The 72,089-nt window shown below is 42.0% G+C and overlaps 1 protein-coding gene and 1 long non-coding RNA gene across 2 annotated transcripts; one reads left to right on the forward strand and one right to left on the reverse strand.

The window, feature by feature from the left end:
• Positions 1-26,534: 26,534 nt before the first annotated feature.
• On the reverse strand, positions 26,535-27,677 carry LOC138610957 (uncharacterized). Its single transcript, XR_011309588.1, has 3 exons — positions 27,615-27,677; positions 26,712-26,861; positions 26,535-26,614 (listed from the first exon to the last, which is right to left on the reverse strand). It is a non-coding gene; the product is annotated as an uncharacterized lncRNA (long non-coding RNA).
• A 3,098-nt stretch (positions 27,678-30,775) lies between these two features.
• LOC138612585 (uncharacterized) lies at positions 30,776-31,672 on the forward strand (the record flags this gene model as incomplete). The annotated part of the gene is made up of 1 exon (XM_069685930.1): positions 30,776-31,672. A coding segment is annotated over one exon (897 nt), but the record flags the coding sequence as incomplete, so codon positions are not given.
• Positions 31,673-72,089: the final 40,417 nt, after the last annotated feature.

Here is a 72,089-nt window from a genome sequence, read left to right on the forward strand (position 1 = left end):
TACAGTGAAACTGCCACTCAGCGGAGACAGATGGACAGATGCTCCACAGCTGAAACAGAACAGAGAAATCCTGGTACTGACCCGAGCTAACAGCTCACCACACTGGGCACTGGTCAGCCTCAAGGAGCTGGAAGCAGCAGTGTACCTTTGTGTAACCATCCTCATTGGTTTCACTTCTTAGTTATTCAGGTTTTTCTTGTTGTCACATGTCTGTACATAATAAACTTAGCTTAGCCAAATACAATAATCAATTGTAAGCTCAAATGATTGATAATCCTGTTTAGAAAAATACAGTTCGTACTTCCTGTTCATCCTGGCTGAACGAAGCATCTCCACCCAGATGGTGTCCAAATCTTGGCCATTTTAAAATCTCATCATAGTTTCAGAACAAGTGATTCAGAATATTATCCTCCACTTTGAAGAGAGCGGACTCCCAGATGGAAGTCTGTCATTTAATTCTGGACTTTATAGAGGAAAGTTTGTTTCTCTTACTTTGATTTCAGTTGAAACTTTGTGAGACGTGCCTGGGACAATTACACCAAGTGAGCTTTTCCATGCTTGATTAAAAAAAAAAGAGAAAGTGAGCGATGGACTGCATTAATGCTCATTATGTACATATAAAGTAACATGTTCAGCGGTTAAATTGCTCGTCCCATGTACAGAGGCTACGGTCTTTGATGCGGTGGCCCCTGGTTCTACTCCCCCCTCAGCCCTTTGCCGCGTGTCATCCCCACTCTCTCTTCCCGTTTCCAACACTCTCCACTGTCCTCTCACTTAAACTGACAATCTCAAAGATTTCAGTTTCGTTCTCTTGGGCGCCACCTATTGGCAATAAATGGTAATTGCAGGTGGACACGTTGGCTGGCTCCCTTTATCACGGTTGGCTCCGGTTGTAACTCTTGATTTTCCTGGCTGACGGTTGCTTTCCTTTTCAGACTGTTTGCTTCATCTGATTTTCACTTCTTGTTGAAGTTGTATCTGTAGTCATCCATCTTTTCTTTGTTTGTTCAGCCATAGTAGATTACTGTTTACTCGCAACACTTGCAAAGACCGGAAAAGCAGCCGCTTAGCTCCGCCTACCCTCTCTGGCAGACCAACCACTGCTGGCTGATGGAAAACGCGTCACAGACACCCAGTCCGTAATACTGCAAATTAGTGCTGTCAAAATTAATGCGTTCATTTTTATGATTAATATGAAATATTTAATCTGTTAAAAGAAATAACACATTTATCGCAGCCGTGTTTACTTTCTGTGGTAATTTCTGTGAGTGTTGCCAATTTAGCAATTCTCTCTCTCCCTGTTGTGATTCATCCCCATGTTTGCTGTTCAGAGTAATCGCAGTTCTCGTCACCTCTGCCAACAGCTCCGAGCTCTCTCTCCTCTCCCCTCTCTCCTCTTGTCCCGTGCGCAGCAGCACTGCGCAGGCTGTCAGGGGCGGGCGGGGCTGGCCAGGGGCAGCGGGCAGAAGAGGACAGCGGCCAGTCAGGCAGCTCGCTCAACGGCAACAGTGCTGTGACAACCGCCACACCAAACCATCCTGGCTAAAAACGTATAAGGACAATGATGGTTTTGAAACTGGCACTTATAGGCCTGGGTTTTGTTATTGTTTCTTTTAGTACAGGTAAGAGATCTGCCTTTCAAGCTGACAGTCAGTGTTGATGGCCTTGAGGGTTCTATTTGAAATCTGTGGTTCACAGGAGAGAATCTGTATTCCGTTAAAAAGATGCTATTAAACAATAGTATTTTAATTTAAATGTACTTCTTTTGTGTTGATTCTACATTCATTTCCTGATTTTGCATTTAAATATCCATCATTACAAGCTTCAGTCTTAAGAAGAAAAAAGCAATGAATCACGATTAATCACAGCAAATTGTACGATTAAGTAGTTAATGTTTTTTAATCGATCAACAGCCCTACTGCACATGCAAAGGCTTTCATCAGTGGGCCATAGGCTCAGTCACCATTGTGTTAACTCTGTGTGTGACAGTAAATCCATCCTGTTGCACAAACAGATAATCACAGTGAGGCAGCAGCTGACCTGCAGAGCGTGCACCGATCACCCTGCCAGCCTCACTCCGGCTCCGGCTTCATCCTGGATAATTTGACTCCTCAGCCTCTCTGTCTCCTTTGCGGCCTCGTGCTCCGGAGGAACCGGCGCCGTAAACAAGTGGAGTGACAGCAGAGGTGAGAGGAAACACGGTCCTTAGAGGAGCAGCTTTAGGGATTTTCTTTATTGCTTTCTGCGGCTGTTATTTAACACCGGAGATTTCAAATGAGCCCTGCAAGAACACTGTCAGGCCCCGCTCTGTGAGAGCCCACTGAGGCTTCCTCCTGCCTCCTTTTGTTCAACACACACTGAATCAGAGTGTAAGGGGTCGGATCACTTACAGGTCATCTTTAAAACGCTCACTTAAGTTGATCTATCAGACGCTGCAGTTCTGAGAAGTGGCAGATCAATTAAAAAAAAGGAAAGGGAGCTAATGAGGAACAAAGTGACACTGGATTTGCACTTAGTTCATTTGTCGCAGCTGTAATGAGGTCATTAGCTGACCGCAGCCGCCCGGCCGAGCTGCTGGAGACCTTGTGTGCTCAGCAGAAGCATTCAACTGGAAACAATGTTTAACTGCTGAGAAACAAGACAAAATGTTATGGATTTATGGATGTTTTCTGAAGCTGTAGACGTTTAAAGCTTAAGATTTTCATTGCTAATGCTATTTTTAATGTTATTGATGAATTGGCTTTCAAGTGTACTTAATCAATGCAGACCTGAATCTTTAAATCATCGTCGCCGGGCACACATGTTTGATGGGGCTCTTACCACCTTGCTGTGGAGGGTTGGCTTGTTTGCATTCTTAAATAAATCAGAGGAAGCACACAGACATCAGACAATAAATAACACCACTGAAAGGGGCCATCACAATCCAAACACACTGTCTCCTGCTCTGCTCCTCTGCTCTCAGGTCTGTCTCTGTATCAGTCGGCCTCCTCTCCTCCTCACACTTCTTCCTGTGCTTTCCTGTTCACAAACTCAGTCACTACTTCAACAAAGTTCCCTTACGAGCTTTGTTTGATGGCCTGCGGTGATAACACACAGATGAGTGTGTTTCTGATTTCATTTTGCATTGTGCAACAGATAAAATCTGCCCTACTTGTGGCTGTTGTCAGGATTGTCTCAGGGTGAGCACTTTTATTTGAAAGAAAATATTACATACAAAATAAATATGGCATTTTGAACATAACCTAAGTTTAAGTACTTTTCCTATATTGCCCAGTGAATGTGTACATTTTAAAAAGCACTGTATCATGTTATTCTATTTTTAGAGACTTGATGTTCTCTGCAATGAGGTGGAAAAAAACATGTGCCGAATATATCTGTATCAAAATCCGCAAAAAGGGCTGAAAAATATCAGCATATCGGATATCGGTAAAAAATCGTACATCCTGTCCAGGATGAAGATTTAAGGAGGGAATTGTTTGGTTTTACATTGTCAGCAATTATTGTTGCATTTAAATCTGTTATTCTTATTAAGCTAACCTTTGAAGATAATTAGTATTTCATGAATAACGTAGACGACCTTTGAAATCTACTTTCCTTTTAATAATGGAACTGTCTTGGTATTTAAGTGCAGGCGTCATTGTATGGCTCACTACGCTGGTTAGCAATAACTCTTAGTTATTATCAATATATGAATACAAATATAGTCTCTGCTTAAAGGCAGTGTGCATAATAATACACTTTACGCTGCGCAGCCTCTAAGGGATGATAAAACACTGAGGAACCATGAGGATTTTACTCTGCAAATCACGCTTTGCTTTGACACAACATGCCACCTGTCCCCACCAGGAGTCGTACTGCTCGGAGCACGGGGGTTTTAATAGGTCGAGGTTGTTGCTGACATGGGGCGTTCTGCAGCTGGGGATGACCCTGCTGTGTCACAGGAGGGCGGAGCCAAGGACCGAATCCCAAAGGAAAAAGAAAGGTCATTTAAAGTGAAGCTGAGTGATCAGTAATAAGTGAGCAGCACTTCAGTGAGGTTTAGTTAAAGTGCTGGATCATTTATAGAGGGATTAGTGTGATGTCTACACTTCTCGCCCCGCATTAAGCTGACAGGTTCATTAATTATGAGGCCTATCAGCGTGTGGACCATCACCAGCTCTCACCTCTGTGTTCAGGAGCAAGCTGACCCACTTTCTGACACTGCCTTTCATCACCTCGTTTTTCATCTGCTGCTCCGCCGCCCGGGCCAGCTGGACTCTCTCCACTGTTTGAGACGTGATGGATGGTTAGAGGCACTGATATTGTGCAGTTTGTGGCAGGAGGGGGTAGGGCAGGGTGCAAAGTCTGACAGTCAGACAGATAGACAGACTTATACTTTGGGGGGAGTCTATGTCTATTCAAGTTCTTGTTGTTTCCACTGACAGGCTCAGATTGTAAGTGTCTGACAACATTGCACAAAGGATCCCTACATAGACCTTTTTGTTTTGGGGCCCCCTGTGGACAAAGAACTCTGTCTTCTGTCTTCGCTGATCTCATCCTGTACATGTGTAAGAAGAGTTTTTTGGCAGACCAACCACTGCTGGCTGATGGAAAACGTGTCACTACCTGGGCGCTGCTTGTGATTTTTTCAGTCCATAATAATACTATATACTGCAAATGACTCTGACTTCCAGATCTTCCAGATTGTTTTTCCTCCTTTGTTTTTTTTTCATCCTTTGCCGTTCCTGCATCCTCTTCGACCGGGCAGCTGACAAGCGCCACACCCTGCCTCCAGACTTTCTACACGTTTCCTCTCCTTTCATGTGAGAAGGCCCAAAGCCTGTGTGCACCTTGCTGGGCTTTCGTGAGTAGACATTGCTCCAGTTAAACTTAAAGCTGTTCTAGCCCTGTGTTCTAAGAACAGGAGACAACAGCTTCTTTTTGCTCCAGTCCTTGTGCCCTGACAAGCCTCAAACTCAGAGCCCAGAAGACGAACGCAGTCTCCATCCAGCTCGGGTCACAACACGGAGTGACCTGCACATTGTCATTAAGAGGGACCGAACCGGCCGTGCAGCGCCGCTCCGAGGGATGTTCCCCGGGTCAAAGCCCAGGGCAACTGAAGCTCCAGGCCACGCCGGTCGGACGGCCTCCACACGCCTCACCTACAGTACGGTTGACCCTCTCCTTCATCAGAGTAGTTCTAACTTTGCTTTAATGTATATCGGTGTTGATATGGTCATGCTCTTCAACATATTCATTTATCTCATGTAGATTTAGTGGTTTAGTTAATAAATTCTTCATTTATAAAGATCTGCATTATGTGTTTTGTATGTGTGAAGTACTAAGCCTCTGTACACCGCGAAACAAACTCAATTCTAGATTGTAGCAACCTTCAGATTATGAGATTGAATTAAAAAATTAAAAAATTACTAACTAATTATAAGTTTCCCCTGTTTTATCAAAATAGGGTGGTGCCCTGATAAATACCTATGATAGGTAAAATCTTTTAATTAAAGTTAAACTTTAATTTTTGCCAGTCAATGTAGAGTGCAGACATTCTACGACTAATTAATTATTAAATAATGAATGGACCGATTTACGCTACAAGTGTAAAGCACTTTGAGCGGTCAGAAGAATAGAAAGGCCATATATCCATTTACCATTTATCACAGTAGTTTGTTTGAAGAAAGGTCAACCATGTGGTTACAGTGCACAGGAAAAGCACGTACGTCAGCGAGAGAAAGACTGAAGACTTTAAAATAAAAACATCCCCTTGGTTGAAGCACAAGGAACAGGCTGCCTGTGATCTTTGACACCGCCCTCATCCTCCTTGTGTTGGAAAATGTTTGAAACTTCATCATCAACTTGAGTGTGAAGGAAATCATATTCTGCGTGAAAAATGTGTATCCTGGTAAAAATGTGGATCAAGGATCAAATGCTTTACTTTTAAAATGGTAACAGAACACTATAAAATCTCATGTGTTTTCTGACACCAAGTGTTGCATCCCTTGTAGCACCTCACAAGGCCACAAGATAGAAGGCGGCCTTGAAAAACCACTAGCAACTGAGGTCATCCTTAGAGCTGCTGAGTCAGCGTTATGCAAATGAAGACGTACTTGAAATTTGAGACAAATAAAATTCCAGATTTGTGTGACGCCAATGATGCCAGGTTTGGGACTGGCAAGGGATGGAGGGCCGAGTCAAGATAGGGGGAGCTTCACAGGGTATAAAAACTTTCCGGAGTGATTCAGAGTTTGTTGCTTGTATAGAACGTTTGGACAGGAATAAACTCTCTTTGCATCAGATTCTGCCAGTCTCCATTGCCTGCTTGTCTGCTGAGCTTTTTTTGAAGACTTTGACTATATTTTTAAGAATGCTGTTAATTACTTTGTGGCAGGGGGTCCTGGCTTTAATCTGGCCCTTATGGCCGACCTTTTTGACACAACATTTGTTGTTACACTCCTCCTGCCATTACAAGTTCAAAGTTCAAAGTCAGCAGGAACATCATCACACATTCGTTTGAATTTTCAGTGTGTGAAAGATAACCTCAGTATGAAGGCCGCTTCGCTGTGACATTTAATAGCAGACAGAAGAAGTTCCGTCCTTCCTGTCCATCAGTGAGCGCTGATGCACTCTGCAGGCTTCACTGAGCTCAAGTCCTGCAAGAAACATGCTATCTACAGGGGGGGCTTGAAATAACCAATGCATGTGAAATCCATTCATATTGATGAGTGTTTCAACATGCACTCCAGAGACCTGCCAATACTGATTTGTGATTCACATATGCAGCACTCAAACAGCATTAAGCCACAGTATATCCATAAACATGTGACCTACAAACATCTGATTAACATCTTTCATAAATCAGGTCACACTACAATCACAGATGCCAGTACACAAATCAGCCATAACATTATGACCACCTGCTGCCAAAACAGCCCTGACCAGTCGAGGCATGGACTCCACCAGACATCTGAAGGTGTGCTGAGGTCTCTGGCACCAAGACATTAGCAGCAGATCCTTTAAGTCCTGTAAGTTGTGAGGTGGGGCCTCCATGGATCGGACTTGTTTGTCCAGCACATCCCACATACGCTCCATTGGATTGAGATCTGGGGAATTTGGAGGCCAAGTCAACACCTCGAACTCGTCGTTCCTCAAACCATTCCTGAATCATGTCTGCAGTGTGGCAGGGCGCATCATCCTGCTGAGAGAGGCCACTGCCATTAGGGAATACTGTTTCCATGAAGGGGTGCACTTGGTCTGCAACAATGTTCAGGTAGGTGGTACGTATCAAAGTAACATCCACATGAACAGCAGGACCCAAGGTTTCCCAGCAGAACATTGCCCAAAGCATCACACTGCCTCCGCCGGCTCGCCTTCTTCCCATAATGCATCCTGGTGCCATGTCTTACCCAGGTAAGAGACGCACATGCACCCGACCATCCACATGATGCTCTGTGGTCCAGTTCTGATGCTCAAGTGCCTATAGTAGGTGCTCTCTGTGGTGGACAGGGGTCAGCATGGGCACCCTGGCCAGTCTGCGGCTACACAGCAACCTACAAAACAAACTGTGATGCTCTGTCTGCTCTGACACCTTTCTGTCAGAACTTGGTCTTTTCTGCTTCCAACACGCCAACTTTCACTTTCTGCCTAACATGTCCCACCCACTGACAGGGGCCTTTGTAATGAGATAATCAATGTTATTCACCTCGCCTGTCAGTGGTCAGAATGTAACAGCTGATTGGTCAGCAGAAAGCTGGTAGTAAATTAAGCTGCTTTATTCTTTTATAGAAAAAAAAGGTTAAACAATGATTCTGTTCTTAAGTGATTTATCATCTAAAAACAACAACAGCAGCAACAACAACAACAACAACAACAACAACAACAAAAACAACAAAAAGCTAATATTTGGGTAACACTTTACATTAAAGGTACAATTTATGTACTGAAGTAATGCTTAAGTAATGCTGAACTAAAGCATGACTCATGATGATTTAATGCATGAATTAATGCAGGATGTATCATGAATTCCTGTTGCTCACCATTGATAAATGAAGTCACTGCGACTGTATGTGATTAGTTTACACTTAATAGATCATCAGTTAAGGAATGTTAATTCACAGTTACTTCATACACTGGTTGATTTGCGGCCCTTTACAAATGAGTATTACGACGTCACTTTACTTGGGGGGGACACAAGTCAAGGAAGTAATGGGGACCTTGTGTGAAGTGATGATTTAGTAATGATGAACTCAATTAGCAAACATTCCCTTTTAGTGATGTTCATTAAGTATTCATTTACAAATGAGTATTCGACGTGAGCAATGCAACAGCATCCACCACAGACAGAACTCGCTAAGTTTGTTTTCTAACTCACGTTTTCTAACATGCTATCCAATGTTAGCATGTAAAGCTAGCTATCATAACCCACTATTAGCTTTGATGGGTTAGCCTATGTATTGTGTCATTTGTGTCATATTTGCAGTAGAACAAGTTTGAGTTTATTTGTCATAAGCTTCACAACACAACAAGTGTCCACTGACAATACGACACAAATAACACAATGCATAGGCTAACCCAGCAAAGCTAACCTGTACTGGGTTAACCTTAGCTAGCTTTACATGCTAACATTGGATAGCATACTTACTTACCGAGTCCTGTGGTGGATGCTGTTGCATTGCTCAAAGCCTGAATTGAAGCCAAAACGGCCCTTCCAGTGTTTTGGACTAATTAGCTGCAACAGATTGAGGAACGCGAGTCACACAGGCTTCAGTCATTGTTGGTTAGAGGCGGCTTGCGCTCGAGCTTTTATTTTGGTGTACTTCCGCTAACCGGCAGTGTGAATTTGCTTTTTAGCTAAATATTTAGTTTTTTATTATACATTATTTATTTATTTTATTTATACATTTATACATTTATATATAACATTCTAAATTATATATCTAAATGTTAAATTTTACATTTACTATTTAACCCCCCAAGTAAAGGGATGTCGTAATACTCATATCAATCAATGTATGAAGTAACTGTGAATTAACATTCCTTAACTGATGATCTTAATGTAAAGTGTTACCAATATTTGCATACTTCACAAAATATTAGCAGTACCAAAACATTAAAATTGAAAAAATAGGAACCAAAAATTTAAAATATAATATGTCAACATTGTACTTGTCAGGCGTGGCCTTTAACAAGAAGGGGGAGGACCCAAGTAGTCAGGGATCCAACCCCCAACCTTCTGATTCAGAGGCGACCAACTCTACTACAGAGCCTATTTATATCATTTGTGTAATACTCTGGCCTCAGGGTTCATGGATGGTTTATTATGCCCACATGTGTGTCTATATTAGAGACAGCACATGACACCACATGCAGCACAGTGTGCTTCAATCACACTGTAAGAGTCCAGTCGAGCTCAGGGGGTCTTGTATCATTTATTGTTGATGTACCATCTGGTCATGCCGGCTGCTTTCACTACGTAAACTCCTTTAAGCTGTACGGAGGATACAACATGTCTGTAGCTGCCTGAGGGGGCGGGCTCAGACCTGCTGCTGCTGCTGCTGCTGGGGGGCTGGGGGGACTACATTTCAAAGCAGGACTGGAACTGTTGGTTCGTTTAGGCCTGCTACAAACACGGGATGCTAACTGTTGACCTTTGATTCCAGAAGTATCTTTATATTATTGTTCAATGAAACTATAAGCAGCAGATACGAAGGGACAGAGGGTGAACTCATCGTCATACATGTTCGTATGAGTCTTACAAATACAAACAAATGCTCAAGGTAGCTCCTGCTTAGCATCTGTTTGAAGATAACTTTTAGCATTTGTTTCAAAGCACCCTGGGTTTTGTGTCCCAGAGGGGCCATGCTGTGTGTACTTCATCCCTTGAAAATGTTGTTTGCCGAACGTTGAGTGTTAAACGCCACTATGAGACCAAGCACAAAAAAACTTTCAAGGATGAGGCACACAAGGCTGAATCCACCAAACGTGGCGTGTCGAGGTATGGGAAGCAAGCGAACACCCTCAAGGTCTTTGCCACCAGTAAACATTATGCAACTGAAGCAAGCTTTTGCATTGCTCCCTGCATTGCTAAACTTGGAAAGCCATTCACTGACGGCAAATATATTAAGGAGGTGTTCCTCTGTAGTTTGGAGGTTTTGTTTGAGACAATAAAATCAAGAATAAAAGACATTCCCATGTCAGCCAGAGGTGTTGAACAATGCATGGAAGAAATGGTAGCTTGTGTGCAAGTCAAAGTGACCAAGTACAGCACCCAGATAATGGAGCTTAGTAAAGGACAGCAGGGCCAGGGATCACATTGACTGGTTGGCATCCGTTATGCATAGTACACACGGCTTTGCAAAAGGGACTTTTTTTTCCTGTCTCTTTTTCATTGTGTCATTGCACACAGCTGGAAAATGATAACTGTAAGTTTTAACTTCAGGAGGTTAAAAAATCAGTAAAAATGTTACGTTTATTGCTGATGACAGCAGCTTTCTTATATGGTGCTGATGTTTCTGTTCGTTACATTTCTCCATTTTGACATTCAAATATTAGATTTATTGCTGATGAACAAGATAAATATGAATATTCAGATGAGCATGTTTTCAGTATGGCAGCATTTTTGTATACTGCTCCTTTTGCATTCTGCTACATTTCATTCTCCCTGTTTGATATTTTTGAGATACAATTAATAAGTTGATTGCTGATTAGCACGGTTGGTGGGGTTAATGAGCGCTCTTATAATTACAATGTTTTGTAATGGGGAAAAAGAAGTGTTTTAAAAATGTTGCTGTGCACGTCTCTCTGCATGGAATAAAATAACAGATTCATTGGAGATCTGAATTTTGTTTGTTTAATGTTGACATGGCACACTGACTAAGAAGAAAATTTAAGAATGGCACCTCATATCAAAAAGGCTGCCGACCCCTGCTTTAGAGTAACTTTCTAGTTACTCTTAAGCAAACTGTCCAATGTACCTTCAAGAATCTCTTTAAAGTGATAATCTTGAAGATCTCAGTTTCGTTCTCTTTGGCGGCACCTGTGGCGATAAGCGGTAATTGCGGGAGCACACTTCCCAGATATCCAGACAGTGCTGCATGTGTGACGTCCACGGTCGGCTCCGATTGTAACTCTTGATTTTCCTGGCTGACGGTCGTTTTCCTTTTCAGACTGTTTGCTTCATCTGAGCATCGAGTTTGTTTCTTTTTCTTTGGATTTTCACTTCTTGTTGAAGTTGTATCTGTAGTCATCCATCTTTTCTTTGTTTGTTCAGCCATAGTAGATTACTGTTTTCTTGCAACACTTGCAGAGACCGGAAAAGCAGCCGCTTAGCTCCGCCTACCCTCTCTGGCAGACCAACCACTGCTGGCTGATGGAAAACGCGTCACTAACTGGGCGCAGCTTGTGATTTTTTCGCCACCGACACCCAGTCTGTAATACTGCAAATGCAAAGGCTTTCATCAGTGGGCCATAGGCTCAATCACCATTGTGTCACCTTGTTCAGCGATCGCTAATGACTTAACAGACTGTTAGAATGACCCGTTCAGCGGCTGGATGATGCAGTGTACAGGGTGGAAAATGACAGCAAGTCGGTGGTAAGGTGTACCAAAAGACATGTTTATTCAGCCATCAACAAAAAAACAGCAGCGGTTAACCGGGTCCAACATAACTATGACCAGCAACCCAGACAGATGATGTATGGCGCCTTTTATACTGTGCCACTGGTAGACTCGTATTGGACCATTCTATTTGGAGGTGCTCTCCAAAATATTATGAAATAAAGAAAATGAGCTGATGAAATAGGTATACATTATACCCCTATCTATAATATTAACAATAAACATAGACTGCTATTTAACACCAAATAAACCCCATTACCTGTATCTACAATAAATATAAATATACACCACACTATTCCACCTCCCCTCTGCCTATCTTATCCCTTGGTCCCTCCCGGAACGTTTATCTGGGTGTCCGTTCCCCGGGGGAATCTTTTGGCCCGAACACCCTGGAGCGGACACAGGACAAGACAGGTGAGTGATCACACAACTTATAAATCAATCTACATTTAAGGCACTAGCACACACACTTATTACCACGATCAACACATACAACATACTGCAAACCCTAAACGGAACACATGTCACCGTTTGTTAATTATTAATGCCCGTAAACGAACAGCATCATCGGAGCTTTCTAACTCCCCTCTCTTTTAGGCGGAGCAGCGCTCTCACGCCAGCACCCGCCTGAAGACCACCTCAATCATGGGCTTAACACGTAGATAAATACTGTTTGTACACAATCAATAAATAATGTTTAATCCTGAAATGTGCAAATATGCAATGTAATAAATGTACTGTGCAAAGATCGCTAATAAAGTGCAAATACCGCTATCAAAGTGCCAAGTGCCATTAATAATTTAAGTTGTGCCTCTAACCAAACCCAGTGTGCAATATTTACATGGCAACCAAGCCGTCAGTCACCAGTAACGATGGGCTCTTCGTTACACAGACATTTATTTAAATGATAAGATTATCACTTTAAGATAAGTTACCCTCAAGCAATCTGTTCAAGCTACCCTTAAACATATGTTGCAAAGTAGCTTTAGCATCTATTTCATGTTAACCTTTAGCATCTGCTTTAAGGTCACCAGAGAATGTAACCTGTTAGTATCTGGGTTTAGGTACCATTTAGAATGTACACTTTACTTTAGCAGTTGTGTCAAGGTAACTTTTGGTTCTAAATATTTCTGTTTTAAATATTTCACTGTGATATGTATAAAAAACATAATTTCAAGCCTTTCAATATTGACTTTTCTTTGTTAATTTAGATCCTCAAAGCAATGGTCAAGCTTTCCAGCATATGAGAAATCACAGTGAACTGACACAAAGTACCTTAACTAACAACTGTGGCCCAGACTGAAATATAGTGTGAGATGGATTATTATACATTTTAAAAGACATTTATGCTTCCAGGTAATGCTTTGGACTACCTATCCTCCCTCTGTAGCTGCAGAAGCAGGTCAAAGGTCTCACCTCCCAGACGTGCTAAGATAAATGTTACTAATGAGCAATAAAGTTCTAGTTGATTTCACTACGAATAACTGACATCGACCTCATTTCATTATCTGAATATTGCAGGCTGTGACATTTCCATGGTGGCTGTAGATGCTGCACACAGTCCCCATACATGTTGAAAAATGAATTAGAGACACGCAACTGAATGAATTATAGATGAAGCACACGATGAGATCTGCTCCTGATCAGAGCTGCGCTGGTCATGTGACGTCTATGTTATGAAACATCGCTTCAGGCTTTTAATATCTGGACTTTGATGGTGAGCAGGAAACAATAAAAAGTGGGTTTGTTCAGTCATGTTTATACAATGTGCATCACTCATAGCTCCACACTGCACAGCCCACTCTCAGGGGTTCATATCATACAGGCTGGTTTATAAAGCAGTAGCCTACAGAGAATATCCGACTGTTTCACAGGGTCGTCCTGCTGCTTTTACTCCTCCTATCATGTTCTGTAGATTTCAGAAAGAAGACCACTTTGATCCTTTACAATATAAACTCTATTGCTGGTGTAACTGTGTGTTGATACTGATATAGTTTTCCTCACTGTGCTGTGTTTAACAATACCTGGATAAATGTCCTCCACATGACCTCAGTCAAAGTAATTCACTTTTATATTCATTTATATTTAATATTATATTCTGACCACTGTGAGAAAAAATGACTCCAGAGTGTCGATGTTTTTGGGAGTACTTGTGAGGTTGCACTCTTGACAAAGTGCAAAGTTTCACTTCCTGCTTGTTTGATTATGTGTCCTGCCCCGATTGTTTTCACCTGCCCTCACATAAGCCTCACCTCACAGTGTATTTGTGCTGCGTTCCACAAAACTCAGAAGTCGAGTTTTTCTGAACTCCGACTAGAAAAATTCCGGAACGCCTTTGAAAGTCGGAGTTCCTACTTGTGAACTTGGAGCAGATTCATCTACCCCGACTTCACACCGCACCCATGGAGAGGCACATCGTTAATGGTAAACAACTGAAAAGCAACATTATATATATTTGCCTGCATATAATTGAAATAACAACTACTATCGTAGTAACACATCTGCATGAAAATGTTTAGAAGTAATGTCGCTAATGTGATTGTAGTGGACTATACAATGAAGTCATAGGCACAATAAATGAGTAGGCTGTGTGTGCTGTGGCACACATAAAATGTGCAGCTCAATGTCGTCCAACAAAATGCATCTACAGGTCAGTCAGAGAAAGCTGAAATTACTGTAATAATAATAATGTAATAATAATAATATTCTAAGAAGAATATCATAGTCCTCAATCTATGTAGAGCGTCCAGTCTCAAACAGAGGGACTGTTCAGGACACTGAAGCTGCAGTAGGTAAGATGGAGAAGAGAACAGACTTTTCTTCAAAATTCCTCCCCCTCTCTCTGTGGCGCTCAGTCCTGCCTCCAAAGCCCTCCCCACAGATAAGGCTGTCATGTGCGCACAGGCTAGTAACCACAGCAGCTGAAGAAGCCAGATATACAAAATGGCGGACACACCGCTAAAAATGGGAAATGACAACCGCAGCAGTTGTATTACACCATCAACACTATCAAAGCATGTACACATCAAAGCAGTGGAAATCAGTGTTTTTACTGTGAACAGTAATCTACAGCTAATTCTATTTAGCAAAGTCCGTGTACTCGGCGGCCATTCGACTTCCGTTTTGAAGTCGAAAATCGGTAAACGGATAACGAGTCGTTTCCAGTTTTTCACTTCAAAATAAGAGAACGAAAAACGGAAAACGACCCGTATCCCGTTATTCGTTTTAAAATCGGAAACCGAAAAACGGGAAACGAAAATAACAGTGCCATTTTTAATTCCAGATTTTGCCGTAGGTCTTTTTTAATGACCCGGAAGTTAATGACCCGGCGTAGTTCGTTGTAGTTCGTTTCAGCGTTCTGACGTCGTCATGTCTTTGTCAATATTGTCAATATTCAGAATTTATTACAGCCAGGAGGTCAAGTGGGATGTCCTGTAGCGCTACGGCAAAATCTGGACGACAAATTTTAAATGACCCGGAAGTCATTGTGTCCAGATTTTGCCAGTCATTGTAGTCTTGAATTTTTCGCGGGTGATTAGAAGAGTAGAAGAACAATAGAAGGAATCTTAGAGTTGCTAGCCATGGACAGTTACATTTTATTCAGAGGTGCCAAGAGACTGGCCGTCAGGGAGGATGACATGACTGTCATGAAAATAGGAAGAATTTTCCAGGTGCCGTCAGTTCTCAATGTATCATAGTTTTGCACACGGGTAAATTCATGCTAGGTTCAAAAGGTTGATTTGCCAAACGACGCTGAAGTTAGCTTCCGATTCGGCACTTAAGGGGAAAGTAAAGGGGAAATTAACTTAATGTGCAATGCGACTGTTTGTCCACTGATTGTCTGTCTTTTTGTGACACTTCTTGATGTGAAAACATTTTAGACATTTTAGGTTAGACATTAACTTTGCCTGACACCCACTATTGTATTTGTGAAACTTTTCAATTATGATTATGGTGATGACTTTTTTTTAATGGCATAGGAGGTAACGATGCCGCTATGGAGTTCGTAGTCCAAAGTAAATAAACAGAACACTGTGAAGAATTTATCATCCTTTATTTCATGACCACTCAGTCTTTCTGTGACAACGATTGACCTACCTCTTCAATTGCTTTCGCAACTTCGCCTTCCAGTCGTCTGTCAGGGCAGAAATCCTTCATGGCCAGTCCCTGCTCAGAGCACCACCGGCCTACATTCCTCTTGGAAAAGCCTCGTAAGAGGCCAAAGTGGTCGGTCAGTGCTGCGGCTATATCGCCACAGGACATCCCACTTGACCTCCTGGCTGTTATAAAGTCTGAATATTCAGATAAAGACATGCCACGGAAATCGCCTCACGAACTACGCTGGTCTAAGGATCAGATCAAGTGTTTTGGCGGCATACGGTGGCTTCCGGGTCATTAAAAAAGACCTACGGCAAAATCTGGAATTAAAAATGGCACTGTTATTTTCGTTTCCCGTTTTTCGGTTTCCGATTTTAAAACGAATAACGGGATACGGGTCGTTTTCCGTTTTTCGTTCCCTTATTTTGAAGCGAAAAACGGGAAACGACTCGTTATCCGTTTACCGATTTTCGACTTCAAAACGGAAGTCGAATGGCCGCGAAGTACACGGACCGTACACGGACCTAGCAAAACCAGCAGTACTTAGTTTGCTAACAGAGACTGTGGAAGAAACCACAGCGCCAACTGAACAGTAACTTACCGATCATGTTGTTTGTTTAAAGTGACAGTTTGAGCAAATATGACAAAAAGTTAGTTTTAATAATGTTACCTTCTGAACCTTTGTGTATTGTGCACTTTTTTTCCACAATTCTTCCTGATGTCCTGGACATCGTCGTCTAAAGTAAAGTTACACAAAAAGTAGTGGTAAATGTAAAAACTTGTTCTTCTGAGGACATAGCTTCAGTCAAACGCACAGATGTTGTAAGGAGAAGCCACCGCAGTAATGGCAGCTTGCCAACTTTCAGTAGTTCGCCGGATTAGTCTATAGGGTATAATAATTCTCACTCAGAATTCGGACAGCACTACTAAATGGCAAATACCCTTTATAATGCTATGTAGTGAGTAGTGGGTGATTTTCGGCTTTTGTCTTCCCATGACCCAGGGCCAGATCTTTGTTTTTCATCATGAAACCTATCTGTGGTGAAATTCCCTGGGATTTCTTTAGGGGACTTTGTTAACATCCCTGGATTCTTCTTGTTTTTCAAACATTTGTTGGATTGTTGGTTGGACCTTTTTGTTGGATTTTGATGCCTGGACTCTTCAAGTAAGCCCTTTTTTTGTCTTGTCTTTTTGTTTTTTATTTTATTTAATAAATTCTCCATTGTCTGCACGTGGGTCCGCTCCCTTTGTGTTAAATCCAAAACCTGAGGTTTGTCACGTGAAAAAGTGCATGTTGGTGGGGAAAGTGCCCTTTCTTTTTGCTTGAGCCCCCCACCCCAAAAATGTGTGTGTAAGTTTTATCACTACATTTACAAATGGACTCAAAGCATACAGAGATCAAGAGTCTCCACAGCTAAGAGCTAACCTGCCTGCTCTGTCTCTTCTTTATAAACAGGTCTCCTGTCATCCACACAGAAAGTAAAGGACCTGAGCCAGAAATGCGCGTCTGGTGTGAACAGAAGTGCTCCGGCTCGCGCACGATTTTTGTTTCCTCGTCCGGTGTGTCCCCGGCGTAAGCAGACTTTTAATACTGTAAAATATATTTCATTATTTATATTGACATATTTGCTGATCTTTTTATTGCAACCTGTATTTTTTCTATCTTTATCACTTCTTAGCCGAAGTAACAGGTACATGTCCCCTGTGGAGGATCAATAAAGCTTATCGATGATGTCTCTTATTAGGCTTCTGACCAAGCAGCTGTGTAGTGTAGGGAGTAAGAACACGGTCTTCTCTGAACCTTTGAATGTACATGACAAACTGCAGTATGGTCTACAGCCCAGCATGACCCCGAAAAGCAGACACTCCTCTGACCTAAGCTTCTCAAAGCCAGGGTGGAGGTGTTGATGAGATTCATCCATCACCTGTGAGCCTGCTGCTGTTACCCACTGTGCTCCCTCACTGCTCGTCACAATGCAGCTTTGATTCATCCTGTCAGAGCCCAGAGACCAAACCTGGAGCCTGAAGTCCATGAGCGAGAACAGGAGGAGAATTCACTGAGAGTCTGACTGATTAATGGGAGCTCATTAAAAAAAAGTAATGGTTCATAAAACCTGCCCGTTCATCAGAAGCATTTATCTCTTTTTAACTCCACTCTACAATTCTTACTAAGATGTCAGACAATTTTCTCTGAAATAAAGAATCTATAATCAGAATCAACAGATGAGTCTCTGAAGGAAACTGTTCGATGCAGAAAATGTTTTTGCTCTCCATCAAACATCTGTTGCTCAAAAATCTGTTTGAAAATGTTAGTGTTTGGTTTCTGAACAAAGAAACAAGGATTTGAAATGTCCCAGTGCAGACAAAACCATAATACCTGATGAAATGATTAAATGTGTCATAAATAAAAAGCAAACTGAACTGAACCATAATGATGGTACAATAATGGAAGTGTTAGCTGTCGTCTGCAGAAAGAACAAACGCTCTGCTGCTGGCTTTTTATTTGAGATAGAATTAACAAGGATCATAAAAAGAGTGAAGAGCTTTCATTTGTGTTGCAAAACTAGGAAACATCTTTTCAGTGAACTGTGAAGGTTCTCAGTCATCCAGGTCATGGTAATTCTAGGCTTAATCCAAAAGGCAACTGGACTTGGTTGAAGTTCTTGAAGACGTTTCAAGTCTCATCCGAAAGGTGAAACATTTTAGAACTGAAGAAGCCTTTCAGGTGAGAGGTGAAACGTCTTCAAGAAGCCCAACCAAGTCCAGCTGCCTTTTGGATTAAGCTTAGAATCTTTTCAGAAAGACAGAAAGACAGAAAGAGGAGGGGGGTGCACTATGAAGCAGGATCTGTGGTTATCGAGGTAACTTCAGGGTTAACTCCCGAGTTTTTAGCACTACGAAGGTGGTTGACCATGGTCACCATGATCACCAGATCACCATGGTAACTTATGTTAAACACCACCCACTGACCAATCAGGTCTCTTGATTCAGGAGCTCTGTGAGCAGATTATGAGAGAGAGAGAGAGAGAGAGAGAGAGCGGTCAAACGCTTCCTGTTTACCGTCTGATTTTATGAAATATATTCATGAAAGATACTCATCGTGCTTGACTGAAACATCTACAAGAGAGACTGATAAAAACTCTGAAGCCTGAAGTACTTTACACTTATATGATATGAATGTAAGCATTGGTACTGCTTTCAATTGTGATTTTATATTTATTTTTATTTGCTCCATAGTTTGATACGGCTGAGAGAATAAAAAATAAAATAAATCTGTGCAACCTATTAATGTAATGTAACACACAAGTGTTACAATAAATATATGGTGCTCTAGTGATGGAGCACTGATATTATTATACTTGCACATGTACACAGTCTGCTTTTTTTTGCCAATTTTCCTTCCTGCATTCAGCCACTGCAGCTGAGTGTACTTAAGTCTGGATTAACTTCTTCATATCTTTCCAAAATCATAGTTTGCTCTGAGTTTGTAAAATTTGCTGATCAGCTGACGGCAGACTTGCCTGTTTTTAGATTTAGTTTGCTCCAAACAACGCTCCTTTCATGTGAACGTGCTCATAGAAACCCTGGACTCACACATAGCAGAGTATGGTAAAAAAGAGGCCAAGGTTAATGTCCAGTCCAGGTTCGGTACACAGGTAATCAGACTTAAATTCAAAGGGGAGGCAAAAAGGCAAAGTCAAAAATCAGGCAATGATCAAAATATGAAAACACTCACAAGCACAAAAGGCTGGAACGAGGCGACACAAAGGAACACACAACGAACTGGCAACAAGAGGGAAGACACACAGGGTATATACTGTACAGTATGCGAAGATCATCAGGGGAAGATGAGACACAGATGAGGCCAATAAGGGCGGAGCTGACACAGGTGGCAGGAAAACACAGGAAGCAGCAATCTTGGAAATCGAGGAAATGAAACAGGAAATGACTCAAATAAAAGTATAAGACACTAAAACATGACCTCAGGTAACTTGACGGAGTGTGTCACACAATACAGCAAATAAACAAATTAGGTTCAGTCCTTTACAAACACAGTTATTTTAGTTTGTGTGAAATTTATTCCACAAACCAATCATCAGAATCCTCCACAACAGCTAGATTTATTTATGTTTGATCCAGCGTCGTCTGCAAGTAACCATTTCAGACTGCAGGTGCGACGGTGTGACCGCGGTTATCAGTTTTTGCAGACGTTTCATTGTTGTTGAAATATTTTCAGCGGCAGAGGAAGTCAAGCTCCATAATAATACAGCACTAATGCTTAAGAGCCATCATTTAGCATAGCGTTCAAAGCTTTGCAAACAACTCAGCTAACGTAGCATGTGTACGCTACCTGCTAATTATGATGTGGACATATTGTAGCTGTCCTCTCAGAGACAAAGACAAAGAGACTGATGTTCCGATTCTTCTGTTTCCTCCTCTGATTATGACTCAGACAAACATGTAGGTGGAGCCAGTCTGATGTCAATCAAAATGTCATTGGTCACGCCCACACAGTCCTGATATATGGTATATGATATAAGGTTTTCTACAAGTTATGATGTATTTTGATATTTTGAACCATATTTATCATTTGTCCTTCGGCAGAGTCAGCTTTTCCTCAGCTCATCTTTTCAGAATAAAAGCCTAGTCATTCTTTGGAACAGAACACCAAAGCAATTATTTCCAGGATGGTGCAGTGACCCGGCCGCCGTCTGCAGAGTTCCCCACAGTGTTCGTGTGGAGAGGTCCCTGTGACGGCCCGAGAGCCTGCAGGCCCTCGCCTCAGCCCAACACTCTATTCATTAGTCCTGATCAAACTGTCAGCTGTGCAGCGGGCTGAAGCCGAGCTCCCACAATGCACTGCAGCGAAGGTCAGGGATGATGAGAATATTGATTTGGAGACAGAAACGGGGGCATTTGGCAAACTCATCTCAACGCTCGATTCCCTGCTCATCATCTGTCACTGCAGGGAGTCACTGTTCACTCATTCATTTAATGGTGCTACAAGGGCAGTGCTGCTCCCATGCCCCCCCCACCCCTGCCTCCACCCACAGCACCACCCTTACAGACGCTCGTAAACTCAGACACTGTTTACAACATCGATCTAAAGAGTGTTGATTTTGAGAGCAACAAAAACACTGTAAGAACATTTATTACAAAATTTTTTCAGCGCAAAAACTTCTAAATCAAAGCAGCATTACAGAGTTTGTGTTTTCATTTCATACAGTCTTCTTCCATTATCCTGCAAACAAAATGTGGATCTGAACCTGTCTTTGGTTTGGAGGCGTTCAGGTCACTCGCTCTTTTGCAACACTCTGTCATCCTCTCTGTGCTGACTGTCTTTAAGCTGCAATGTATTTAGAGTTTCAAAAAGTTTTCATAAAAGTGGCTGAAATAAGGTCTTTATATTGAGCTCACCTCAAAGTGACTAAGAATATCATGGAATAAGACGGTCAGAGATTTGGGGACATTTGTGACTGGATCAGCAGACTTGTCGACATATCACCTGCCTGGTTACTTAGCAACTTAGGTTAAGACAAATAATCATCAGGGTGTTATCAACAGTGTTGGTGGTAACGTGTTACAAAGTAATCTGTTTGAGTATTCAGATTACTTTTTTGTTGTAACGAGAAGTGTAATGCGTTAGTTCTGCGATTCAGGTAATCTGTTATTTAGTGACTTTATCATACACAGTAATCTGTTACTGGAAAATAAATCACTGTATTTCTCTTTTCCTTTTGTCTCCACATAAAACAGAAACTCCCTGAAGCTCTGTTTCTGTTTCTCTCCTTCTTCTTGGCAGGTAGCTGCGTACCAGCAGAAGGTAAACTCAGCTGTGTCAGTGCGCATGTGTAGCTAGCTAACTCAGCTAGCGAGATGTCAGAGAGGGCAGCGTTTACTTTGTGTAAATATTCACATTATTCTGAATGTTTGGGTGAAAGGGACGACAACAACATGACGGTGAAATGTAAGCTGTGTGTGGAGGATAAGTGCTCGTCAGCTGTGAAGAGCTTGACTTCAAATGTGAAGAAGCATCTGCAGCTAAACACGGCTCCACAACACTGGTGGGACTAAGAGCCTGTGTTGTATTGTTGTCATGGAAACAGCTGTGCCTAATACTGTATGCCTCTGCCCAGTTCACTGTCAGACTGTTAGCATAATAAAGAGCTGTAAAGGTTATACTGCGTCTGTCATTCTTGTTATTAGGCTGCAGAGTTACAGATTTTAGGCCGTAAACGAGGCTCTGCAGAGACGGTAGAGTCGATACATTCAAAGGTAGACGTGCAGCAGGCTACACGCCGTCCTGACAATATAACACACGTGTTCCCGACACCTGGGTATAATAATTGACGACCAGCTAACCTTTAAGGTTCATGTGTCCTCGATGCTCAGTCTTGTTGATTTGCCCTGTACAACATCAGGAAGATCAGACCCTACCTGTCAGAGCATGCAACACACTTGCTGGTACAGGCTCTCGTAATATCACACATTGATTACTGCAACTCCCTCCTGGCAGGCCTTCCTGCATGCACATTCAGACCTCTGCAGATGATCCAGAATAAACCTTTAAGAAGAAGCTAAAGACCCAAAGACCTCTGACCTTAATGACATTGAGGCCATTGATGATGATGACTGTTACAAAGTGAGGTGCAGGGAAGCATAGGGAGACTTCAGAAAGACAAAAAAAATATCACTATGGCTGGGAGTTATGCTTTGAAAAATTAAGCAGACTTTATTTTCAGTCTCTACAAAAATAAAAGAAAAAAACATGAACCAAAAAAACTTCAATGCGTTACATTCATTACACAGCTCAAACAGTTCTGGTGCTGTTCTTCTTAAACCAGTCCACACTCTCTCATTGCACTCACATAAATAGTGTGTGAGCCCGCCTTGCCAGTTCAAGGTCAGGACTATTAGGACTATCAGGTCAGGACTGTAGAAAATCAAGTCGACATGGTTAAACACAAATATACATTGTTTTTCTAAGCTTGTTCATACCAACAAACCTCATTTACTTTTTCACCATATAGTCATATATATTACACATTCAAAGGAAGAAAGTAATTTCAAGACCATTCAGTATTTACCTTAACTGGATGTCAATTTCACCACTCATCCTTTGTCCAATCAAGTCAGAGAACCCACCTACTCACCCATCACATAAAAGGGCTGTAGTTGAGGCGTGCTTCCTCTTTAAGCACCAGCACAAGATGGCCTCCACAAAGGACTCAAACTTGAAAAGGTTATTGTTTTTACTACTGCATGTCTTCATTATACTTTTAACAAAAAATTGCTTTAAATTCTACTAATGCAGAGTACAGCTATTTGTAGCAACTAATATTGAAACCATTTCACATAAATTAAAGAAAATTGTTTGTGTGAATCTTGAAGCTGTTTGTTGGCTCTTCGTTCCCTCCTGTCTTGACTGTTGCTTGTGCTTTATTAACTCTCAGATGTATGCCGACAAAAAGCGTCTGCAAAATGGTCTGTACTTACATAGCGCTTTTCTAGTCTTTGCGACCACTCAAAGCTGCTTTTACACTACATGTCACATTCACCCATTCACACACACATTCATACACTGATGGCAGAGGCTGCTACGTAAAGTGGCCAACCGTCAATCAGATATCACATTCATACCCGTTGGCTATGCCACCGGGAGCACTTTGGGGTTCAGTGTCTTGCCCAAGGACATTTTGACATGTAGCCTGAGGGAGCTGGGGATCAACCTCCGACCTTCCGACTGAAAGACGACCGACTCTACCACTGAGCCACAGCCGCCCCAGGACTAAATGAAATTGTAACATTGTAACATTGTAACATGTGTAATGGGTTGCAATGGGAATTTAATTTTTTGTCATGCAAAAGTAATCTTAAATAAGTCAGTCATATAATTCCTGAGTTTAGAAGGTAAATGACGCTTTAATGTGTTAAGATGTAATTGTGACGCGTTACTTTTCTCAGGAGGTAACAAGTTACTTTTAAAAGTAACGTTACCCAACACTGTATATCGCCTCTCTGGCATCTCGATCACCATACTGACAGACATAGAAACTGTTGACCAGCAGTCTCTTTCTATCCCTTCTCTCAAGGTTTCGCTTTTCAGTTACATTTTGAATTTTGAGAGTGAGGAAGAAATTAGTTTGTCACAAATCATCGTATTGCCCTGAAGCCTAGTTATAATGGAGGCACATTGAGCTCAGCAGAGGAGAAGATGGAGTCCTTATCTCATAATTATGACTTAATATCTCTACAAGTCTGCTGGTAATAATGAGAAAAGGTCCAAGTGGTTATTCATCATCTGTGTTTGAGGAGACACAGGAGTGACACCTGATTAAACTCAGTTTCAACTTTGTCTGAGACAGTCGGAGATGAAAATGTCACTGAATAATGTGGATGTGTTTTTATTAGTGTCTTAGTCTATTGCATGAGTGAACTGCCTATCAAATGTCTTTAAGAAACTGGTATGTGAAAATAACTTACTTGTTATTGTCAACTATTATGTAACATTCGTACATTAGTTACAAAAAAGGTGCTTTATGTAACTTTAAGAAAGTCATTTCTTGCGACACGGTGGGCCTTTGAGGGAACTGCAGTCAACCTTCTTGTACGCGCTCGCATGGACACTCACGCATGAACGAGCATCCGCGGTTTTTGATGAAGACACACGAAAATGAGCATGCTCAGTCTCAGAACTCACCGGCTCTGTTTACTTTACACTGACAAGACGTGTTCATTGACCGGCATCATGTTGTCCAAAATCAACACTGTTTGTCATAATACAGTTAATATCATGTTAGGTGGTGAAGTTATTTGTCAAGCTAGACTGACAACACTGACATACACACACTACATGCTAAGGTTCGCCAACTAGCTCTAACATAACTACACTGCGTGGATCTGGCATTGTGCTTCATAACCAAACGGCAAATTACTCAATTACCAGACAGATCAGCCGCGGGAGTCTGCACGAGTTAGCTGATGTTATCTACTTGACGGTGTTTTGCTACGTTGCTTAACTGTCAAATCGGCTGTGATAGCAGACAAGCTAACGGTAGCTCACTGCTAACTGCTTGTTGCCAACTTACAGCTGGCTGGCTAACCTTAGCCTAGGCAGGTAATGCAATGATATTGGCTAATAGAACCAGGACAGGGGGCCTCCGGTTCCTCTGCTAATCCACAACAAGCTCTTTGATCTTGCTAATATTGAACTGAAGGTGATGATATTCAACTTCAACTTCAACTTTAACTTTATTGTCCCCTATAAGGGAAATAAAACATAGAAAACATCCATCCATTATCTATACCGCTTATCCTGTTCAGGGTCGTGGGGGGGCTGGAGCCTATCCCAGCTGTCATTGGGCGAAGGGCGGGGTACACCCTGGACTGGTCGCCAGTCAATCACAGGGCTGACACATAGAGACAACCTTTCGCACTCACACCCACATCTATGGGCAATTTAGACTCACCAATTAACCTTGCAAGCATGTCTTTGGACTGTGGAGGAAGCAGGAGACCCCGGAGGGAACCCACACATGCACGAGGAGAAAATGCAAACTCCACACAGAAAGGCCCACCTTGCCCAAACCGGGGTTTGAACATGGGACCTTCTAGTTGTGAGGCAACAGGGCTAACCACTGCACCACTGTGCAGAAACTGGGGAACAATAGTCTGTATGGGGGGGGGAAGAAAGAGGAAAGAAGGGGAAGAAGGGGGAAGGAAGAAAAAGAGGAAAAAGAGAGGAAAAAGAGAAAAAAAGAGAGAAAAGGAGAGAAAATGAGGACTCTTAATGGCTCTTCTGCATGTGAAAAGCCCCTCCAGCTCATAATTTTTTATAATAATTCCAGAAATCACCCAAATGTTGAATATTTGTAGTTTCTATGAATAGGAATTATGGATCCAAAGGTCGCTGGTTCAATCCCTGCCTGGATCAACACAAATTTCACCCAAAGTGCTTTGGATTGTTTAGATTAAATAAGTGAAATAAGTTAAATGAGTTATATGAGTTATATGACATAAGAAAACACTTATTAGTATTCAGATTTAGTGAAATCAATACTATTTGTCATTCTGTATTTTATTATGCATTCATGATGTGCAGGAAAGTGATAGTGTGATTTTCATTTCACCTCAGTTTTTTGTTTTATTGTTTTATTGACATTAATTCAAAGAACTGTATAAGTTATAAGACATTATTCCGAACTAATGAATTGAAAATATTAGCTTTTATTGTCTCCTTTCCATCTAAGAAAGGGTAATTTTATAGTCACAATATTATGGTACTGTATTGTGTTATCATGCATGGTGGGGCAGAAAGCAAAACCTTGTTTGACTCCTGGTTTTACACTGAGATTTAAATAAGTCAAATGAAAGAATTGTTGTAGAAACAAACCACATATTTATTATAAATAGAAAACACAGTGAAAACAAAGACGTCCCACCCCCCAAACCCTCTCTTTCACGCACCCCATCTCCACACACACGCACACAACATTATAGAACGACAATTAATTGAACACAACAAAATAAATAAGAAAAATTATGCCAAAAATTATTAATCAAATGACTCCAGTAGTGCAAAGAACACAATAGTGAATAAATACAATACCAAAAAAAAAGAATAAAATACAAATGTCTGCCCTTTTCCACTAAATGTCTTCCAGCCACTGCTCCAGTGGCATCCCTGCATGGGTCTGACAGTAGATGGTCTGTGGCCGCTTTCTTCGGTGGCTACACTTTCTTGGGAGGATAAAGAAGCAGAAACATTAGTATAAAGAATACAACATCAACAATCTGCACATGACAATTTGATATTAGTTTACAAATACCTTCTTAGTATTGAAACCACAGTCACATGTCTGTGGGCCCTTGAACAGAGTTGCCTGCCCCCTCAGCTGCATTGGGCATTCCTCAATCTGTAATATTTCATAACAACAAATAAGCAAGTGTCTTTTTAAAAACATTTAGCTTCATCATTTATAACTGTATGCTAATTGCTTTATACAACTCTACCTTCTGATAGAGGTCATGCCACTTCTTCTGGCGGGGAGCAGGCCTGTTTCTTGCATCGGACGGCCAAACACCTGCGGCAGCAAACCTCCGCAGGCGTCACATCCATTCATCATCACCCATAGTCCTGTGTTTTTGTTGTGTTGAAGCCATCTGTGGCCAAAGAGGAGAAAAAATGTACACTATCAAATCCCACCATCTTAACACATAATGCTACCATCATAAGATAAGATAAGACAGAACAAAGTCAATGTTAATATAGTATAGATATGTGGAATTAACTTATTCACAACTACTAATAAAACATAGAGATTAAGCATGGAATATAGGGCAAAAATACATAAACGAAGGGTACAAGAGGTAAAAGTAAGGGTCAGTAAGGGTCATGTTGTGTGTAATAATTCAAGTTTCATTATAAGTATATATAAGTTATAAGGTCATACTGTAAACAAAACACTGTTACTGTGAAATTGTTATTTAGCCTACCACACAGCAAAACTCCCCATTCTTTTTTAGTAACTGACCCCTCCCTCCACAAGATGTTAATAAATAATCAATAAGCTCATGAAATAGGGCAATGTTATATTCTATATATAAATAACTTAGCCGAAACGGCCTCAACAACGTTAGTATCGAGATGATACGACAACAACGTGCGGAGATACAGGATGCATGACGATGTAACACGACAAAATACAATACAAACATAACTTACACGTCTCTAACGCTGACAACAATAATCATTGTAGTGAATGAAGACATTGACCGTGTTAACCAAGACGACTGTCGGTCTTTTTTTTTTTTTTATACCGACAACTGGATTTGACACAAAGACGCTAACCACAATGGCGCGAACGATCAATATAATAATATATGGATGACAATAGTTGTATTGATGCCATTTACCTTGAGATTGAGAGCTGAAATTCCGCTTCGAGTTTGAGTTTGCCGCCGCATCCGGTTCCCCGCAGAAAGTTGGACTTGTGTGGCTAAGATTGGCTGAGAGCAGGGAGGGGGGCGGGAGCTAGAAAGCTGAAATCCCCCGAGCGCCATTGGTTGGGAAAGATGAAAATTCTGAAATCCCCGCGACGCGATTGGCTTTGAAAGCTGAAATCAGGAGGACGCGATTGGAGGCTGGGAAACAGTCGGACGGGGGTGCGGTGCCGCAGCCCATAGAAATCCATAGAAATACCATCATTACATTGTTCAGAAATAAGTGCATAATAACTGTTCCTTTTTTAAAATTTAAATGTAGTTGTGTAATGGCTTGTGTTATGAATGAATTTTTCATCCTGTTGGATTTAGCCTTTGGCAATCTAAATCTCTTGCCAGAGGGTAGGGGCTCAAACTCAGCATGGAGAGGATGATCAGGACACTGTATGATGTCCTGAGCCTTAGAGTTTACCCTCCTGCAAAAGGTTGTAGGCAGATCAGGTAGTGTAACACCAATGATTTTTACTGGCAACTTTAACAATGTGTCCTAACCTCTTTTTATCTCCTAATGAGAGGCTGCCAAACCAGGATGGCAAAGGTCAGGACAGATTCAACCATGGATAAAACATTGACATTAATAAGCTGCACATCCCCAACGGAATTGCGTCATGTGTTCTTTATCAGTACTCTCTGAGGGCAGCATATTTCTCACTGGAAACTGTTCACTGGAATCATACATGTCACTATAGTATTAACTTCTATTTTGCCAAAACATACACTTAATACCTTTTGTTTAGTAACTCCAACATCTAGAGCCTACACAGTCAGAAATGTAACTTCAACTTGACTAGTTGGTGGAGGCATACAACCACAAGGCAGTAATTCTAGTTCTCAATGGAATCTGGTGGCTTTGGAGAGAGCGATGTAACAGCTGTTAATTTGAAATAGATAAAGGATGTTGTTTTTAGTTGACCGTATTGTGACACTTGTGTGAAACGATCACTTCTTCACTGTGCCTGCAGAGCTCCTAAAAGGGCAGGTGGTCTTCACACTCTGACCTCTGGAGCAGAAATAAACACCCTGTGAGGAGCCATGCACGGTCTCAGAGATGAGGAGGGTCTTGTTAAAGTCCAGCCAGGCAGAAAAGCACCTCGATGGTCAAAAAGAGAGGAACGCGTATGACTTCTTGCAGGAAGATAATATCTCCCCCACTTTTCCAGCATTAACAGCTGTAATATGTTTGCACTGTGTCATTGTAATGAGAGCAAAGCCACTGGCATTAGTAGTTAGTTAGTGTCAGGTCCCAACAGGTACACATCACACTGCAGAGAGACAGAGAGTAATTAATGAGCGATACATTAAAAGGTGAAGTCACTGCTGCTAACACCTCAGTGTTGGAGTTTGACTGCACTCAAGAGATCGATTCCACTTAGATTAAAAGTGGGACTAATAGGATCTCTGGCCGCTCTGATGAACCGACGGCACAGGAGGAGGTGAGAGAGGAATGCGTCTCCTCTGGCTCTTTATTGGACCTGCAGAAATCATTTCACGGTGGCTGAAATCATCGTTCGTGTTCCCCCTCTGTAATGAAATGAGGAGTGTGGAGCAGATCGCCTGCAGTAAGTGTTGGACGTCACACACGGCAGGAGAGGATTTGATTTAACACGGTAATGTAGGAACTCTGAGAGGACACCAAGATCAGCTACTCTCCAATGTGAAACAGTTTTACATCCTCCTTCACCGAAAACTTAATTGTCTTCCCACAAAATCCTCTTTTATCAGATCACTATTTAGTAACATTCGATGTCCTATTAACCGACTACTCTCCAGTTAACAAAAATGTACTCACAAGATGTTTGTCTGATAGGACTGTAGCTAAATGTAAGGAAACAATTCCAGCTGCTTTTAATTCTTTACCACATCTGTTTACTACAGAAAGCTCTTATGCTAATGTTAGTCCCTCTCAGCTTGATCAGTTTGTTGATAGTACTGCAGGTTTGCTGAGAAGTACTCTAGACTCGATTGCCCCCTTAAAAAAGAAGATTATTAAACGACAGAGGCTAGCTCCATGGTATGACTCAGAAACTCGTAACTTGAAGCAAATGTCGCGTAAATTTGAAAGAATGTGGCGATCCACCAAAACAGAAGAGTCTTGTTTACTCTGGCAAAATAGTCTTAATAAATACAGGAAGGCCCTACGGCATGCTCGAGGTGTCTACTACTCCTCCCTCATAGAAGAAAATAAAAACAATCCCAGGTACCTTTTCAGCACTGTAGCCAGGCTGACAGAGAGCCACAGCTCCACCGAGCCAAGTATTCCTATAGGCCTCAGCAGTGATGATTTCATGAGCTTCTTTAATGACAAAATCCTAAAGATAAGAGACAAAATTTGTAACCTCCTGCCGTTAACTGGTGCAGATGTATCTTTGGAAACTGCTCAAAAACCTGATGTTTACCTTGACTGTTTTTCTCCAATTGACCTTCCTGAGCTAAATTCTCTGATATCTTCGTCTAAACCATCAACCTGTCTTTTAGACCCGATTCCAACCAAGCTGCTTAAGGAAGTCTTTCCCTCAATTAGCACTTCTTTACTAGATATGATCAATATGTCTTTATCGACGGGCTATGTACCCCAGTCTTTTAAACTAGCTGTAATTAAGTCACTTCTTAAAAAGCCTACCCTAGATTCAGGCACCTTAGCTAACTATAGACCTATATCTAACCTTCCTTTTATCGCAAAGATCCTTGAGAAAGCAGTCGCTAATCAATTATGTGACTTTCTTCATAACAACAGTTTATTTGAGGACTTTCAGTCAGGATTTAGAGTCCACCACAGCACTGAGACAGCCCTTGTGCGAGTTTCAAATGATCTACTTACTGCTTCAGACAGAGGACTTCTCTCTGTACTCGTCCTGTTAGATCTTAGTGCCGCTTTCGACACGATAGACCATCACATCCTGTTACAGAGATTAGAACATTTAATTGGCATTACAGGATCTGCACTAAGTTGGTTTAAATCTTATCTATCAGATCGATCTCAGTTTGTTAATGTTCATGATGTGTCCTCTATGCAAACCAAAGTTAGTCATGGAGTTCCACAAGGTTCTGTGCTCGGACCGATTCTTTTTACCTTATATATGCTTCCTCTGGGTAATATCATGAGGAAACACTCCATTAATTTTCATTGTTATGCAGATGATACTCAATTATACTTATCTATGAAGCCAGACGAAACCAATCAGCTATCTAAACTAGAAGCATGCCTTAAGGACATAAAGATCTGGATGACTAGAAACTTTCTGCTACTTAATTCAGACAAAACTGAAGTTATTGTGCTCGGCCCAAAACACCTTAGAGACTCTTTCTCTAATGATATAGCTGCCCTAGATGGCATCAGCCTGGCATCCAGCACTACTGTTAGGAATCTGGGAGTTCTATTTGATCAGGATATGTCCTTCATCTCCCACATAAAACAAATATCAAGGACAGCCTTCTTTCATCTTCGCAACATAGCAAAAATCAGACACATCTTGTCTCAAAACGATGCAGAAAAACTAGTCCATGCATTCGTTACTTCCAGGTTGGATTATTGTAACTCGTTACTATCAGGCTGCCCTAATAAGTCACTAAAAACTCTGCAGCTGGTACAAAATGCTGCAGCACGTGTGCTGACAAGAACTAGGAAGAGAGATCACATCTCTCCTGTATTAGCCTCTCTGCACTGGCTTCCTGTAAAATCTAGAATAGAATTTAAAATCCTTCTTCTTACTTACAAAGCTCTTAATGGTCAGGCACCATCATATCTTAAAGAGCTCATAGTGCCATATTACCCCTCTAGAACATTGCGCTCCCAGGATGCAGGCCTGCTTGTGGTACCTAAAGTCTCTAAGAGTAGTGTTGGAGGTAGAGCCTTCAATTACCAGGCCCCCCTCCTCTGGAACAATCTACCAGTCAAGGTCCGGGAGGCAGACACCCTCTCTTCTTTTAAGAGTAGACTTAAAACTTTCCTCTTTGACAAAGCTTATAGTTAGGGCTGGCTCAGGCTTGGACTAGCCCATAGTTATGCTGCTATAGGTTTAGACTGCCGGGGGGATCTGACACACCAAGCTTCTCTCTCTCTCTCTCTCTCTCTCTCTGACTCTCTGACTCTCTCTCTCTCTCTCTCTCTCTCTCTCTCTCTCTCTCTCTTCCTCTCTTCCTCTCTCTCTGACTCTCTCTCTCTCTCTGTCATATTAATGCAGCTCATTAACTCTGTATTTTCTGGTCCCATTAACATTACTAACCACATATCTTCCCGGGAGTTCTTGTGCTCCCTTGTCCTGAAGGTTCCTGGGGATCGTTGCTGCAGACCACCTGCTGCTGTGGACCTGCTCGACTGCAACAACTACTAACATCAGCCTTCCCCATAGTATCATTATTGTTGCTGCTAATGCTAATAGTAGACCTGTTGACTTCAACTGTTACAATTACCTCAGCCTTTATCATTACTCTGCTTCTCTCGCTAATTTATTTATTTATTTATTTATTTAGCCAATCTTCACCCTAGTCTACCACTATTATTGGCATTGTAACCATAAGTATGTGTCTGTTGTTGTTCATGTAACAAGGACATATGTTGTTGTTGTAACAAGAACATATGTTGTTGTTGCTCTCTTTGCCTGTCTCTATCCTGCATCTCCTTCTATCCCATTTTCGGCCCATCCAGTCGAGGCAGATGGCTGTTCAACATGAGTCTGGTTCTGCTCGAGGTTTCTGCCTGTTAAAAGGAAGTTTTTCTGCCAATGTGCCGAATTGCTAAGTGCTACTCATGGTGATTCATGTTGGGCCTCTCTTTAAATAACTTAACAAAGAGTCGGTCTAGACCTGCTCTTTCTGTAAAGTGTCTCGAGATAACCCTGGTTATGATTTGGCGCTATACAAATAAAATTTGATTGATTGATTGATTCATAATTAGGAATAAACAATACCTCCCAAAACTGTACAATATCAGGGCAAGTATGATAGTGTGGGAACACAGGCTCTTCCAGTGATCACATCATTTGGCTCTACTTGGAAATAAGGGATCACATTTTCAGCTCCCAAACACCTCTTTATACACTATATCTTCTGGACTTCGAATTTAGAAACAAGCGAGATGCTTCTGGATCCCATTTAACAAATAACTGAGTGTATTAGGACCACTTAGACAGTTTGTATTGCTCCCCTGTTGGCTCTGAATGCACCCTGGTAAAAGTAGGTCAACTCCTCCCCCCGGTCCAGCCCCTTAATTGGCCTGAGCTTAATTGAAGCACCTGTGGCATCATGGCTGCCTCTTTCTTTGGCTCTGCCTGGTGGTTGCCACATGGTCCCCTCTCTGACTCTGAGGTAGGTAATGCAGTCTAAAGATTGTTTCAAACGTTTGTTTTACATTGGTGTTTTTGCAGTTACTTAATGACTAAGCTGCATTTGTTTGGAATAGTCTCCTGTCTGCCTGACTGCTCGTTCTACCTGGTCGAAATGGTGTCTGTTTGGCTGTGTTCCTTTCATCATGGAGTGTGTATGATTCCCTAAAGTCATCCTTGTAAATGCACATTTATGTCCAGGTATGAGTCATTTTAGTCATTGTTAAGTAGGGCATGATTAATGGCTGATGTATATAGACATTACACAATTGTAAGTAATTACATGTTACTATGTTTTGAACATCTTATAACATGTAATGTGTTTTCTTGTATTTCAGGCCTTCATTGCTGCTGTTTTGCCTTAGCTGTTGTTGCCACTAGTGTATTTCCTTGTGCTGCTAGTATCAGTCTGTTTTACCTAGTGTTTGTATTATCATTGCCTGATTGATAACAAGCTGTAATTTTTTGATTGAACAACTGGTTTGTTTGCCATTTGTTTTCTTTTGTTTGTTACGTGCTATTTTCCTCTTTCAGTGAAGTTGGTGGCCGGCTTTTGGTGGAGGCTAGGCACTCGAGGTGGTTCCCTGCACTGGTTGTAGTGGTATGAGCACTGGGACACGATATTTTCACCTGTTTGCTGTGGTTGTGGATTGCAGTGAGTTCACAAGTGGTGGTTAAGTTGCACTCTTGAACATACCCTTAAGTGATAGGTTGCCTCCCCATTGCTGGCCTCCACTCACTTTCCCCCTTTTTGTTAATTTTGAATAGTATTTGTGGAAGTGTTTTATACAAAATAACTAAATCATTGTAAAAACCTGAGATACTTTTATTACAAACCTAACCAATTCCCTCCCCTTTGCAGACACGTCCAGTCATCATTAGTTACCAATAAAATCAGCTTTTCTTTTGGAACCACGTATCTATCTTGCTTCAGTGTTTGAACCTGTGTTGCCTTTGGTATGATTAAGGTGTCAATATATTTCCGGGGGGGAAATCCCCCCCCTAGGTGTTGTCAGGTCAGTGAGATTCTTGTTGATAAAACACCAGCCCACCCTGCCACATGAGAAAGAACAAACATTGATCCCAAGACTAATGGAGGTCAGTTTGAGGTGCTAATCACAGCAAAAAAACCCTGTTCAGGCCATGGGAGGCTGGCCTGAATCCCAACCTACCTCTCTCGATTCCCACTGCTTCATCCTCGGAGTCAGAGTCCTGGTCAGAGCTGCTGTAAATCTCCTGGCTCCTATTACATTCCTGTTACTCCCTGTCCTCAAACTCTACTACGATTTACCTCTGAGGCCCTCCTGCACGGCACCTGAAAATTTCACCTCCCAGTTAGAAGCTCCCCCAGCACTCAGAGCTCTGAGCGGGCAGAGTCAGCTGTTTGTTCTGCAAGCTCCATGGCTAACTTAAGCTGCTTTCCCAGTGGTCAAAAAACCCGCTAACACATGGCTTTTTTGCTTAGTGAGAGGCTTCAATCGGCATTCAGACCCGGGTCAAATGACTCTGCAGTAGATCAGGGTAATTATCGCCTCGGCATTGATGGAACACAAACGACACGTTAATCTCCGCCCCCTTTCCAGTGCGATGCTATGCTCCGACGGTAACTTCTGCGACTTCTTCTGTAACAGCTTCACTGTTAACTAACCCTGTTTCCGTCATGTTTGACGTCTGGCGGTGACGCAGCAGAAAGACAAACACTGAAATACCGCGCGTCAAGGTGCTAATTTTGGTGGGCAAGGGTTATTATTAATGCTACACTATGATCCAGTTTCATCAAACTCAGTTGTGTATTTTGTTCTTTTGTACATGTTATATAGTTGAGTTTTTGCCCAGTAGTCAGTGGTGCTTGGTCCAGAAACTGGCATCTACCTTTTTGGGATCTCAAAAACTTAATTTGTTACACCATCTCTCTCTCTGTTTCTCTCACACTCGTAGAAAATACAGCTGTTCTCTTTAGCACCCCCTGCAGGCCTGGAGCCCCTATTTGATGACAGGAAATGCAGTGTTTTTTTTCTGTTGCATTGATAACTTGGTTTGTGAGTTTTTGACTTTGCATTGTTCACATATTTGCAGGCTACATGGTGGTGCAGTAGTTAGTGCTGTCACATCACAGCTGGTCCAGACATAGGAGGGCCTTTCTGTGTGGATTCTGCATGTTGTCCCCGTGCATGTGTGGGTTCCCTCCTGGTACTCCAGCTTCCTCCCACAGTCCAAAGACATGCTCGTTAGGTTCATTGGTGACTCTAAATTACCCGTAGGTGTGCGTGTGTGCATGAAAGGTTGTCTGTCTCTGTGTGTCAGCCCTGTGACTGACAAGTGACCTGTCCAGGTGTAACCCCGCCTCTCGCCCAATGACAGCTGGGATAGGCTCCACCCCCCCTGCGACCCTGAAAAGGATAAGCTGTATAGATAAAAAATGGATGATTTGCGTTGAGTTTGCTGTTAACGCATTTGTTTTCTGCCTTTTTCTGCACGTTTTTAATCATTTGCAGCTCGTTTCTGTTGTAGATTATTGTATGTGGTTTTAAATTTGCAGCCTGTTTCTACTGATGGAAATCTTTTGGGCTGCTGCCCAAAGTTTGTCCTTGTCAGTTACCGTAGAAACAGCCCATCAATACACCCATCAATATCTATCACAAATCGTCCCGAGCGTCCTGCTTTTTGGGACAGAAACACAAAATGCAAAATCCAATAGCACTGTGCTTTAATTATGTATTTTTTCCTTGACTGATATCAATTTCAAGCAGTTTTAAAAGCATACTGTATCTATAAAGACATAACTTGTATGCATTATACTGTAATGTTTGAGAGCCTTGTTGTGTCTCCACAGCTGAACCAAACCTGCATCTGTGTGTCACAAATCCAATAAGAACCTTTTACAATAAAAGCCTCCTTCAGCCACGACATCGCTGACATAATTGACATAATTGAATCATTGCATCACGAACAGTGATAAACAAATTAAAATGCAGTAAGCATGCACAAAGATGTTAATCCAAGTGACCTCTATGGTTTCAATAGTTGGCACACAACCTCATTTTACTGTCTGCGCACACACACGCACACTCACTCACACACTCTCACTCCTCCAACAATATTCATATAAATCACTAGGAGTATTTTTTCTTAACTGCTAAACACCTGCATGTAAGTCCCACACGCACTCATGCATATGGCGCAGCAGAGACAGTCACACACAGTACGGTCCTCAGTGTGATTACAGACTGTAGTTTATAACAGCTCAGATAGAAACCAGGCTCATAGTGGAGTGTATGCTGATGCATTATCAGATGGATTAAAGGCTCAGATTATATAATCTATGATCCCAGCCCGTCACTGTCATGGTACCTAACCCTGTAACAGGACACAATCACTCTGAAGGTACCCCCCCACACACACACGCGCGCACACACACACACACACACACACACACACACACTCCATCTGTCTGTGGAGCAGTGAGAGTGTTTTTTATGCATTTTGGAGTTGAAATCATAAACCGGCACATAAAGGTTTGAAATGCTGCCAGTATGTTTCTTCAGCCTGCAGCAGTGAAACAGGCTGTAATGGCTGCAAAGTAATCCTTGGAAACATCAAAGTCTGTCTACTAAAAGCGTTTTCCACTAAGCTCACAATAACAAACTAACTAACCAATGAAATCCGAGGTAGAGGTCTTCAGGGGTCCACCGGAACCCTCTAGGACCCGAACTTGGACCAAGACGGGTTCGGGTCCACATTTTATGTGGGCAACCGGTTCTGGGTTGGGACTTGTTCTGTTACCCCGGGTTCCAGGTCTGTTCAACATTATGTGTTATATCTGAGTGGATCCAGGACCCGGCCATGACTACAAAGTGCTGGTCATGATGAAAGAGAAAGTGCAAGCAAAGGGCTGCTTTGGCCACAAGGTGGCACCAATGACCTGATTAGCAAGTGCTCCAGCTGCGTTTGATCAGGAGGTGAAGGGTCAGATCACAGGTCAGACTCGGACAACACGGATGATAGCAAACTAGAAATGCTTTCGTTAGCAGCCGTGGCAATGAGTAATTGTTATCATTGTTCAAGAGGACAAGAAGTTGAAATGATCTTTATTATGCTAAATGCAACAAAACGGCAATACTGTCGTCTGTCTGTGTGACAGCAAGTGGACTTTTAATCTGAAATAACTAGTGGATTAGCATTGCTGTTTTTATCAACACGACATGGATAACAGGAAACCTGGATGTGTTTTATGAACTTTCTTGGGGGAGGATGGATTAAATGCACGGTAGGCAGAGGGGAGAAGGCTACGTCACAAAGCAATCAGCTGTGAAGTCAGTGCTGAACGATTGGGTCTGTTTCACCTGGAGGGGGTCCGTCATTTCTCGGTTGTGCACGGACCGGGTACTAGCTTTCAAATAATAGACAGATCCCATTCCAGGTTGTAAAAGTAAGCTGGATGACCTGATCCTGGATAGGAAAACACTGGATTTCCAAATCTGGATAATTCTTATCCGGATTAAACCTTATATCCTAGTTCTGTGTTAAAACCCCCAAAACAAATTCCTTGTATGTGTAAACCTACTTGGCAATAAACCTGATAAACCTCAACACACAGGACCAGTCACACCTTTGCTATACCAGGTAAAATGGCATGCATTTGCAAGTGTCTAAGCTGTGCACATAGGGCCTTTTCAGTGTCAACTGCAACTAATGATTGCTCAAAATAACCTTCTTTATTTACCTAATTTCATTTTTTTTGTAGAAAAATATGGTTAGATGGCCATTCTCTTTGTCTCCAGTGAGCCACCAGACTCCCCTGACAAAAACAGGATCTGTACGTTGCAGAACATGGGAGTTGCTGGTCTGTTGCTGCCTGGATTAGTTTGGGTTTTTTATGTTATTGTTTGTTACAGAAATATATTTTTGGACTGAAACTTGCCATAAAACACATCAAAGTCACACAATAACACAAACTATTTAACTGACCAAGGCAGCAGTAGACCAACAAATTACTGCTTTACTGTTCAATGGAGTCTGGTGTGTGTGCAGTGAGCGATGTAACGTCTGTTTGTGGTTAAAACAATCATCTTCCTCTGTAACAAAAAGGTCTATCTCTGTAGGGATCCTTTCTGTAATGTTGTCACACACTTAGAATAACAATCTGAGCCTGTCAGTGGAAACAACCAGAACTTTTAGTGGACGACCTTTGATCCATCAAGGATTATGTTACAGCCATTACAGCCTGTTTCACTGCTGCAGGATGAACACATCTACTGGAGTGATTCCAGAACTTTTTGTACTTTTTGATCCTGAAATATGTAGAAAAATAGGCTCCAGGTTAAAAATACTTGAATTCACCGCTGCAAATGTTGTGCATATTGTATGTATCCAGTCATTCCTTTTAGATAACATGTTTGTCATAGAACAATTCGATGTGACCCTGGAGCTGGTGGAACACTTTATACAATATTTATTCAGCTGTTTGTTCAGGTTTCAGTTCTTTTGGACCGAAGGGTTGGAGGAACAAAAAGACAGAACAGCAGACCTCACCATCAGCAGACCTCACTGCAGGTACAACAAGGTCAAACCTTTAATGTGAACAGAGAGCTGACTTTGGCTCATTCTTCACTCAGAGTTTATAAAATGATTTACAATCATCTACAAACTCAATTATTTCCTCAGCTGGACAAGAAGCTGCTGAGCTCTGACTGAGACGACAATCTGCGGAACAATTCCCATCACTCCCTCTGACACAGACTCACACATCATTGCTTAGTCTGTGAGCCCCCTCCTCCATTTCCACTATGGCTTCTCTGATGTCAAGTCCCATACAGAGCCGGTCACAGTGTGAGGGACTTATTAGTGTTTTTGCGTAATTGTTCTTTCAGTGCTTTCTCATATTTTGTGTTCCTTGACTTTGCAGCAGCCCTCACACTGGTTTCTGGTGGGCTGCCTGGTTGGATATGGATGTGTGTGAGTATTACTGTGCCTGGGACCAGACAGAGGGAGAGATGCAGTGATTAAGCTAATATGTTAGACTCTGTAATATGACTGCCCCCGAGAGCGTGAACCATCCCCAAATACACCCAGATAACGTTTTTCTGTAAGTGTTACCTTTTGTATAAAGGTCCCCGATCAGCCAATCAAATACAAGAAAAAACAAACAAACTTGTCAAATCCAGCAGCTCTGTCAGGGGCCTTAAGTTTGAAGATATGATGATCTGGGCAGACCTCTAGCTTTTGTATGTGCAGGGCTCTGCGTTAAAAATAAAGCAGTTAAAGTAACAATCTCGAACTTTTTCATGTAAATAAATGTCTGTTAAGTCTCTATCACCGAATGAGGTAACACAAGGGTGATTGAGACTATGGCCCACTGCATTTGCAGTATATAGTATGATTATTATTATTATGTGGCGACATTTGCGGAAAAAAATCACATGTTGCACGCAGTTAGTGACGCGTTTTCCATCAGCCAGCAGTGGTTGGTCTGCCAGAGAGGGTAGGCGGAGCTAAGCGGCTGCTTTTCCGGTCTCTGCAAGTGTTGCCAGTAAACAGTAATCTACTATGGCTGAACAAACAAAGAAAAGATGGATGACTACAGATACAACTTCAACAAGAAGTGAAAATCTAAAGAAAAAGAAACAAACTCGACGCTCAGATGAAGCAAACAGTCTGAAAAGGAAAGCGACCGTCAGCCAGGAAAATCAAGAGTTACAACCATGACAAAGGGAGCCAACTGTGGAGGTTTGGTTAAATTGGGACGCGTGTATCTAGAAACTACTGATGATCACCAGTGGGTGGCACTCAAGATTGAAATCTTGGAGATTATATCTTTAAGTCAGCAATAAATATGATACAGCTGGTCAGATAAGTATATTTATAATTACAAACTTAACTGCTTTATTTTCATTGTCCAGTGTTGGAACGTAATTGTTCACATACTTGTCCCTGCACTATGTGTTTTACTGGAGGATACCTCTAGAGAGCACACCAGAGCTCAGGCTGTATGCAACTACCATATGTGCAGGATGTATACAACAGACAGGAGACACTCAAGGAGGTTACTGTGATGATCATTCTGAATTCTCAGTGACAAAATTCTGTAGCCGGCTCAGACGACTGATGACCGGTGAACAGAACACACCGTCCCCGCTCCGTCTCTCCAACATGTTCCTCCGTGCACAGACGTAACTGTCCCGGACTTGTTTCCATTTAGTTTTGCAGGTTTCCAGGTCGACTTCTAAAACAGAACTTATCTGTCTGCAGCTGTTTGACAGGCATGTTTGTCTCTGTGCAATGACAATGACACATCATACAGATGTGGATAATTGTTGACTTGGTCTATCAGCTTGTGTTTTCATAGTTGTCCCTGGTACTGTGTTCACCCTGTCACATCCCCTGCTGGTCATGTGCAGACTGCATCTTGTGACGTAGCGTAGCGTTAATTTTTGAGGACGTGCACAGCCGACGCTCAAAAACAGACACAGGGAACGTCCATCCTGCGCATGCGAAGGTGTAGTTAAAAGCATAGCAAGTACATGCCTGGCTTTAGACCTTTAAATTAAAATGTTCATTCAAGTTAGCAGTGAATATATAAAGTGGTCAATTACGCAATGAATAATGTCTGTAAATTTTATTTCAAAATAAAGTTGTTAAGTCAGGTAAGATTCTCATATGTATTATTACTAAGTTGACTGCTTTATTTTCATTGTCCAGTAAGACTTTCAAAATGAAATGATCAACTTTTATTTTTTAAACTTTTGGATAGACATTCAAAGTTGCTTTTAAAGTAAAGATGATAATATGCAAAGACTGCTTAGACTTTCAAAATAAAACAGTCAAGTTAGCAATATGCTCATTTCTATGCATGTATGTATGCATAGGTCTTGGCACACCGATGCAGTTCTTGTGCGAGTTCAATATGCAAAACACGCAAAGACTCATAAGACATTTTACCTTGACTGTATATGTTAATGTGTCTTTACTTTCATTTGTAAATACCAATTTGTGTCAGTCTATCAACCCTGCTGACTTTCACACTCGTTCACACTGTTTTAACCCATCTGTGACTCATGATGTTTTCGGAATTTCACTTTACAGCATTATGGTGTCTCACACACACACACACACACGCACACACACACACACACACACCAGACCTCCTACCTGACTGCAAGCAAACTACCTGCAACCATCGATCACCTTTCACATTTAGAAAACGAACACACACATTTCACAAACACAAACACACCACTCAACATGCAGGGATCAGAAGACCTCAAGATAGCCAAAGGGAGCATACTCGGACACCTTTCCTCGGGGAGGGCGGTTTTGGTGTTGTTACAAAATGCTGCAACATCGAAACTGACCAGTGTGTGGCCATCAAGGTCAACAAAAACGACCTTGATATTTTTCACCAGGCCAGACAGGAAATTGCTATCCTGAAGCAGCTGCAGTCTCTGGATCTAGAGACCTGCAACATCATGAAGTGGAATGGCTTCTTCTTCAATAAGGCTAACATCTGCCGGAACTTCGAGCTGCTGGATCAGAGCCTGTACAGCTACACAAAGGAACAACCGGACCATTGTCTCCCCATGACAGAGTAGAAGTCTGTGTTGTATCAGCTGGTCACAGCCCTTTCCCACCTGAGCTCCATGGGAATTGTGCATGCAGACCTCAAGTCGAGTGTCAAGTTGATTGACTTTAGCCTGGCGCATCCAACATACGCTTGTCAGCCTGGTGCTTGTGTGCAGACACCTGGTACAGAGCACCAGAAGTGTCGCTGCATGTTCCCTTTAATGAGGCCATTGATATGTGGTCTCTGCGCCTGGCGGCTGCAGAGCTGGCTACAGGATGCCCTCTGTACCCCGGCAACATGGACTACGACGTGCTGAGCTTCATCATAGCAACTCAGGGCCAGCCACCAGACCATGTGCTGGACCAGGGGATGGGGACAGAGTATTACTTCTATCCAGACAGTGATGGCCCGCAGCGCTGGAGATTTAAGACACCAGAAGAGTTCGAGTATGACTCAGGGTTCCAACCTGCGGACACAAGATACCTCTGGCTCAAGAGTCTTGATGATCTTGAGGAGCTGATTGAGGTAAACAGACAGAGCAATGATCACCATCTGTTGTTGGACCTGATCAAAAGGATGCTGCATTTGGACCCAGAGCGGCGCATCAAACCCCAGGAGGTTCTGCAGCATCCTTTCCTGTCTGACAGCCTCCTCCCTGATTGATGAACCTGAGGACAAGACCACTGAAGAAGTGGAGATCCAGCCTGAGACCAAAGTAAAGAAGGTCGGCTGGTTCAGGCACACCATCAAAAGGATCAGGAGGACCTTCAGCTCCATTTTCAAGAAGTAGGAGCAACCATCAACATCTAATGTTTGTGGGGCTGCACTGTGGTGTAGTGGTTAGCGCTGGCCCCTCACAGCTAGAAGGTTCCTAGTTTGAATCCCGGTTCGGACGAAGTGGGCCTTTCTGTGTGGTGTTTGCATGTTCTCCCCGTGCGTTTGTGTGGGTTTCCCCCGGGTGCTCCGGTTTCTTCCAACAGTCCAAAGACATGCTCATTAGGTTAATTGGTGACTCTAAATTGGTTTTAAAATTTAAAAAAATGAACTTAAACCATGCCATGTATTTGTTGAATGAATATACAAGCCTATATTGTGACCTGTATGTGTAAAGTCATTTTGAGTGAAAATAAAGGAAATAAAATCTGTGACATCCAACACATATTTATTGCGTCATTTCATCAATTAAATTATATTATTTCCTACTAACTGTTTGACAATAAAGGTGTTATTTCTGCTGTTAAACAGATGTATTTTCATGTCCTATGTACCTGTGTGTTTCCTGTTTTCTCAAAGTCTAAGAGCCGGGCTCTGCCACTTCCTTATCACTGGAGATCAGTGCTTGAAGTGATACGTGCGTTTTTATTCCATTTAAGGGTGTGTTTTGGTTAGAGGAAGTGGTTACGATGGCTCCACCCGTCGATCTCTACTGTGCAGTGTCTGGCTCCAAAAAAAGATCACCAGTGCAAGATGGCAGTGCCTGCTTAGCGGGTATTTTGGCTTCAATTTCGTACTTGAGAGTAGATGGAGACGGGTCGTCCATCTTTATACAGTCATTGGTTAAAACATTGACTAACTACACTGAATCACCATTGTCACTGAATTAATCAGCCGCTTTAAGAAGCTGTGCTCTCCTTGTTGATGAATGAGCGCACTGGCTGCCTAAACGAGATTGAAATCTCACTAAAACACGAGAAAATAAAAACCTTTACTCTGAACTCAGTCAGTCCACCTATTGAGTTATTGAAGGGACATTGTCATATTTTCAATCCTTGATTGTATTTTTTACGTAATATTGTGTGTATATGACTAATAGGAACAAAAGGTTTTTGAACGGCAGCGGTAGATTACTTCAGCAGGAAGAACAAAACAGGCTGTAATGGCTGCAATGTTTTTATTTGCATTTTTATTTTTGGCCATTTCATTCTCTTTGCCTAATTATTGTTTGTCAAGCCACCTAGCGTTGATTGTTTAAAGAGGTGTCACACCCACTTTTTGTTTGTTGAAACGCTGAAGAAAGCCTTGGGCTGAAACGCATTCATTTCAATCAGGAGAGACTTCATTAAGATTGAACAAGTATTTATTTACAAGTTTGGAAATAATGAAATGTGCAAAGTCTTTGGGGATTAGACTCCATCGTGATGTCTTCATGTACTTGAAGATGTCGAGAGGCTGACAGCAGGATAGGATACCCCCCGATGGAGTCTAGACACTGGTGGTGATGATGATGGTGAACACAGGATGAGCTGAGGAGCTGGACTTGGACACTGATGAGATGGATTGGAGGTGAATGGGGTTGAGGAGGGTCGCAATGATCTAGCTGAAACGACAAACTTTCTTTGGAAGAGAGGAGAACAGATTTAAAATTTGACAGCAGAGGGATGATTGGTCGACAGACGTCGAGGCTGAATCTGGTTTAGTACTGAAATAGTATACGCCCATAATCAGCTGATCACCAGACAGGAAGGACAGAGCGGGAGAGAGGGAACGTGACGTGAATGAATGATGCTAATGAATGAATGAGTATGAACAGTCTTCCTGGTTGAACTTACGCTCAGCTACATTTCATTCAGATGCTGTTCATGCACTAAAATTTAAAGACTTTATTGCGAGTGATGACGCTTTTGTGCTTACTGTGTTATCTTTGAGTCGGTACCAATAAACCTGTTGTAGTTTTTGAGTTGAGCGTGCCAGCTTTATTCTTAGTATGGCTACAATGTTACAATTACAATGTTACAATTTAATTTAGCAGACGCTTTTTTCCAAAGCAACGTACATCTGAGAGTTAATACAACACAAGCAACAATCAAGAAAGGAGGGAGCGAAGTCAGTAAGGGTCAAAAAACAGCTTCAAGTGCGATCGGACACTGCTGCCAATGCAAACCATGAGGTTGGTTAGCTGGTAAGTAGAGCTTGTTGCCACTGACAGGCTACAGTAAGAGGCTTTTCTTGAAACCATAACAATCTGCCTCTTCAAAGCCACCAGACTCCATTGACAAAACCAATGATTCTACCCTGCAGAACATGGGAGTTCCTGGTCTGTCGCTACCTTGACGGGTTAGTTTGTTTGTATTGTTGAGTGATTTTGGTCTCAACAATAAGTGACATTAAAACTGTTAAAAAACAAAGTGTGGTTCTTAGAGGAGCCTCAATAATTCTCACAATTAAAAAAGTGACCAATCTGCACATTGTTCTTCAGACGACACAACAGACACAGGATGACCCAGGACAGGTCTGCATCAGTGAATGCAGGCATTACTGTCAGTTCTGTTTGCTGGTCACTGCTCACTGCAGTACTAAGTATGTCATTTATCTGATAATTATCTACAGGGGAATTAAGGATAGAAATGAATTACAGGCATGAGCTGCTTCAGTATTGCTTGCTGTCGTGTTTGGTGCATCACGTTCCACACCAGCAGGCCCTGTCACCTGCCTCTCAGAGTTACTGCTGCCTAACAATATTAGAGAAAAATACGACTCAGGAAATTGGTAGAGGGGTGACAGAGCGTGACAATCAAGATCAATTTCCATTTACTGTGGCCTTGTATACCAAGTAGCCACAACGCCGCCTGCTGAGCCCAGTCATGACCTCATGAAAAATGACAACAGGAACCTTGTGTGGTCCATCGCTCCGCTTCGCCAACACTGAAAACTTTCCTGATTTATATTTGTCCGTTTGGAGAAAGAGCTCAAAGAAGCATAAAAGTGACTCATAACAGATGATCAAGGCTGCAGGTTCACGACTTTCTTTTTCTCAGTTCCTGTTTTCTTCTCTTTTTGACTGGCTCATTCCCTCCCCATCTTTTGTTCCTTTTGGCCGGGATCTCCAACCCCTTTTGCATGTTCCCTTTGGTTGTCTTTCTAATTAGAGGTACTTGGTCAAAATAAAATGATTGTTTAACTTTGAACTCTGGTCATGGCGTCCTTTATGTGTTCGGTTTCTAGAGCCGTTGTGTGTATTTTGTAGAGGCCGTAACAGACATGTAATGCAAAAACTATCCCAACTTCAGGCTTCAGGCTTCAGGCAACTGAATTGCCTTCTGGGATAAATAAAGTGGTCTGAAACTGAATTAACAGGCTTATTTGAAAAACACAGTACTGGTTGGGTTATTCAAATTCAGGCAAATTCTTAAGCAGAATCATTTTCTCAGTGAAATTATAGCAAAAGTATCTTTTTGAGCATCTTGAAATGATGCTTGATGAACTTTGTGCTACATTTAAAAGCCCTAACCCAGCAGGAGTGATCAGAAATGACAATTTACAGGGTCTTCCAGGGCTTTACTTGGCAGAGCTGAGCATCTCTGATTGGTGGAGTAAAGGTGTGGCTTTTTAACATGTCAGCATGTCCATTTTTCCAAATCTTCACAGATCCTTAGACCTCAGTGGAAACACAAACAACAGTGGAGGAACCTTTAAGTCCCTGGTAAAGAGGCTCCTGGGAATGAAAGTCCTGGATGATTTTGGCAAAAAGTCGTATTGATAGGTTTAAAAAGTTTCTATTGCCTCAATATGTTTGAGTAATGTTTGTTAAAAACTTAAACTAATTGCCGGTTAGTTTAGAAAATGATTAAGTTAATATTTGTGAATTTATCTCTTAAATTTATTTGTGTCTTCAGTAAAAGAAACAACAGGCTTTGGGTGACAGCCACAGAGAAGGGAACTTAGAAAGCGCTGAGGGGAAATAGTTGTGACATATGAGAAGCAGAATATCCCCATTGGTACCGTGACTGAAGACTTTGGAAAGCTGTGGGGGCTTCATTCTCTCAGCATGATTCCTGCTTTTGTCATAGCTGGTTTCCTAAGTCCTAACAACTGTGGTGAGCTGCAAGATTGTGGCCGACCCCTCTCACCCCGGTCACAGACTCTTTGAGACCCCCCCCCGGCAAGAGGATGCGCTCAATCAGGACCAAAACCTCCCGACACAGGAACAGGTTCTTCCCCGCTGCTGCCAGCCTCGTCAACAAGGCCCCCACCCCCCTCCACCCCCCCTCGTGACATGGGCTCTCATCCAGCCCCCCAGTCACTCAACACTTAACGAGTGTTAAGTCTGTAATTCAGACTATGCGTTACATTAATGAACACTGGACTGCACTATTTTTAAATTAATACTGTAAGCTCTTTGCACTGTTCAATATCCTGCAAACCTGTACAGTTTTTAATCACACCTGTTGTACATATTTTGTACTATTTGTATTATACGTATTGCTTTTTATATTTTCATTCTTATTTGTATTTTTTATCTTATTCTATTTAAGTCTTTTACTTAATTTTATTCTACTTCTGTGTTAATTGTTCTGCACCAAAGTCACCAAAACCAATTCCTTGTATGTGTAAACCTACTTGGTAATAAACACCGATTCTGATTCTGATTCTGAGGTGCTTCATAAATGTTTCCTTCACCATTAGTCACACAGACTAAGATCCCCTGTTCATTCTCATGGCCATCACTTTTCCGGGATGTCTGAAAACTGTAAATACTCTATCTAACTTCACCCAAATGCACAAACGCTTTTGTTTGGATTTCTATGAGCCAATAAGAGCATTTTACATCAACTAAAATGGACAGCAGTGGAGTCACCCCCTTTTTCATGAAGTATGAGGCACGGAGGAAGCGTATGGCACATTTGTATCTAATAATCACATGGTCAAAGTAAATCCTGCGTGTTAAAATGACTTTAAAGTGAAGATGAGTTTTTGATACATGTCTAAATACCATAATAAAATACATAGCTATAAACATCCGTCCATTTGAATGGTTGTTATATACAGTTGCAATCAGAAATATTCAACCCCCTCACCTGGAAAGCATTATTGTGATGCGCCTGGCCTTTCTCATGCCAGACATGCTGCTGGTCCATGTGTCCAAAATGTTCCAGTTTGGTTTTGTCAGTCCATAGAATGATCTCCCACAACTCTGTGGTCTTATCCAAATGTCTCCTGGCATATACTAGTTGACATTGAATGTTCTTCTTGGTCAAGGAGTGCGTCTCGGAGTCTGGCCATGAAGTCCTTGTTTATTCAGTGCTCAATCGTACAGTCGCCACTGAAGCACTGTCCCGCCCTTCATCAGGTCATCCTGCAGGCATTTTGCAGTAACACAGGGGTTTTTCTTAGTTGTCCAGGTTAGGTTGCTAAGGGCTTTTGGTGAAATTTGGGGCTTTCTCCCACAGCTAGGCAGGTTTGCTGTTCCATACGTTTTGAACTTCCTTATAAAGCTCCTAATGGTGTCTCTTGAAATGTTATATTTTTTGGAAATCTTCTTGTACCCATTGCCCTTCAGGTGCAATGTAATCCTTTCCCCTCCATTTGTGTGAAAGCTCCTTTGTCTTACCCATGCTTGCAACTCACCTTGCAGCTAATTAGGGATCATTATAGACCAAAAGCTTCATTATGTTTTAACTCCACTTAAGGCCATACAAACTTTCAGAAGGTTTTAAAAACAGCCATATTATAAAGAGGATGAATAATTCTGATTGGGCTATATTTGCTAAATATCCTGTTACGCAGAAATATTACAAATTAATATTCATATTAATATTATCATACATTTTCTTAGTTGATTTTATGTATTACTCACCTGATAAAGAAGTCATCTTAAGCAAAATATGGCTGTCTGAAAAAAATGTCATTAATAAATCCTTACAGTCTTTGGGGGGTTTAATATTTCTGATTGCAACGGTACATACATTAATGTTACTTGAAGTCAAATAAAGCTGTTTAGATTTAATCTGACGGTTCTGATTTCATTTTAATACAATCAGCTTATATTGCACTCTACTAACAGGGTACAATAATATTTAACTAAAGAGACTTAAGACGACATTCTCAGAGCCCGTCAGCTATCGTCTGGAGGCAAGTTAGCCTCTGGGAGGGACAGACAGTATGTCAGGGCTGCTGGTGTAGCCAGCTGATATCGGGACGTCTAGTGTAGTGGCACCTTTTAATAAAAACCTTCTTTGCATCTCTCGCAGGACATGAGGTTTCTGACACGTGTTCCTTAAAAGGCAAACTTCCACAGTTCCAAAAGACGAAGGAGACCGAAGAAAAATGAAACAATAAGACGCTTTAATAAACAAAAGTTGACAGTTACAAAAATAAAACTCTTTTCTCCTGACTTTAAACCTATATGCCTTTTATATTGTATTGGCAATGGTCAGAAAAACTGCTGCTCCCCCGTCCTGCTTGCCTGCAATATAGGTCCTAAAGCCCGCCTCCTCCATGTTAACAGATGGGACATGAGTCAAACTATAAAATCAAAATACACGCCAAATACATTTTTCTAAAACATGGTGTGACAGAGCCACATTGAAGAAAAAAGTGTCAAATGAATGGTCATTAGAAGGGTATTAAAACTAAGACACTAAGAGTGATAATGTTTGTTTTGCCTTTTAGTGCTATGAAAATTAAACTGTCCACTGTAAATTAAAAGGATGTGGGTATGTGCCAGTTAAGAGATATGTCTGTGCCGAGGTGATAAAGGGGGATATGACGTAGACGAAGGAGGAGATTCGGCGCGGCAGGGTTGAGAGTCTGCAGCTGCCCTTTACGACACAGTCTATTCAAATTGTGGAAAAATGTAATGAAGGAATTGACTTTTGAAAGTACTGTGAGGGAAAGTTAAAGGAATATTATTCGAGCTCTCCGTTCCGGCATCTCCCGCGGCTGAACGCAGCATGAGGACGCCAAGAACAAAGACTTTGGGATTACTCTTCCTCCGGATTCTTGGTGAGATCTTTCCTTTTTTGTCTGGATTTTGAATACTGGTACCAGTCGCTACATTTTGACTTTTAGTTGGTTGTGAATATATATTGGACTGATTTAGAGAGTTATTTTTGTTGTAATTAAATTTTTATTTGTCACATTGAGCTGGGTGAAGCATATTTCTGTGAGTGACGCATATTGCTCTAATCACCTGAGTAGCCTGTCAATACCTATTAAAAAGGGTGAAACTTATTTCATATTGATATTTTCTCTGATACCTGTTTAAATTTTTGATTAAAAAGGTTATAGGTTTTCTTTTCTTCTAAAAGAACCCTTGAGCGTTAAACCTCAATAAAATAAAAAGGTTGAGTGTTACAAATGGTGGCCCGTACGGGGAGAGAAATATGATTTATTAGTTAACCTATATTGTCTAGAAGAAAATGTGTGAATACTGTATTGAACTGGATTGTTGAATTTATTTATTTGTAATCACTTTGCAAATGTACAAGGAGGAAATAGCCTACATTCTGTAAACTTAAGTTTGTTAATAAGAGATAAGTGTAAATAAGTGTGAGAGAAACATGGAAACTGAAGAAAGTGTTCAGCAGCCTGTTGATGTAGCTGATTTTACAGATGTTGGGCGGGGTCCTGAGACAGAACCAAGGGTATCTACCCCTGCATCTGGGTTAGAGGCTGGGGGCCAGCACCTAAGAAAAGGTGATGATGCATGGGTTACCAGACGAAATCCAGTGGGAGAAGTAACATCACTCATTAGTTCCCTTTATTTATCTGATGCAGAAGAGCATGAAGAGCGAGGGGTAGAGAAGGATGTTTCTTCTTACCATGCTCTCCCAGCCCTTACATCTATTAGCACAGACTTGGGGACAGTTATTGAGAAAGTAAAATCCCTTGAGGCTGATTTTAGAGATTCTGTCAATAGTGCAATAAATCGAGAAGAAAGCATCAGAGGTTATATAGACAGAAATGTTGAAGCACTTGAACATCATATGATGACAACTGTGAGGGAGTTTGAAGTACAACTGGTGGAGTGCTTACACCGGAGAGATGAGAGGTGGAAAGCAGAACTTGATCGACTGAAGCGCGCCAGCCTTGCTGCTGCCCCAAGATCTTTCTACGGTGCTGGGCCTAGTTCCCACCAGACTAATGTTTGTTCCACCCCATGCCAAACTTCCCCTCTGGCTACGTCTGATTCCCAAGCTTCATCCAATGCTAATATAAATCCATTAATTTCAGCCAAAGCAACCATCCCAAGCATTGCTTCAAATGACACACCGATTTCTCTGTCTGGAGATCTGAGATCATGTCAAGCAGATACCATCTCTGCTGTGAAACAGACCCAAGCACTGGCCACTGGTGGTGATCCTCGGTTAGAAGGGTTGACTACACCTCTTTCTTCCAGCGCAATGCCCCTCATTCCCTTAAGCAGCCAGGCTGCTAGAGCCCCAGTGGTCTACTCAAAACCTGTTGTTCAAATCGATTTTCCTTCTTTCAGTGGATCCCGAGAAGTTGCGGACGTATTTAACTTTGTTGATCAATGTGAAACGTTTCTGGCTGTTCGACCTTTAACCGATGCAGAGCTGGTGGGAGCGTTTTCCAGTGTTCTTAAAGGGCCAGCACATAGTTGGTGGTGTGTGGCTAAGAACAAAGTCCACAACTGGACGGATTTCAAAGAGGCGTTCCATGCTGCATTTCTTCCACCTGATTACCTTGGGAGGTAGAGGAGAAACTCAGAGACATGGTCCAGCTACCAGACCAATGTGTGAGGGATTTTGCCTATGATTATCGTGCCCTTTGTCTACGCCGGAAGCCGGATATCACGGAGGTTGAGTTAGTGAGGAAGATACTCAACAACTGTAATCCGAGAATAGCAGGTTGTCTAAGGGGCACAGTAACTACGGTGGAACAACTGGTCATCATTGGCACATTAGTGGAAAAAGACTGTACAGCAGCAAAGGAGTATTGGGGCAAAGTAGACCAACAGAAAGCAAAGGGGAAAATGGTGAAAAAATCCCAAGAAAAGTGGACATCCAAAAAACCTGCTGATGTGGTGACAATAGCACAGCAGGGGAAGAAAAACCCACTTACACTCTTACACGTTCCGATAGAGGTAAGGGGGAAGCAGTGTGATGCTGTTATAGACACTGCTTGCACATATTCCCTCATAGGACACAGTCAGTGGGTGGAGGTGGCTCGGAAGGGTGAACAAATGAAGCCAAGTGAGAACCAAAGCTTTTCCCTTGCTGATGGGAAAACCTGCCATGGGGCCTTAGGAAAAGTACAGTTACTGTATGGCTGGCATGACGTGATGTGGTTGATGGAGACGTACATCATTGATGATGACAACTTGGCATTTCCCATCATTCTAGGTTTGGATTTTCTTACCAAAACGTCGACCATCATTAATCTAGGTGACCAAACGTATGGAGTAAAAGGACCAAGGGGCTACACCTTCTATCCATTCCTTTCTCAACCTTTAGAAAAATGTGGTACCCACTCCAATATCAGTCTCATTATGGCAGTGCCGCCTCCTGAGTCAGTTCTTATTCAAGAAGAGAGGGTCTCAGATTTTGCAGAGCATCCACCAGGGGTTAGGAATCTTTTGAAAGCTTGGCCAAAGGTGTGTTCGGGCAAGTTGGGGAAGACCGCAGTTGAAGAACATAAGATCTTTACGACTGATGAGGTTCCCATCCGCTGCAAAGCATATAGGGTTTCACCCTACAAGCGGCAGATCATTGTAGAGCAGGTGGAGCAAAAGCTTTAAGATGGTATCATTGAGCCATCCCAGTCAGCCTGGGGTTCCCCAGTGGTCTTGGTCCCGAAACCTGATAAAACTCCAAGATTTTGTGTTGATTTCCGACCTCTGAATGCCAAAACTCTGCAAGATGCCTACCCCATGCCAATTATCCATGACCTGCTGGAGTCACTGCATGGATCAGTACTTTTCAGCACTCTTGATTTAAAATCCGGTTACTGGCAAATGGCAATGGCAGAGGAGAGCAAAGCCAAGACGGCAGTTATCACCCCAGTGGGTCTCTACCAGTTCAAGTGCATGCCATTTGGGTTGAAGAATGCTGGTGCTTCATTCCAGCGACTGATGGAAAGGGTCCTGGGGGAGCTGAGAGGAAAAATCTGTTTCGTCTACATTGATGATGTCATAGTTTTCTCCCCCACACCAGAACAGCACCTCAAAGACTTGGAGGCAGTGATGAAAAAACTTCATGAGGCCAACTTAACACTCAATCTAAAGAAGTGTCATTTTTTCTGTCAAGAATTAAAGTTCCTCGGCCATGTAGTTTCAGAGAAGGGGGTCCAGGTGGATCCTGAGAAAACCCAGGCGGTGACAGTGTATCCCACACCAACAATGATAAAATCACTGCAGCGATTTCTGGGTCTTGTGGGGTGGTACCACAAATTCATCAGCCATTTTGCAGACATTGCAGCTCCTCTGCATCGTCTAAAAAGGTAAGGTATGGAATGGCTCTGGACAGAGGAATGTCAACAAAGCTATGAACACCTAAAACAGGCACTGGTCAAGGCTCCCATCCTAACACAGCCCAACCATGCACTCCCTTTTGTGGTACATACAGATGCTAGTGATGTAGGCTTAGGAGCAGTGCTGGTACAGGATACCGATGAAGGAGAAAGGGTGATAGCCTACGCTTCTCGAAGTCTGCGAGGGGCAGAGTGTAACTACTCCACCTCAGAAAAGGAGTGCCTTACAGTAGTTTGGGCTGTTGAAAAGTGGCGACATTATCTGGAGGGAACAGAGTTCATCGTGTACACTGACCATGCTGCCTTGACCTGGGCCTTTAACTGTCCAAAAAATTCCTCTCGATTAACCCGCTGGATATTGCGGCTTCAACAGTTTCAATTCAAGGTCTGTTACAGAAAAGGTCTTCATAACATTGTGCCAGATGCCCTGTCCAGAGCAGGTTCTCCAAACAATATATCTGCAGCCTATGTGGCCTTGAATGCCGCTAAAGATACCTCAGATCTTCCAACTTCTTTGGCAGAAATAAGAGGGGCTCAGGAGAATAATCCTGAGATCATGAATTGGGCGAAAGATGTGGTCAGCACCAGCAGGCCCGGAAGGGTGGAGTTCACTCTGTTGCAAGGACTCCTGTACCGGAAGTCACCGGCAAGAGACGGGGGAGACAAGTACCAACTGGTGGTACCGACAAGTCTCGTTCCTTGCTTCCTTGAGTATTGTCATGACCATCCATTGGGGGGGCACCTTGGAAGGCTGAAAACCCTCCTGCGGATTCTTGATGTGGCCTGGTGGCCATCGGTGAGAAAGGATGTGTGGTCACACGTGAAATGCTGTCTCACTTGTCAGTCCTACAAAGCGGATAACCAAAAGCCGGCCGGTTTCTTGCAGTCCACCAAAGTTGACGAGGCATGGGAAAAGCTTGGAATGGACCTCATGGGTCCATTTCCCCGGAGTAAGAAAGGCAATCAATTTCTTCTAGTCATTGTGGACTACTTTACGAAGTGGGTTGAGGTGTTCCCCCTAAAGGACAGCAAGGCTCATCGCATTGCAAACATCTTGAAGGATGAGATCTTTACCCGCTTTGGTGTGCTTAAGGAGTTGGTCTCGGATCGAGGACCTCAGTTTGCAGGCCATGAGATGGCTAACCTCTGTAAATCCTGGGGTGTGAGGCAGAATTTTACCACTAGTTACCACCCCCAAGCCAATCTCACAGAACGTTCCAACCGCACAATTAAGACCATGATCGCTTCTTATGTAGGCAACCAGCACACAAACTGGGATCAGTGGATCAGGGAATTCCGCTTTGCCATCAACGCTGCACAGCATGAGACCACTGGTAGAACTCCTGCAGAGCTGGCTCTTGGAAGAGTTCTTAAAGGACCACTAGAGCGGATGATCAGTTCATCACCCACACCTACACAATCTCTGTACAAACTGTTGGAGAGGCAAACACAAATGGCTGAACAAGTCAAGAAGAAAGTGGGCGTGTGTCAGGCCCGACAAGCCAGGTACTATAATACCCGGAGGAGAGGTGCACAATTCCTGCTGGGAGACCTGGTCTGGGTCCGTGCTCACCCACTCTCAAAAGCATCGGACAATTTCTCATCCAAGCTTGCACCTAAGTGGTCGGGACCAGCCACGGTGATGAGAAAATTAGGCCCCATCAATTACAGTGTACAGTGGAACGACCACAATAAGAGGTCAGACACAGTCAATGTGGTCAACCTGAAGCCCTACTTTGGGATTCAACCTCCGGTACCTCCGGCTGGGGGGGGGGGATCTGTGACAGAGCCACATTGAAGAAAAAAGTGTCAAATGAATGATCATTACAAGGGTATTAAAACTAAGACACTAAGAGTGATAATGTTTGTTTTGCCTTTTAGTGCTATGAAAATTAAATTGTCCACTGTAAATTAAAAGGATGTGGGTATGTGCCAGTTAAGAGATATGTCTGTGCCGGGGTGATAAAGGGGGATGTGACGTAGACGAAGGAGGAGATTCGGCGCGGCAGGGTTGAATTGGTGAGCGTCAGGCGAGAGTCTGCAGCTGCCCTTTACGACACAGTCTATTCAAATTGTGGAAAAATGTAATGAAGGAATTGACCTTTGGATGTACTGTGAGGGAAAGTTAAAGGAATATTATTCGAGCTCTCCGTTCCGGCATCTCCCGCGGCTGAACGCAGCATGAGGACGCCAAGAACAAAGACTTTGGGATTACTCTTCCTCCGGATTCTTGGTGAAATCTTTCCTTTTTTGTCTGGATTTTGAATACTGGTACCAGTCGCGCTCGATCGTTTTTTTTGTGGATTATATTGGGTTTTGTGAGCGAACTGAAGGATTTTTGTTTTGGGGACAAACAGACGACGGCATCGACGGATTTATTGTTTGTTTTCGGGGTGGGAAAAGAAGGACCAAAAGTGACTATTCGAGTGAACTTTCATTCAATTAAGTTCATATTTCGTTACATTTGGACTTTTAGTTGGTTGTGAATATATATTGGACTGATTTAGAGAGTTATTTTTGTTGTAATTAAATTTTTATTTGTCACATTGAGCTGGGTGAAGCATATTTCTGTGAGTGACGCATATTGCTCTAATCACCTGAGTAGCCTGTCAATACCTATTAAAAAGGGTGAAACTTATTTCATATTGATATTTTCTCTGATACCTGTTTAAATTTTTGATTAAAAAGGTTATAGGTTTTCTTTTCTTCTAAAAGAACCCTTGAGCGTTGAACCTCGATAAAATAAAAAGGTCGAGTGTTACAATGGTTTCTGTCATTAGTTTACTTTTAATTAGTTATTTGATGCTGTCAAAATGATGATTGACAGCTCTGTTGACAAATACGGCTCCTGCAGCCGATCTGTTCCAGATCAGCAGAGTGGAGGACAAACAGCGAGAGGAGACGTAACTAAAACAATCACTACAGTCATTGAAGTTTCCATACCTGTGAACATTAACCTCCGACCAACACAGAGAAGCTGTTCTGCTGTTAAACACGCCGGCGTGCGGGATCCTTGCTGTTTTTTCGGTAAGTTAAGTGTGTGTTTTGGTTAGCTCAAGTGTCTACAGTCGCTTCACCCGCCGATCTCTACCGCGCAGACTCCAAATGATGTCATCAGTGCAAGATGGCAGCGCCTATCATGGGGGCTATTTTGGCATCACTTTCGTACAATGGGAGAAGATGGATGCTTCAGCCATCTGTATATGTAGTCACTGGATACAACCAAAGCCCGCTCAAACTTGTTTGATCATTACGAGAACTATGAACGATATACACTGATACCAAAATCTCCTCTCTTGAACACAGATTGTGTATTTATATGCACACATCTGTCAGTAAAGGTTACAAGGACTGTATGTTGTCATGTTGACTATTCAGCGGTTTTATCTGTTGAGATCCTACGTCCAGGGATGGACAGAATAATTTGCTAATTATAGCATTTTAATAAATGATTGCTAATGTTTTATAAGTGAATTAATCTGGGTCTGAATGGCCTCTCTTTGAGCTGCTGTCATCTGGAGGAACATCTAACATCAGTGAGAGGGGAGCTGCTTCATTAGGACACATGCTCCTTGTTTTGTTGCACAACACACAAACACTAACACACACACACACACACACACACACAAAGCCAGAGCAGGCTAAACATTTTTATTGGTTAAACAAAGACTAAAGAATGATGATGGTTTAAAGAGTTTATTACACAGACTGAATAAAAAGATAGCTGACATGACAGCTCCCTAAAAGTGTTATTTGATGCTATAAAAAGGGGGTGTGACCTCATGATTGACAAATCTGTTGACAAACCGGGCTCCTGCAGCGCTCTGTTCCCGACCAAATATTATATCTAAATCTAAATGTTAAATGTTATATATAAATGTGCTTGATAAAAACTAAATATTTAGCTAATATGCAAATTCACACTGCCGGTTAGCAAATTAAAGTACACCAAAATAAAAGCTCGAGTGCAAGCCGCCTCTAACCAACAATGACTGAAGCCTGTGTGACTCGCGTTCCTCAATCTGTTGCAGCTAATTAGTCCAAAACACTGGAAGGGCCGTTTTGGCTTCAATTCAGGCTTTGAGCAATGCAACAGCATCCACCACAGGACTCGGTAAGTAAGTATGCTATCCAATGTTAGCATGTAAAGCTAGCTAAATGGTAAATGGTAAATGGACTGTACTTATATAGCGCTTTTCTAGTCTTTGTGACCACTCAAAGCTGCTTTTACATTACATATCACATTCACCCATTCACACACTGATGGCAGAGGCTGCTACGTAAAGTGGCCAACTGTCAATCAGATATCACATTCATACCCATTGGCTATGCCACCAGGAGCAATTTGGGGTTCAGTGTCTTGGCCAAGGACACTGAGACATGTAGCCTGAGGGAGCTGGGGATCAAACCTCCGACCTTCCGATTGAAAGACGACCGACTCTACCACTGAGCCACAGCCGCCCCAGCTAAGGTTAACCCAGTACAGGTTAGCTTTGCTGGGTTAGCCTATGCATTGTGTTATTTGTGTCGTATTGTCAGTGGACACTTGTTGTGTTGTGAAGCTTATGACAAATAAACTCAAACTTGTTCTACTGCAAATATGACACAAATGACACAATACATAGGCTAACCCATCAAAGCTAATAGTGGGTTACGATAGCTAGCTTTACATGCTAACATTGGATAGCATGTTAGAAAACAAACTTAGCGAGTTCTGTCTGTGGTGGATGCTGTTGCATTGCTCACGTCGAAGTCGAGTTCATCATTACTAAATCATCACTTCACACAAGGTCCCCATTACTTCCTTGACTTGTGTCCCCCCCAAGTAAAGTGACGTCGTAATACTCATTTGTAAAGGGCCGCAAATCAACCAGTGTATGAAGTAACTGTGAATTAACATTCCTTAACTGATGATCTATTAAGTGTAAACTAATCACATACAGTCGCAGTGACCTCATTTATCAATGGTGAGCAACAGGAATTCATGATACATCCTGCATTAATTCATGCATTAAATCATCATGAGTCATGCTTTAGTTCAGCATTACTTAAGCATTACTTCAGTATATAAATTGTACCTTTAATGTAAAGTGTTACCATTTAGCCTAAATATACAGTATGTAGCTCTATCTAATCATCTATATGTTCCAGTGTAACGTTCTGATTTTCAGTGTAAGAATTGATCAATAGCCAGGTAACTTTAATTTGAAAATCTGCAGGAAGTCTTGTCTTGGTTGCAGTCATGCAGCAGTAAAGTTTCAAGTTTCAAAAATGTAGGAGCCTCTACTTCAGGGGTGCCCAACCTTTTTTGACCCAAGATCTACTTTTCAAGTAGCCAGCCTCCCGAGATCTACCAGTCCAGTTTCAACATCGCAAACCCACACACATCGTTTCCAGCCTGCAGTAACTAACCTCACAACACTGTCCCACAACCACTTGACATCAATCAGTCAATCAATCAAATTTTATTTGTATAGCGCCAAATCATAACCAGAGTTATCTCGAGACACTTTACAGAAAGAACAGGTCTAGACCGACTCTTTGTTAAGTTATTTAAAGAGAGGCCCAACATCTGGCCAAAAATGTACCTCCGCTTAACCACCTGACATCCGTGTGAAGCAGCAGGTCTTTGTGCTCAGCATCAGATTCCTCCAAGTGAGCACGGAAAAGCCTTCTCTGCAGACTCCTGGCCCGAACTGAACACACAATCTTCATCGCAACATCCATCACTTCTTTCTTATTTAAAATCTTTCCACACAACGCTTGCTGGCGAATTATACAATGATAATTCAGGATATCCAGGAAAGATTCACACTCTTTGCACAACGCAATGAACCCACTGCTGCGGCCAATCAGAGCAGGCGCCCCGTCAGTTGTGATGGAGATCAGCTTGAAGAGCGGCAGTTTCGTTTCGTTAACAAATCCCATGAAAGCATTAAAAATATCCTCACCTCTGGTGTGTCCTTTCAATGGCAGAATGGTGAGTAGCTCTTCCTTGGCACTCATGTCTTCAAAAACCATCCTGATGAAAACACACAATTTTGCCACATCCACCATATCAGTCAACTCGTCAAATTGGAGAGAAAAGCACTCACACGCATCAGTATCCTTCCTCAGTTGCTCCTCCACATCCACAGCCATTCCCTCACATTACCCTGTAGTAGTATTCCGGGAAAGTTGCATATCTTTAATGGCCTTCGCGATCTCTGCTTTATTCTTAAAGTCGTCAAAAAGGCTATCCACTGCCTCCAGAAAGGCTTCCTTTACAATCTCGCCATCTTTGAATGGCTTCTTATGTTTAGCAGGGACGTGACTGACGCGATATGAGGCAATAGTTGTGGCCTTACCCTGGGTCTTCGGTTTGGTGAAAATTGACTGCCTTGCTGCAAGCTGCGCTTTCAAATCCCACACTTTTGTGGTGCGTAGAGGCGTTTTTGCAGGGAAATCCCTCTCGTAGCTCCTGTGTACCATTTTAAAATGACGCTCCAGATTCCCTTTCTTTGCCAACTCCACCGTTGCATTGCAGATCAGACAAACAGGCTTTGAATGAGAATAAACAAAAAAAATTCTTCCTCCCATTCAGTGTGAAAATGGTAGGTTTTGCCTTGTTTCGCCTCAGCCATGTTGTTGATGCTAGCTGCTAGCTACTGTTGACAGCTGTCAACTTCCTGTCACGCATTTGACCCCAACATATGCGCTAACATAGGTTACGTAAAATATGACCTACTGTTTATGGTTTTTTTTACTTTCTTTGTGTGTATGTGTTAAGAGACTGATAGGGTGCGCAGGCAAGGACTCACATTTAATAAAACTTTATTACACACACACACACACACATAAACAAAACAAGAAAAACAGTAGGCCGCGATCGACTGGTTGGGCACACTTGCTCTACTTAAAGCAATTCTTACCTTTCTGGCATGTCCCTCAGCACTTACTTAAAATTTGAACAAGAACAACTCTGCCTCCCTTCAAAGCCCCACCCTCTTCCCCCTGCCTGACCTCTGACGCTCCCCTCCCTCCCTCCTCCTCCATGCATCCCTGACGCGTGCGGTGAGAGAAGTAGCGCGAGTGAAACGGGTCAATGGAGTCGGAGTCAGAGTCAGAGGCACAGGTAAGTGAAAACTAACCAACAGTAATTAAATAATATTAAATTCTGCATGTGGTATAAAATAAAATTCCCTCCCTCGTAACGTTTAGTTACCTTTTGTAGTCTGACGAACTACCAACGTTACTATCGTAATTATAGCATTTAATCGCCTGTTTGTTTACAGTCAGATGCGTTGTTTTTCGGCAGAATTAATATTTTCTTGCTGTCATAACGTCTTACCTTGCCTGAATTGTCCCGGTAACGTTTGTCATAAAATTAAGAGCAGTACAAGCAGTTTTGTTTACAGGTTAACTTTGTTGAGAACCTGTTTTGTCAGCTAACGGTAGCTAACTTTAGCCCTCGTTCAGACGTTTAGCTTCAACATTTTTTTCTTTTAACTTTATGTTAAAGTCACAAAGTAAAACGCTCTTTCTTTTTTTTTAATTGTGGTGCTTCTTGGAGGAGAGTGGTTGGAGATCCCGACTACGTTCCGGATCTTCAGAGGCAGGGGCCGACAGCAGCAGCCTACAGCAGGAACCAGCACAGGAGGTGTAAGAGCCCCGAGAAGGGCAGGTCCTTCCAGGGGCTGCCAGGGTAGAAGCAGCAGGGCCGTGGGGTGATGCGGAGTGGGGAATCTGCTGAGGAGAGGCCCGGAACCACCAGACAAGCTGCCCCAAGATCCACAACAAGAGCCAGTCGGAGGGCACGTGGACCTGCTGTACTCAGTCCTGACGATCTCATCCGAGTCCAGCAGTTCATATAGTTTTGTATTTTTTCTTATTCACGTTGTTCAATAAAACCTTGCATTGTATAATTGCATTTGTCTTTTTACTCACATAACGTAATGTTTATTATGCTTTACTTCCATTATGACCCTTTTTTCATATTCCCACTTCATCTGAATGAACTGCAGTGAATTACTAAAATCAATTTTTTAGAAAAACACTTATTATTGTACAGTTTATCATATTTTTTTTACAGCTGTCTTCTATAAGAAATTAGTTATTTGGTCCCAATAAAAAAGCAAATAAATAACATAAGGCACTTGCAAGATTACTGTTTAGTAATGCAAACAAATCTTTTAGATGTAACATTCAGCTCTTCATGAGTTCCAGGGGTACCAAGTCTTGGCTGATGCTGGATGTCCTCCACTACGGTGAGAGTGGTGTACCTTGACAAAGAGTAAAAGAAATAGAAACGTGACACAGGATATAAATTGCATAAACTCAAACAGGCTAGATTTTATATAGATCTTAGGCTGCTTTGGCACAGAGTGATGTTATCACAATGTACAGTAAGTGGAGCAAGTGTATGTATCAACTTCTTACAATTTAAAATTCCCTACTGGTAAATAGTACTTCTTCCCAAGGATGGAAAAAGTCACAAACATAGACAGATGGGTCTTATTTACACAGATGTCAGCTAGCCAGCATTATCTATTAGCCGGAGAAGTCTTCTAGCAATGTGCTGAACTAGCTGTGGTTACTGTACAACCAACCAAGTCAAACGCAACCCCGGCGTTATAATATTAGAACTGGGTTAATGACAACTTCACAATAAACACTGAGGCTAACGCTGAAGCTAACGTCACCGGTAGTGTAACGTTAAACAAACCAAGCTGTGGAGTCAGTTTGTTTACACTACCGGTGCTAACGCTAACGCTAGGCTAAATTTCCCTGCACAAATAACATAATATTACAGAACGGCAGTAACTGGTAACTGATGTTATCACATGTAATGTTGTGTTTTAGGATTAGGCAAACTTAACGTACCTGTCCAGCAGAAACTCCGCGACCATCTCATCTCTTTTTAGCTCCGGATGTAGCTGCATTAGCCTCCTCCATTGCTGGAAAGCAGAGCCGATGTTGACTCCAGTCTTGCCTCTTGCCGCATCAAGCTCTTTCTTTAAGGCAGCTTTTTGTGAAATAGTCTTCTTTGTCCTGATAATTTTCTGATTGTCCTGATGATGGAAGTGGCGGCTCGCATTGGTCAGTCATTGTCAGTTCTCCGTTCCTTGCTTTCTCTCACCGCTCTACTGTAGTGCTCTACCAGAAAGGCGCGTGACTTGAGAGGCGCGCGACTTGGGAGCCGTGACAGCGGTGCAACTGGGAGGGACGCGGCGACGGATGACAGACAGGACGCTCGGCAAATCAATTTATTCGGACCGAATAAAATGATTGGTCAGACTTTTATCAGAAATATATGAGAATTAAATATTGATGAGTTTCAACGCCTAGTTGATTTCTTTTACATTGTATTGTGCTATACTCTTATTAGGAGCATTTTATGATTACAAAAAAAATGCGTAAAAATGCCAGAAAGGTAAGAATTGCTTTAATGGATGATGAAGTTGCAGTCAGGCTGAGCTCTGATGGAGCTTTACTCTGCAGGTTAACACAAAGATCAGCTTCAGGAAATATTCTTTAGGTCACAGGTTAGATCTAAAAAGTGACGAGACGACACAATGAGAGACAACGTGTATCAAAGACACAACACTTGTTTGTTTGACATAGAAAGTAACATGAAATACAGTGTTTTTTAGGGGTTCCCTTTTAGCCCAACAGTTATTGGAAGGTCTGCCTAAAGACAAAGGGATCTGAAATGTGCAGAGAAAAGAAATGTGACGTTTACTTCTGGAATCCAGGACGATCACATCCCAGCTCTTCATGCTCCCACAGAGACTCTGCCACCGGAAAATAATCACTCACCTGGACCTGAAGGGCTCTCCACATGCATCAGCCGAGAGCCCTCGTGGGGACACCCTCACATCCAGTGTGGCTCCAGGGCTCTGACAATGACCCACTTCAGCCTGCACCTCCTCCTGTAGCTCTCTGCTGACGCTCCTGCTCTGACTCTGGTGTTCGGTTTGGACCTGCTCACAGCTTGGACCCCTCCCCCTCTAGCTGTGGGACTGAAGTGTTGACAGCTCCGCTCCTGCTCGGAATCAGAGAGCTAATTGCCTCTGTACACTGGGAGCGCAGCAGCCAATGTTGAACAACTGCAGCGTGCAAACATTTACCTCAGAAAGCAGCCGAGCAACAACAGTTGTTCTTTATCAAACATGATTCATTAGGCAGCGAGCAGAGACGACTTGAGAGCACCGATTAAGAAGTTACAGCGTGACGACGGTGACTCAATTAACAGCAGGGTGTCAACATGATTTTATGAGGTAAATTATTATTTCATCAGTTCTCACAGGTCACAGTGTTTAAGTGATAGAAAAATAATGAAATACACAACCATTAATACTTTGCACAATTTGTAAAACACTTTTTAAAGCTGTGCCATAAGTGTAACAAGTGCCATAAGATATGATAAAAGGTAATCCTGCAGGAAATTCTAGTGTCAGATTGCTCCAAAATTACCGCACAAATTATACTCAAATATAAGTGAAATATAAAATATATAGTGTATGTGGTAAATGCAAGGAGACGGTGCCTGATAGAATAACAATACACTGTAAAAACAAAACAAAAAATACTTCTTTCCACTGTGCCCTTGTACACACAGAAAAAAACACAGGTTACTGTACGACACATGTCGAAGCTCAGATTGATGCTAAAGCCACTGAAGTGATCCCACTACCCAACAGAAACCAACATGAAGAGATAGATTATCACAGGATGAGGCTGGGATGCTGTGCTCCCCCATAACAGTACAGGACACAATAGATAATTTTATGCCAGGTATATAATTATGCACTGGATGAAAGAGACCCCCCAAAAACCTGGTCAGAGGCAATTATCACGGTCATACACAAAGACGGAAAGGACCCCACTCAATGTATGGGATATCGGCCTATAAGTTTGCTTTGTCAGGATTTAAAAATCTTGACCTCTATCTTGGCAAATAGAATACAAAGATACATTCCGAAATGAGTTAACTCAGATCAAACTGGGTTCATCACCGGACGGCAGGGCACCAATAATGTTAGACGAGCCCTAAATCTACAATCTATTGCTTCTGATAGAAAGACATCAATGCTTCTCAGCCTAGATGCTGAGAAAGCATTTGATAGATTGGACTGGACATTTTTGGAACAAACACTGGCACATATGGGCTTTAATGAAACTTTATTGAGTTGGATTGGAGTGTTTTATTTGAACCCTCGGTCAAGAGTTAATGGCCAATGGTCCAATTTCTTTGATCTAGGACGGGGGACCTGGCAGAGGGACACACTTTCGCCAGCCCTGTTCGCTCTTAGCATTGAGCCACTCGCGGAATTGATTAGAGGCAACCCCCTTATACAAGGAATAAGAGATGAAAGTGGAAACCAACATAAAATAGCTCTATATGCGGACGACATATTATTATTCATTGAAAATCTTGTCTACTCGATCCTGGCTCTCCTACAAAATCTTAATGAATATGGTCTAGTATCCGGTTATAAAGTTAATCCTAGTAAATCAGAAGTGATGATGGTATCTGGGGCATGGCCTAGCCGGCTTGATGATATAGTGTCCTTTCGTAGATCTAAACAGGGTTTCAGATATTTAGGGATCACACTCACTCCCCAAGTAACACTATACCAGGCGAATTATAAAAAAATATTTGAGACATTCAGAAACGAACTGGCAAGATGGGATGTGCTACCGTTATCCCTTTTGGGTAGAGTAGAGGCTATTAAAATGAATCTACTTCCCCGACTCCTGTTCTTGTTTCAATCTCTCCCAGTCGGGATCCCGACATCAGCCTTCAATATGCTGGACAAGCTTATATCTAGATTCATATGGCAAAGTAAGAGACCAAGAGTGAGACTTAAAATGCTCACTCTTGGGAAGAACAGGGGTGGACTCAGCCTCCCGAATATAAAATATAATTTTTGGGCAGCGCAACTAACAGCAGTGGTGGCCTGGATTAACAATGACATGGAGTCGGGATGGGTAAACATAGAGCAGAATTCATTGCCAGGTATACCTCTATTCACTCTAGTGTTTTTGAGCAAGCAGTCCCAGAAGAAAGTGGAAATCAAAAATGTATGGGTGAAGCACACCTTAAAAGTATGGTCGACAGTCCAAAAGAGAATTAGAGGGACAGCTGCCCTTTCACGGGCTATGCAGATTGCTGGAAATCCGGATTTCCCCCCCTCAACAACAGATATCGCTTTTAAGAGATGGGCAGGCAGAGAACTAAGGGTCATTGACCAGTTGTTCTGTGGCAATGTTTTACAGCCATTCTCATATCTCCAAGACAAATTCTTCTTACCCCAAAGTGATATGTTCCGGTATTTTCAGATTAGGCATTACATCGCAAGCCATAAAGATTGGAATACAATTAAAAATGCTCCAACAAACATAGAAACTTACTTTATTAATTTAATTAAACATCAGCTACCTAACAAAAAGCATGTTTCCCGTATATACAGAAATCTGTTACTGGATACACCAGACAATACTTTTATATTAAAAATAAATGGGAGCTGGAGTTAAATATTACAATTGAGGATGGAGTGTGGGTAACAATGTGCGTTGGATGTCATAAGGGTATTAATAGTGTGGAAGGAGTTTGATTGGAAGGTGAAGACAAAGTTTTTTAGGACACCTTCGGTAGTTTCCAAATTTCTAGAGAACCCAGCTGCAATAGACTGTTGGAGAGAATGTGGAGTTATTGGCGACCACTCCCACATATTTTAGGATTGCCCAATTCCTTTCTGGAAGGGGGTAAAGAGTGAGATAGATAAAGTTCTGGGAATTGATTTACTATTCACCCCAAATCAGTTTCTTTTCGATCTGACTCCTGAAGACATGTACACCAGCCCCACGTCTTCCGGCACTTCTCACCAGATCGGTAACAAACCGAAAGCACTATCATGATTTAAGGAGACGAGGGAAACAAAAGCTTGCCCTCACAGTCCTCTTTCCCAAAAACAATGTTATTTCACTGTATCTGCAAATACACTGCTTATTGGCTGACCACCAGGGTCAGCCCTACACATGGGTCTGTAAATAAACTTCCTGTAAAAGTTACAGATAAAGTAAAAAGAACCGTCATGGCTTGTGGTAAAAATAGGCGAGTTTTCTATTCACTACATTTTCTCTACATTCTTTACGTGAGTTGCACGAGACATGCACGTCACACGCCAGCATTCGGAAGACCCTCATCTGTTTTCATGCATTTCAAATGGAAATGAACATTTCCCGCAGCTGCCACCCACACGCCACGCTTCCAGTGTTGCCCACAAAAACGTACATTGACCATGGACCTTTTTAAGGCCAACACTCCCATTGCCGCCAACGGTGGCGCAAGTGATCTGCTGGGCATTAAAATGACGACTGTGTCGGGTGGAAGATAACAATGACACTTGTGATGCAGCGCTGCAACGCTGGGTGTAGGATTGGGCCCAAAGCGACCAGGCTGCTTTGAAATTTTAAGTTTATGTTTATTCAAAACAAATAAACCGTCCGTGTCAAATTTACTTGTTCTTTACTAATTCTTTAGTTTACCTAACCTTTAATTATAATTTAGTCATTAAGTCTTCCTTTAAGTCTTTAATTTCAATCATGGCCAAGTGGGGTTTAAGGCGACAGCGCTAACCGTTGCACTGGATGACCACTTCATGACAAGTCAAGTTCATTATATATTTATAACTTGTCAATCATATTCTTAATTTTAATTGAATCATTTTTCTACGTTGGAAAACTTTTTTTCAGTTGAGACGACCACAACATTTACACAAACTTCTAGCTAAACTGACAAGAAATGATAAATAACCATGGCTAATTGTTTTTTAGTTATTAACAGAATTAAGCTAAGTAGAAAGTAGTGATGGCAATTACAGTGACGCTGATATTAAAGTGATAAGAAGTAAAAACTTGATATTAACTGTGAATAAAGCACATCATATAAAACATAATTCTGTAATGAACAGTTATATTGCACAAGATAGTAAAAGTTAAAGTAATTTGCACATGGTACTAATAAATAAGCAGCAGTATTGCACTCTATAAATATAAATTGGGGCTGTCAAAGTTAAAGCGATAACGCATTAACGCACATTTCCTTTAACGGCACTATTTATTTTGACACGCAATTGAAGCATGTGCATTTTATTATGACCCTCCGCCCACCCCGTAAAATCAGGGAAATCAGGAAGCGATGCAGCCTGTTGTGGATAGCATTCAGAAACAAACCTCCGTGAGCAGAAATGGATAAACAAAAGGGTCTTTTCGTTCAGCCTCAAAGCCCTGCTAGATGGTTCTCTGGACAAGACAACAGGGGTCCGTTTCAGAAAGCAGGTTTAGTGAAACCCCGAGTTTGTTAACCCTGAAATAAGGGAAACCTCGGGTTTGCCGTTTCAGAAAGAGAGGTAACTTTAACTCTGAGTTGGTTACTATGGTAACAGTGTCTGTGAACCTAACCTGGTCGCGAGCAGGTTTTCTTCAGGAAACTCAGAGTTTCGCTCTGTCTCCTCCCTCTAGAATATAAAACCTTTATTACTTCCTCATTCATTCAGCCCGTCTCACGCGTGTGTTTGAGCGGTTACCGAATTAAAAGAAGAAACGTTGCATCTCTGTGCTGCTCTGACCGCTTTGCAAAAGTCTTATATAATTAGGATAAAAAAATCAAAAGACAAATCTGTGTCAAAGTCATCATTTTTAGATTTTCCACCACCACTGCCGAGAGCACTCAGATAAGACGCTGTAAGTTATTGGATTTTATTTTTTTTAAAGTAACACAATTCAGTTTAATCAACATGAATTATAATGTATGTGAAGTCAGCATCATGTTAGGGATAAAGCTAATGCACATTAAAACAGCCACTGAATGATATTTCATTAGTTTAATATTTAAAATATGATTGAAGTGCTTCCATGTATGTTTTTTTCTCCCGCTGGATTGCTCCTAAATTAATATAAATTTTAGCTTCCGGTCGTGATTAAGTATTAAATAAACAGACCAGTTCAAACTTGCGCATTAACTCGAGCAGCAGTTTCTTCCCACGCCGCTTCTCTCTCTTTTGCAGCTGCAGCCGTGTTACTTTATTTTTCTAAAAACATGCTCGTATTCGCTGAACGTCTGTATGAGGACTTTGAGCTCCACTGGTGTGACGTAGGAGGACCTCTTTTTGTGTACTGTTGCCATGGTGAATCGTGGTGTCGGGGCTCCATTAATGCTGGCTTTTTACAGTCAGCGTGCACGCACTTAACTCTGGCTGCGCGTACTCAGAGTTGATTGAACTAACTCTGATCAGCTGTTCTGGAACCGAAAACTCAGAGTTTCCTATCTCAGAGTAGATCGACTCAGAGTTCAGGGTTAGACTCAGATTTGTTGAACCTGCTTTGTGAAACAGACACGTTCTTTGTATTTACTGTTGATGTGAACGGAGTTACCACCAGAGTACGTCGAGTCACACAGCTGATGCAGAGAGCCCCAGGTTGTGAAACATGTCTTTAAGTGATTCAACTTTGACTAAAATGATGTCATTGTTATCTCCTACTGCAGACTCAATGACTTATTACTTAGGAATGTTACAGCATATATTTTGAGTATGCAGTACCTTTGAGGTTATTCTGTAGAATATCCTGGACAGTATTTGTCAAAGTTTTGGAACGTTGTAGTAATAATAAACATACATTTGCCTAAAGGAAGCATATTTGTCCATTCCCATGTTGATAAGAGGATTAAAAACTTGAAAAATATCTCTTTAAGGTAAATAAACCACAGGTAAAAAATGTGCCATTAAAAAATGTGTGATTCATCGCGAGTTAACTTTGGACAACCCTGCGAGTAATTGTGATTAAATATTTGAATTGATTGACAGCCCTAATATAAATAAAGCCCCTAATATTGGAAGAGCAACTAGAAAAAAACTGATCTAACCGCTCACATAGAAGAACATTTAATAAGGAATAACAAAATAAATAAAAGACACAAGAGGACAAGGAGCGACTCAGTTTCGATTGTGGATTTGCTTCTATTTACATCTTTATGTTTACTTTGTATGTGCTTGTGCTGCTTAAAATATTTGCTCACGTTTCAGTCTCATCACAGAGTTGGAGAATGCTAAAAAAGGCTACAAAATGTGTGAATTGATATAAATCCTCTGCTGTTTTAGATGCTAAACATCCACAGCCACTTTATTTTTTTTCACATCTAAAAGTTTTCCATTAACAGCACTAAAGGTTCTTAGCTGAGAGTTTCCTCTTAAACTACATAAAGTTTGAGGGTTTCTTTTTGGTTTAATCTGTGCATAGAGACAAAGTCAAACACTCAGATGCTCTTCTCTGCAGCATCTCTGGCAGGTCTTATTATGTCTCTGCACATGCAAACCTCCCTGTGAGGATACAACTGCAGAAAGCTGCTCCCTTTTTACATGTCTGTTTATGTTTTGATAAAACAAAGATGATGCATTCTAACTTAAGCTTCTGAGGTGTGTGTGTTGTGTCAGATCCAAGCTAGCACCAAAGTCATACAATGATACAAACTAGCAAACCAATCGAGGCAGCGGTTGACCTGCCATCGTTGACATTTGGTTAACGCTGCTAGGTCTGATGCAAGTTGTTAAAATAACTATAAATACATAAAAAGCTACCATAGTTACAAAGGTTAAAAGGTCACTGCACATGCTCAGAAGGGTCCTCTCTGGTATTTGATGCAGGTCTCAGTTGGACTTTATCACCACCTACTGGTCTGCTGCAGTTTGGAATCATTTCCTGCTCTTGTGGACGGAGATATTTTTGTTAAAAGCAGACTTTGTGGACATACTTTTTCAGGCAGACGGACATTCATGTTGAGATACTGGCATGTACACAGGCAGGCACATTCAGAAGCAGGTCCAGGTGCAGGTAACAGGGTAGAGTCAAAGCTCCTGGCACTGCACTCTTGTTGGTCTGGCGGTGAATGAATGTATCTGGGCCGGTTTATGAACCAAGAGGCTAACACTGGAATGGGATGCAGGTGAGGAGAGTGTGAACACAGGTTATGCAGTGTGAACAGGGGTGATGCTGGATGTGACAGGTGAGGGAGAAAGGGTTAAAGACTGAGAGCACCTGGTGGATGGATGAAATTGGCAGTAAAGGATGTGAAAAAAGAGAATGTGGCTGGAGAGGAGAAGCAGACTTGCTGTAGTTGTCTTCTCTTCTTATGAGATTGTTGTTTTGATGATACGATTATGATATTTTAGACTTCATGTTTCAGGACTACAAGACCTTCTTCTTCTTAAATTTAGCAGCAAACAAACATTGGCTGCTTTTTTTTTAGAGCGTACACTGTCCAGACTAATGTATTCCATGTCTTTCAACACATAATAGTCCACATGCAGGCGGACAATGTGAGCCACGTCAGGAAGTGCTTGTCTTGTTTTCCTTTGTTCCTTTTTGCTCTCATTTCCTGCTGCTCTGAAAGCGCTGCTTGTTTTCGTGCCCAGAATGACGCCTGTTTTCTCTCCTCTAATTTGGCTCCAACAGCCTCATTTTAAATTTAAATCTTCTCTTACTCTCAGAAACTTTCTCTCCGTCTCTCTCTCTCTCCCTGTCGGTCTGTGTCTTCAAAGCCCAGATGCAGAAACACTTAATCAGCCGGCTGTCGCTGAGCAGTAATCTGAGGCGGCGCGGTGCTGGCCTAGAAGAACGAGCAGGGTCGCTATTTTTACCGCTCCTCCTCGCCTTGGTAATTGGGTGATGAAGAAAAACAGGAGCTTCATCTGTGTGCTGCCCCACTCTCCGGCCCCCAGATGCTTTATTTGACACAGTCCGTTTCTCTCAGCCTTGCTTGGCCTTGACCTGTTTGGGTATTCAGTGCAGTGCTGCTGCTGCGATATCCTCCGCTCCTAATAAATGCCAATTGGCTCGGCTTGTTTCCCGGAGGGATTTCATGCAACACAATCCTCCGCTCAGACAGCTGTGTAAATTCACCTTGGCATTTGATTATTGGGTCCTGTTCTCAAAAATTTCATGTGCTGGTCCTAATATCTCGCTGACCAACCCTATAGCTACCTATATATATATATCCATTTCATAAGGACAGACATGTCAGGGTTTAGCCACCTTTGCTAACTTCCAGCTGCACTCACTGGGTGTGTAATGACAGTGTACAATTAGCACAATGTGTAATGTGCAAAATACATAAAATACCTCAAACAGGAACAGCAATTCAGGGGTGGTAAAAAGACAGCGAGATTTAACAAATAAATAAGTAAATGTATTTGGCATTGTGTTGCATTGTGTCTCATATCTTGTGTTGTTTTCAGTGTAAACTCTCTAAATCCACATACTTAAGTTTCAGATCTGTCTTCTGTTTTTGGATGAAAGCTTTAAGCTCACTTCACATCAGGTTCTCTGACTCAGCAGAAATCAGCTTTTTGTTTCTGTGTGTTCTGAATAAAAACACAATTTCACTCGACTCATTCGACTGTTGTTGTCACTGACTTCAACATCAGGCTGCGCAAAAAAACAGTTTTTGTTGTTTGCTTTTTCCTGGTTTGTTCTTGTTGTTGAGTCTGTTATGACAAATATCAGAAATGAAACACATAATCACCATGGTTACCTGCTTTGTCTACAGCATGACCGCTGACCAATAAGAATGCTGGAAGAACCAATGATTTCTACAGGATCCTGACATGTACGGTCTGAGGAACAGAGTAATTACATGTTGTATAGGTAGAATCACACTAATGTTCCAGGCTGTCGGTTTTTCTTCCACTTCTAACAAGCACACAGTTTACCAAACTATAGAGCTGCAGATGTAATGGTTACAGCTTTACTTCATTCTAAAGAGTGAGTGTGTGAATGTGTGTGTGAAAGGGTGAATGTGGCATGTAGTGTAAAGTACACTCATAAAGTGCCATGCAAGGAAACATTACATTCATATACTAATTCAGGAGAACTTTGGGGTTCAGTATCTTGCCCTAGGTTACTTTGACCTGGGACTGGAGGAGCCAGGCATTGAATCACTGATCTTCAGGTAGGCAGACAACCCGCTTTACCTCTAAACCACAGCAGCCCCAGGTTAAACATAATCAGTGTTGATATAAGAAATAAAGCACAAATTTTTCTATATTTTGAAGTTTTGAAAGAGTCACTAGACATTGTGAGTGCTAACTGTTATTATATTAATAATATAAAGCCTTTTCCTCTACGAAACATTCTCATTGGTCATAAGAGAAGCATGTATGAAGACGTTAATAACAGTTAACTTTAACTGTGGAGCGCCTCAGGGATACAAGAGAGGTCATCTGTGAACAGTGCTGCTTTGAGCTCTGTGCTTAT

The sequence above is a fragment of the Semicossyphus pulcher genome, unplaced genomic scaffold, assembly GCF_022749685.1.
Source record: "Semicossyphus pulcher isolate SPU_LCO1_2020_fin unplaced genomic scaffold, fSemPul1.0.p SCAF_11, whole genome shotgun sequence".
Classification (NCBI taxonomy): Eukaryota; Metazoa; Chordata; class Actinopteri; order Labriformes; family Labridae; genus Semicossyphus; species Semicossyphus pulcher.